Genomic DNA, 72,089 nt, shown 5'->3' with positions numbered 1-72,089 from the left:
CAAGCTTTATGACCGTCAAAGTCTCAAAAGCAGTTTCATCAAACTTGCTACTAACGTTGTTAACAACTACAACAAGAAAGCTGCCCCTCCAGTACCAACTACTCAGCCTCTGATTGAAGAACCGGCTGATGAAACTGCTCATGCTGAGGAAATCCCTCAAGGAAGCCGTGTGGATGAACCGGCAATTGAGGAAATCACCACGGAAAATCCAGCTGGTGAATTTGCTTCAAAGCCAGCTGATGAATCTGTTCCAGCTGCTGCTTCAAAGCCAGCTGATGACTCTGCTCCAGTTGGTTCCTCAAAGCCAGCTGATGAATCTGCTGAGAAAACACCTTCACCAAAAGCTTCAAAGGTGAATAAGATGACTCTGTCTGCATCAGACGTGAAAAAGACAAGGGCTGCCGTAAAGGAAGCCAAGAAGAGAAAAACCTCTTCAGCAGAAGAACACACTAAGGCCAAGCGCCTCAAAGCACTTGAAGAAAATGCTCCTCTGGATCCTGTGCCTCTTAACAGCGCTCCATCTTATGAAATGGTTACCTTCGCAAGCGAATACCAGGAGCAAGGGCCAGATGAGGAAATGAAGGATGCTGAATCTGAGGAACATACTGACGAGGAGATTCGCATTGACGACAGTCCTGAGCCTTCCATTCCTCATGAAGAAATTGCACAAGGATCAGCTGCACCAGCTGATGAATCTGGCTCCGTCACCAAGCAAGCTGAGGAAGAACAAAGTGAAAATCCTCAAGCTGATGAAAGTCATAGTCCTATGCAAAATCCTCAACCTGAGGATCAAGCTGAACCAACTCCTCCTGAGCAAGATCCTCAAGCTGAGGCTCAGGATGAACCTATTCCTCCTCCATAGTAAAACCTTCAACACGATGCTCCAGTTGACGACATTCCTCAGCCTGAAGCTCAACCAGACCCCATTCCTCAACCTGAAGCGCAACCAGACCAAATTCCTCAGCCTGAAGCGCAACAAGAGCATGCTCCTCAACCTGAAGCTCAAGCTGATGAAATTCCTCATCCTGAGGACCATGCTGAGGAAAATGCACCAGACCCAGACAATGCCTTTGTCGTCCTTAACCCAGAGTCTGCAATTGTTGTCTCCCCTCGGGTCCAACAGCAAAACCTTCAGCCCATGCAGCGTCAGCCGTTCTCCAAGCGGCCAACGTTTCAAAAGAAGTCCTTCTTTGAAGAACGCATGTTCTTCATCGAAGAAAATCCCTATGACAAGCCTCGCATCAGGCATCTGAAGTTTTGGACAACGACACAGCTCAATTACTATGCCTCTGTGTTGTGTGGAAGAAACAAGATTATCAAGCACACGCATATTCCTCATGTTGAGCTTGAAGAAATACCATGCCTGGCTCCAGTCCTCAACGTCCTTCATGAAGCTGGAGTCCTCCCAATGTGCTCAGATATCTGTGATTGGAACAGTGAGCTCATTCTTCAATTTTATGCAACTCTTCACATATCAGGAGATCCCACAGACATCAACACATGGGTGTTTGACTGGATGACGCAAACAACACACTACAAGGCTCCTGCCATTGAGCTACTGCGTGAACTACCAGTGTCAATTCCCTCAGAGCAGATCGTGAAGCTTTATGATGAACGTGAGCTACCCAACAAGATGATGGAAGTCCTCATGAAGCCTTTGCCTAAGGGGAAACCACCAAGAATGACTTTCCTCATCCATAAGCTCAAATATGAACCAAGGACTGTTTACAGAATTCTCTGCAGCGTTCTTGCACCGATCAAGGGCCATGATGATGAAGAAGATGTCGCAGGCATCATGAAGAATATCCTCTTCAACATCATCCATGGTATTCCCATCAACATTCATGATTTCTTCTTCAGGACTTTGGCCGACAATGCAATGTGTCCTTTTGACCACAAGATATATGCCCCATGGATCATGAGATTCATCAGAACAAGGTCAGGCATCAGTTATCACGCTGATTTCAACAACCATGTTGGTTATATGCCTCCTATCAGGGTCAACAAGAAGACTTTCGAGCGTGTTGAAGGAAAAGGCAAGTCTGTCATTGATGAAGGCCGTAGGCCCCTTTATGGCCAGTTCAGAGATCCCGAAGCTTATTCTTCATGGGATAACACTGAGACTCATCCTCCAAGTCATGTTGCTCCTCGTGTGCTGAATACTAGAGAGCTTCTTCTCAGTCTTCACCAGAAGGTGGATCGTAATCACAAGTGGGTCAAATGCCAGTTCGGCGCCATTGTGAAAACCCTCAATGAAACACAGAATGCTGTGAACCTTAACCATCATTATCTTCATGAGGTTTTTGATCGCACCTGGGCCACACTTTCTCATCTAAAGACTCTGACAGAACTTGAGGAATTGGAGTTTGTGCGAGACTTTGACTGGTCGTGGCCACCCAAGAAGAAATTCAGGCCAATTCCAGTTCCAGACCTTGAGGCAGTTCTTTTTCTTCATTCCGCACTGCTGAATCTGATGAAGAACAACAAGACACTGCCACCGGTCCAAGGAAGAAGACTGCTTCCAAGAATCCTCACGCGTCTTCATCAACTGCCAAGGAGTGAAAGTCTTCAAGGGCGTTAGTCCTCAGTTTGTCCCTTTTTGTCACTTGATGCCAAAGGGGGAGAAACTTGAGAGTTAGTCTTCACGCGGGATATTTTGGGGCTTATGAACTATATTTAAGTTACAAACTCTTGGCTCTTCCGAAGTGTTTATGTAATGAGTTGTAACTTAAACCCGATGGTACTCTGACGCTTGTGAACGTTTTTCTTCGCATGCTTATTCCTCAAAATTTTAATGCACGCATGCTGGAATTCGTCATATACCATTTGTCATCATGCATACTCAATTTCTTCATACTATATGTCGTATGTATGCATGATTTACAAGACTCAGGGGGAGATCTCCATGATATAAATCATCAATGTGCATTTGCTGAGAAAAGCAAAATCCTCAAGATATGCACATCTTCAGGGGGAGTCTCTTTGAATCTTGATTTCAAATTCCTCAAATGAGTATTTACACTTCATATTTTTATCCCTGTTGAAGACTTAACCTAATTGTCATCAACCACCAAAAAGGGGGAGATTGTAAGTGCATCTAGTGCCCCTTAGTGATTTTGGTGGTTTGAAGACTTATAGTTTAAGTATCTAATGTGTTCTTGAGTGTACACATTATCTATAAGTTTCTCAGCAGTTTGAAATATTTGATGAATATCGACCCCTAAAAATGTATATCTTCGGTTGAAGAAATTGGTCTGAAGCTGAAGATTTGAATCGCGAAGAATTTGCGTTGAAATTAATATTCCTCATGAAGATATTGAAATTGAGGAATTCGGTGTGTCCTGAAGAAAATCATTCTGAAGACTTTGAAGCATGAAGATTTACTCTTTCTGTTTTGTTTTCTTCACACTTGAGTAATAGGAACACCGTACTCTTAAAGGGGGTCGAGGTAACACATTGGACTGAATTTCCTCATGATGCTCAACCCAAGCCTAATCCTACCAAAAGCCTCAAGTGAGGAATATGAGTGACATGAGGACTCTCACAGTTGAGGGTCCCGACCGTTTCGATAGCCACGCCACATCATTGGTCTTATCCACACCAACGGTCATATTATTTAAGGGCATTAATGTCAAATCATGTCGGGATGCTCCCAGGCTATAAATAGCCGCCCCCACAACCATCAGCTGGTCGGTTGCTCCGTTAGAAACTGACACTTGTCATAAGAGCAACCCAAATTCCTCAGAGTCTTCGAGAGTAATTCATCAGTGAGGAAATACCCCAAACACCAAACCACAAACCAAAAACCAAGTGATTGAGCATCACCTAAGAAGTTGTTCCTGTGTGGGACTGAAGCCTTTTACCTTTGAGGACTGTGCATCCTCCAAACGGTTAGGCGTCATGGTCTAGAGCAATCCAGCAGTCAATTGTGGATCGCCGGGTGACCAAGTTTGTGAGGGTTTGGAAGTCTGCCCTGAAGACTTACCACGAGTGTTGAGTGAGGATTGTGTGTTCTTAGCCCAAGGAGAATACGGTAGGGACTGTGTGTCCCGGGACTGTGTGTCTTTTGGTTTCAATACAAAGCCGCTCCAAACCAGATGTACAACTATCACAGTAGTTGGAACTGGGTCATCAACTACTGTCTTCGCTGTGAAACGGGTTCTAACTCTTCAACTGTTTATATTCCTCAGATTATGTGTTGATGATTTTCACTGGCACTGCTTGAAGAATTTGCTGAAGACTTTCTCTGAAATTCCTCAACCCCAAATTCTTCATGCCTGTTTTCTGCGTGCGTGCTTACTGTGCAATCAGTTTTCACACTCTTCATCCTGAAAAACTGCTGTAGTGAAACCTTGCAGTCTTGATCCTTTACTGTTTCCGCTCTAAGTTAGTCATTAGTGAGGAATTTCCTCAAAAGGAATTTCCTCAGCGATGAAATTCTAAAAATTTCCTACTCACCCCCCTCTAGTCGATATAACGCACTTTCAATTTTTCATTTATTCCGTGAGATAATTCCTTTTTCTTTTGGATAGCTTTTGGGGATTATTAAGATAACTTTATATGTGAGGACCTGATGCTGAAAGGACCTTAAAAACTAACAATGACATTTCAATGTGTTTTTTTTCTCGCAGACACGCATAAGTTTTGTCTCACTGTGTATTAAAAGAATGGTGAGAAGGTGAGAAATAGTATAAACCGGGGACAAAGGATCTTGCTTTCAAACTTGGTCATGTTTCACATTAATGCTTGTGCATTTATTTCTTATCATATTTCTGAACCATATCAACAATTGTTGTGTTGATCCCGAAAAAAACAATGGTTGTGTCGAGAATATTGTCAGATATAAGCCTCTACTTTTCCTAGATGATTTAGTAAAGGTGAGATATTGAAATCATATCACATTATTGTAGAACTACAAATATTTGATAGTATAATGTGCGTTTGGCTAGACGTGCGTTGCATGTGCAAGCTTATTAGTCCAAGCCAAAGAGATGATGAAGAGTATTAACATGCATTTTCTTTATGCTCTAGAGTTGAGACATTATCTCAATGCTATCATGTACTAGTATTTAACATGTAAGTAATATTTATGCCTCCCTCAAGAAGGAACAAGAACATGCACTGTAATGTGTATGCGTCTCACAAGAAGAAAGAAAGAACATGTAGCATGTATGTACGATAGAAAGAAGGGGAGAATTTACGTTGCGCCAAGCTGGTATGACACGACTATAAGCCTTTTTGTAACGGCACAAATCTGATGCAACCCAAAGAGACGCAAGACAAGTGCTCCCACAACATGTTTCAAGAGTTAGGTTGTGTTTGGTTTAGCTCTTTTTACCAACTTCTATTTTGAAAAGCTAAAATCTAAAATAAAGGTAAATGTTGAAAGCAGCTTTTGAGAATCTATAGTTTCTTCATAATGTAAATTTCAATGCTGAGGTACCCTAATTTTTCGGCTTTTAACTTTTTTCACAACAACTTTTTCGCAGCAGCTTTTTTAGATTCTGCAGTTCAACCAAACACACCCTTAGTTTCAGCTGCTAGAAGCCGGTAACCTAAAATTTATCCATCTGTTGTGCAAAGTCCAGCTCATCATTTTTTTAGAAAAAGGAGGCATCACCCCGGCCTCTGCATCGAGTGATGCATGCAGCCTTTTAATTGAATAAGGTAAAATGAGTCCGAACCTAGTATATCAATCTGAGAAAAAACAAATGAAAGATACAAAAAGCCATACGCGCCACAACCGGCTATGATAATAGATCTAGATGACTAGCCACCTATCATATTATTGTGTCGCCATCCAAACTGGTTGAAGATACCCCGAGCTACCATCTCCCAGCGGGCACACCCACTAACCAAAGGCTCCATGGCTTCCGCATGAGTGAGTAGTAACCACATGCGGATCAAGGCAGTAGCCCTGAAGATAACGTGCAAAAAATTGATAGAGTTGCATCTGTTAAATACTAAATCATTCCTGCAGTTCCATATACCCCACAACAATGCACATGTTCCCACACGAGTAAGCTGTGCCAAATGAACATCAACGCCCTTTACCCATGTCCCAAATAACGTGTTAATACTGTTAGGGGGGATGATATTGAAGACAATGTGAATCGAACACCATAGAAGTTTAGCCAAAGGGCAAGCAAGAAAGAGGTGCTTAATAGCTTCTTTGTTATGGCAGAAGTTGCATCTTTGGTTGCCTTTCCAATTACGTCTTGGCAAATTGTCCTTCGTTAGAATAATTCCTTTGTGGACAAACCACATGAAGATCTTTATTCTCAACGGTACTTTGACCTTCCATATATGCCTGGATTTTGGGATCGGCACCAAATCTATGAGATGAAGATACATAGATTTTACAGTAAAAGCTCCATTCTTAGTCAACTTCCATTGAATAGTATCTGGTATATCCGAGAGATTGATAACCATTAACCTTCGGACTAGGTGTAGCCAACTGGCCCATCTGTCGCCAATCAAGGATCTATGAAACTGAATATTTAGAGGTGTCTCACACGATATTTTTGCAACGGACGCTTGTCGACGTTGGACAATATTGTATAACTACGGATATTGCAGGGCTAAGGGCGCTTCCCCTAGCCATGTATCTTCCCAGAATCTAGTTGATTCACCATTACCAATGATAAACCTAGTCCAGTGGAAAAAGGCATTTTTAGACCGCATCAATCCTTTCCAGAAAGGAGAGTCATTTGGTCTAACGGTTGCCTGAGCTAAGGTCTTGTTTTGCAAGTACTTATTACTTAGAATCTGTACCCACATACCTTCCGTTTCCACTGAGATTCTGAACAACCATTTACTTAGCAAACATTTGTTTTTAACCTCTAAATTCTCAATCCCTAAACCCCCTTGCTCCCTTGGTCTGCATATGATGTCCCATTTAGTAAGCCTATATTTTGTCTTGACTTCGTCACTCTGCCAGAAAAAACGGGACCGATAGAAATCCAACCTTTTCCGTACCCCAACCGATATCTCAAAAAAGGAAAGAAGGAACATGGGCATACTTGTTAATACCGAATTAATAAGTACTAAGTGTTCTCCATAGGATAAAAGCTTGCCTTTCCAGCAACTTAGGTTTTGTTCAAATCCATCTTCGATACACTTCCACTCCTTATTTATTAGCTTCCAGTGGTGAATAGGAATACCTAAATAGGTAAACGGTAAGTTCCCACTCTCGCAACCAAACAGCTGGTTGTAAGTGTGTTGTTCAACTTTGGTCTTTCCAAAGCAGAATAATTCACTATTGTTGAAGTTAATCTTCAAACCAGACATCTGTTCAAATAAGCATAAAATGAGTTTCATGTTTCTCGCTTTGTCTAGATCATGCTCTGTAAAGATAATCGTATCATCCGCATACTGTAGGATTGAGACACCCCCATCCACTAGATGCGGTACTAGTCCCCCTACTAGATCTTTGTCACTGGCCCTCCTGATCATTAAAGCCAACATATCCGCAACAATATTGAATAGAATCGGTGACATAGGATCCCCTTGTCTGAGACCCTTCAGAGTCTGAAAGAAATGACCCACATCATCGTTGACTTTGGTACCGACACTTCCTTTTTTATGAAACAGTCGACATGCTTCCGCCAAAGCTGGTCAAACCCCTTCATACGTAAGGTTTGTTGTTAGAAAAGACCATATGACTTTATCGTATGCATTTTCAAAATCCACCTTGAAGATTACTCCATCTAGTTTATTCGAGTGAATCTCATGCAAGGTTTCATGTAGGACCACCACCCCTTCTAGGATGTTACGTCGAGGCATAAAGGTTGTCTGAGTAGATTGTACCATCGAATGGGCAACCTTAGTCAGCCTATTAGTTCCCACCTTTGTGAAAATCTTGAAGCTAACATTAAGCAGGCAAATAGGATGAAATTGTTCAATACGCGTCGCTCCCTCCTTCTTTCATAACAACATAGTGGTACCAAAATTCAGATGAAAGAGTTTTAAACGCCTGCAAAACTGGTCATGAAACATTGGCATAAGGTCATCCTTAATTATATGCCAACATTTCTTGTAGAACTCAGCCGGAAACCCATCCGGTCCTGCAGCTTTGCTGTTCTTCATTTGCCCAATGGCCCGAAACACCTCTTTCTCCGTAAAAGGAGCGGATAAGAGCTCATTATCGGCATCTCTGATTTGAGGAATATCTGCTACCATTTTCTCATCCATAATGATAGAACTATGATCTGAAGCTCCAAAGAGCTGTTTATAGTAGGTTGAAATGTACAATTTTAGGTTCTCGTGACCTACGGTTGTACCCTCATCCTGCTCTAATTGCAAAATTCTCTTTTTCCTATGTTTGCCATTCTCAATCAAATCGAATTTTTTGTGTGTTACTATCCCCATGAACAATGGCCCGCACTTTGGCTCTAAGAGCCCATTTCATTTCCTCCTCTCTAAGGAGTATACGCACTCTCTGTTCAGCCTCGTCTTTGGATGCCCGTTCATTTCCATCCAACGAACAAGTCTCAGCTTTGCGATCAAGATCATCTATGAGTTTAAGAAGCATGTCCTACTCCTCCTTATAGATCCCAAATTCATTTTTTGCCCATCCCCGTAGGAATTGTCTAAGATGTCTGATCTTGTGTTGCCATCTTTCAGCGTTAGACGTCCCTCCGCACTCATTGCTCCATTCCCTAGCAATTATATCCATGAATCCTTCTCTCAAAAACCAACTCGATTCAAAAGTGAAACTATTCTTTTTGTCCATATGAATTGCGTCACCGGAATCGAGCAGAAGTGGGGTATGATCAGAGATTGCTCGTTGAAGTGCACAGACAGTGACTAGCGCGAACTTCTGTTCCCATGCGATGCTAGTAAGTACCCTGTCTTGCTTTTCGAAAGTCTGGTTTTGTAAGGAATTAGCCCGGGTGAACTTCCTTCCTGAAAGTTCAATCTCCCTGAGGTCCAAGCTTTCAATAATTGTGTTAAACATAAATGGCCATCTGCCATCAAAATTATCATTGTTCTTTTCATCACACTGGCGTATGATATTAAAATCAACCCCAACTAATAGAGGTAACTTTTCATCACAAATCTGGACCAGATCAGCCAAAAAACCGGGCTTCAAATCTGACTGGGCTGCACCATACACAGCAACAAGAGCCCATTGAAAACCGTCATTTTTTGATCTAATCCGAAACGTAACCGCAAATTCCCCCAACACCACTTCACGCACGTGAAGTGATTCGCACCGCACACCAAGTAAGATCCCACCGTATCTTCCTCTTGGAGGGAGACAGTGCCAATCAAAATATGATGTAAAGTGATCTCGCCGTGTCTCCATGAGCGCGATAAAATCTAGTTTGTACTCTAAAGTAGCCTCTGCTAGGAATCTAATTTTAGCCAAGTCTTTTAGACATCTGCTATTCCAAAAGATCCCTCTCATCTTTCATCATAAAAAAATTTAGCAGTCTTAAATCTGGCACTTCTACACACCACAGAAACCGGATAAACTTTCCGCTTCCATGGTCACTTAAGTTTTTCACCACCCACATCCTGGTCCATATAACCAGGGTGTCGTGAGTCTACCTCATTAGGTTGCACATCGTCACGGCACTCATCGGAGATATGATCATGATCCTCCTATTGACCCTTGAAGGGAGCAAGATTCTCACATAGAGAATTCAACTCCCCCAGTGCATTAATCTCAGAGTCATTCATTGGTTTGATAGCAGCCAAGTTTCTTACTATATCCAAAGCCCTATCTAGCTCTAAGTCAATTAGGTCATTAATAGATTTGGCAACTTCTTTACCCGTGTTTCCAAGAGACACCCCAACAGAAGTAGCATTGTCTATAATTTCATGCGGCGAAAAATGAAGAATGGAATGAGCCTTGTTGATTGACATACCTGTCGAAACTTCAGCATCCCCCATTTTTGCCGCTCGCATAGCCCGCCCCATCTGCAAGTCATCCATGTCTGGCTACGTCTGGATCCTCTGACTAGACAGTCTGCCTGCTGTCATCGGATTCGCAATACCACCATACGCTAAGACCTGTTCAGCAGAAAACTGTCCATGAACGTCCTGTGAGCTCGCCAACGTTGTGCGTCCCGCCGGTGTAACATGCAAAACCTCAACAGCCGATTGTTCACGTGGTTCGCGAGCACCCGTGTCCTCCAGTACATGTGAGCTTGCCAACGCCACACATCCCGTCGGTGAAGCATGCATATCCTGTACTGCCGCTTGTGCATGTGGTTCGTGAGCAGCCGTGGCCAATACCTTGGCTGACTGTCCAAGCGGCAGCACCGCTGCATCGCTCCTAGCAGATGCTAGGTAATCATAAAGTGTAAGAGCAGGCAAACCCTCCTTAGCAATGGAAGGGTTAATACGAAGACCCTCCTTAGCCTTGGTAGGATTCAAACTCACAACCTCCCTGGGTTCTTTCCCTAGCGACTGCATAGGCATGGGCTGCGCCGACTCATCCCTGGCCTTTGTTGCCCTCGAACCCCCAATCCTAGCTGGCGTCGATGCCGGTTCGAACGAGCCAAACTTAAGCTCGGACATAGGCGGCAAAACTGATTGCCCAGCTCCTCCTCTATTGTTATTTGACCGACTATCCTGCTCCTTCTCCATAGAGATATTAGAAGGTTCATGATGACCCACAAGTATAGGGGATCAATCGTAGTCCTTTCGATAAGTAAGAGTGTCGAACCCAACGAGGAGAAGAAGGTCTGATAAACGGTTTTCATCAAGGTAATAACTGCAAGCATTGAAAGTAGCGGTAACAAGTGATGGTGTTGTAAGGTGAAATGTAGCAAGCAAAAAGTAACAAGTAACAAGTAGTAGCAATGGTGCAACAAAGTGGCCCAATCCCTTTTGTAGCAAGGGACGAGCCGGAACAAAGTCTTATAAGAGGAAAAACGCTCCCGAGGACACACGGGAATTTCTGTCATGCTAGTTTCGTCATGTTCATGTGATTCGCGTTCGTTACTTTGATAGTTTGATATGTGGGTGGACCGGCGCTTGGGTACTGCCCTTACTTGGACAAGCATCCCACTTATGATTAACCCCTCTCACAAGCATCCGCAACTACGAAATAAGAATTAAGACAACGTCTAACCATAGCATTAAACTAGTGGATCCAAATCAGCCCCTTACGAAGCAACGCATAGACTGGGGTTTAAGCTTGTGTCACTCTAGCAACCCATCATCTACTTACTACTCCCCAATGCCTTCCTCTAGGCCCTAATAGGGTGAGGTGTTATGTAGTCGACGTTCACATAACACCACTAGAGGAAAAGACAACATACAACATATCAAAATACCGAACGAATACCAAATTCACATGACTATTATTAGCATGACTTATCCCATGTCCTCAGGAACAAAAGTAACTACTCACAAAGCATAATCATAATCATGATCAGAGGTGTAATGAATAGCATCAACGATCTGAACATAAACTCTTCCACCAAGTAATCCAACTAGCATCAACTACAAAGAGTAATCAACACTACTAGCAACCTTACAAGTGCCAATCGGAGTCGCGAGACGGAGATTGGTTACAAGAGATGAACTAGGGTTTGGAGAGGAGATGGTGCTGATGAATATGTTGATGGAGATGACTCCCCTCCGATGAGAGGAGTGTTGGTGATGACGATGGCGATGATTTCCCCCTCCGTGAGGGAAGTTTCCCCGACAGGATCGTCCTGCCGGAGCTCTAGATTGGATCTGCTCAAGTTCTGCCTCGTGGCGGCGGAGAATCCACGAAAAAGCTCCACCCTGATTTTTTCCGGACGAAACCCTTCATATAGCAAAAGAGGGGGGTGATGACCCACAAGTATAGGGGATCAATCGTAGTCCTTTCGATAAGTAAGCGTGTCGAACCCAACGAGGAGCAAAAGGCTCTGATAAACAGTTTTCAGCAAGGTAATAACTACAAGCACTGAAAGTAGCGGTAACAAGTGATGGTGTAGTGAGGTGAAACGTAGCAAGCGAAAAGTAACAAGTAACAAGTAGTAGCAATGGTGCAGCAAGTGGCCCAATCCCTTTTGCGGCAAGGGACAAGCTTGAACAAAGTCTTATAGGAGGAAAAACGCTCCCAAGGACACACGGGAATTTCTGTCATGCTAGTTTCATCATGTTCATATGATTCGCGTTCGTTACTTTGATAGTTTGATATGTGGGTGGACCGGCGCTTGGGTACTGCCCTTACATGGACAAGCATCCCACTTATGATTAACCTCTCTCGCAAGCATCCGCAACTACAAAAGAAGAATTAAGACAACGTCTAACCATAACATTAAACTAGTTGATCCAAATTAGCCCCTTAGGAAGGAGCGCATAGACTGGGGTTTAAGCTTGTGTCACTCCAGCAACCCATCATCTACTTACTATTCCCCAATGCCGTCCTCTAGGCCCAAGTATGGTGAAGTTTTATGTAGTCGACATTCACATAACACCACTAGAGGAAAATACAACGTACATCATATCAAAATACCGAACGAATATCAAATTCACATGACTATTATTAACATGACTTATCCCATGTCCTCAGGAACAAAAGTAACTACTCACAAAGCATAATCATAATCATGATCAGAGGTGTAATGAATAGCATCAAGGATCTGAACATAAACTCTACCACCAAGGAATCCAACTAGCATCAACTACAAAGAGTAATCAACACTACTAGTAATCTTACAAGTACCAATCGGAGTCGCGAGACGCAGATTAGATACAAGAGATGAACTAGGGATTGGAGAGGATATGGTGCTGATGAAGATGCCTCCCCTCCGACGAGAGGAGTGTTGGTGATGACGATGCGATGATTTCCCCCTCCGGGAGGGAAGTTTCCCCGGCAGGATCGTCCTGCCGGAGCTCTAGATTGGATCTGCTCAAGTTCCGCCTCGTGGCGGCGGCAAAACCACGAAAAAGCTCCCGATTGATTTTTTCTGGAACGAAACCCTTAGCAAAAGAGGGGGGCCAGTGGGCCGTCAGGGAGCCCACAAGCTTGCTAGCCGCCACCAGGTGTGTGGCGGCTACCAGGCTCGTGGCGCCCTGGTAGCTCCCCTCTGGTACTTCTATCGCCCTGTATTTTTTATATAATCCCAAAAAATTCCGCGTAACTTTTCACGGCATTTGGAGATGTGCAGAATAGTGGACTAAGATTTTCTCTTTTTCTAGTCTAGAATTCCAGCAGCCTGAATTCTCCCTCTTCAAATAAACCTTGCAAAATAAGAGAGAAAAGGCATAAATATGGTACCACAAAGTAATATAACAGCCCATAAAGCAATAAATATCAACATGAAAGCATGATGCAAAATGGACGTATCAACTCCCCCAAGCTTAGACCTCGCTTGTCCTCAAGCGAAAACCAAGTTCCATAAACATGTCCACATGTTGAGGGACGAAGGTGTCGATAAAACATAATACGGACATGAGGGCATCATGATCACACATAGAACGACAATACATCATAAAGATTCTTATGGGAAAGTAACAATTCCTTCACAAAGCACAGTATGAAGGAAAAACCTTACCGAGAAGTAACCAACAACAGTCCATAGTCATTGAAGCAATTGCAATTTATCATAACATCAGAAAGAGTCAAATAAGAGCTTGTAAGGCAAACCGACATACTCAATCATCTCTTTTGTTTTCCATAATTGTTAGAACTCACATGGTACTCATGGTGTCAAAGTTTCAGCTGGACACAAAGGAAGATATGGGCTTATAGTTTTGCCTCCCAACGATTTACCTCAAGGGTAAAGTCAATAATAATAAAGCATAAGTACTCAACTCCAAGTTGATATATGAATATAGATCTTTCCCAAGCATGTGACGGTAGCCAAGACAAAGGCAAAAATAGGGAATTGGTGAAGATCACCATGACTCTTAGAAGGGCAAAAAGTAAAGGTACAAGATAGGCCCTTCGCAGAGGGAAGCAGAGGTTGTCATGCGCTTTTGAAGTTTGAATGTGTGCCCTCTTAGTGCGGAGGAACGTCACTTTATATTGCCTCCTGTGATAAAGAACTTTATTATGTAGTCTGTCGCTTTTATGTCTTCCTCATCACAGGTTCGTACAAAGCTTATTTTCCACACACTAATAGATCATACATATTAGAGAGAAAATTTTATTGCTTGCACCGATGACAACTTACTTGAAGGATCTTATTCAATCTATAGGTAGGTATGGTGGACTCTCATGGCAAAACTGGGTTGAAGGTTTATGGATGCACAAGTAGTATCTCTACTTGGTGCGAGAGTTTTGGCTAATATGAGGTGGAAGCAATCGTCACATGCTAAGGGATCTCTAATCATATAACATTGTTTGGAACCAAGCAAACACAATTCATTATGTTGTCTTCCTTGTCCAACATCTACTCCTAAGCATGTAATAGTTTCGTGAGTGCTCACAATTGTAAAAAGTGTCTAAGATGATATATTTATATGTGAACCTCTCTTTCCTTATTACTTCTTATTATTTGCAACAATGACTGAGGTCTATGTTGATTTATTCTCAACAAGTTTCAATCATCATACGTGTCATATGTGAAGCTATCACTTTCCATAAGATCGTCTCATGATCTTTCATGCTATCGTTCTTTTCATACTTTTGATCACGACACAAAGCAAAGCCCTTGACTAAGATACTCTTTATTATATAGCTCGTAAGCTTGAATACATCGGGGGAGAGACAAAAGCAAAAGTCTCAAACTGAACACTAAAGACTTATTCCTCTAAGAGAAGAAATAAAAACAGAAAAGGAAAGAACTAAAACAAAGATAAAATCAAAAGATATAAAGGTGATACGACACCAGGGAAACTCCCCCAAGCTTGGCAGAAGCCAAGGGGATTGCCCATACCAATGCTTAGTTGTCTTCCTTTGGTGGTGAAGGTGGTGGAGTTGTTGAAGTAGTCTAATCCTCCGTCTTCCAAGGCATAGGTGCTCCATCATGGCAGGTGAATGAGTCGCCGGAATCCTCAAATCTGCAGCCAACCTTATTGATTTAAATCTGTACTCATACTCACAGTTTTGGTTCTGCAGGTCATAGATCTGGCCCTGAAGTTGATCAACCCTGTCATAGAGCATGGAGAGGTGTTTCCCAATGTCAATGACATCCATCTTGTGCTTGCTAGTGAACTCCGTGATCATCATGTGGTTGGCGTTGAGTCCATGCTCCACCATCGCTTGGCACTTGAAGACTTGTTGCTCCATTGCTTCGAGCCTCGTCTCCATGCTTCCGGTCTTCTTAGGCCCCTCAACATCGAGGATATGCAACATCCCCTTGCTCATCTTGATAGATTGAGGGTGTTTCAGCACTTCCGTGAGGTAGGGATTGATGACCTTCTCGAAGATCTTGTCCTTAGGAGCGTTTGGGGAAGTCATGATGATCTAGATCTGCCACAGAAACAAGCTCGAAACGAAAACAGAGGAATATTGCGTGATACGGAGATCAAAACCTTCGGGCGAATATATATTGATTTTTTCTGGACCAGAAGGAGTGCATCGCAAAAAACGGAGTCCGGGAGGCACACGAGGTGCCCACAAGCCCCCGAGCCGCCACCAGGGGGGAGGTGGCGGCTTCCAAGATTGTGGTCGCCTCATGCGCTCTCCGGACTGCTTTTTATTTTTCTAATTTTCCAAAAATTCCAAAACTGAGGAAATTTCCTATTGGAAAAGCATCGGAGTCCAATTTCTTACCGAAACAGATACCTCTTCGTTTTCACGGTCTGAAACAGGCTGATAAACATCCCTTATGTACTCCTCTGGAGTTTTGACATTGATGATATTGGTCTCAACATTTATGGGAGTACCAGAGATATAATGCTTGATTCTTTGCCCATTTACCACTCTAGGAAAATTTCCTTCTGTGTTATTGATTTTGATGGCACAGGAACGATATACTTCCTCGATAATGTAAGGACCTTCCCATTTAGAGAGAAGCTTGCGTGAGAAGAATCTTAAACGAGAATTGTATAGCAGGACATAATCACCTACATTGAACTCCCGTTTCTGTATTCGTTTGTCATGCCATCTCTTAACCTTTTGCTTGAACAACTTGGCGTTCTCATATGCCTGGGCCCTCCATTCATCTAATGAGCTCATATCAAACAACCGCTTCTCACCGGCAAGTTTGAAATCAAAGTTGAGCTCTTTGATTTCCCAATAAGCTTTGTGTTCCAGCTCAAGAGGTAAATGACACGCCTTACCATAAACCATTTTATACGGCGACATGCCCATAGGATTCTTATAGGCAGTCCTATAAGCCCATAGTACATCGTCAAGTTTACTAGACCAATTCTTTCGAGATCTATTGACGGTCTTTTGTAGGATCAATTTGATCTCCCTATTACTCAACTCCACTTGACCACTAGACCGAGGGTGATAAGGAGATGCAACTCTATGGTTGACATCATACTTAGCGAGCATCTTGCGGAAAACACCATGAATGAAGTGTGAACCGCCATCAGTCATCAAATATCTAAGGACTCCAAATCTTGGTAAAATGACTTCTTTAAGCATCTTAATAGAGGTGTGGTGATGAACATTTTTAGTGGGGATAGCTTCTACCCACTTGGTGACATAATCCACGGCAACTAAGATGTGAGTGTACCCATTGGAACTCGGGAAGGGTCCCATATAATCAAAGCCCCAGACATCAAATGGTTCAACGACAAGTGAATAGTTCATAGGCATTTCCTGGCGTTTACTAATGTTCCCTATTCTTTGGCATTCGTCGCAAGACAAGACAAACTTACGGGCATCCTTGAAGAGAGTGGGCCAATAGAAACCTGATTGCAAATTGCAATAACTTATGGGCAGTTCTATCTCCAGCGTGGTGTCCTCCGTAGGCTTCGGAACGACACTTCTGCAAGATTTGTTCCTGATCATGTTCAGGCACACAACGTCTAATAACACCATCTACTCCTTCCTTATAAAGGTGAGGATCATCCCAAAAGTAGTGTCTCAAATCAAAGAAGAACTTCTTCTTTTGCTGATAGGTGAAACTGAGTGGTATGTATTTGGCTACGATATAGTTCGCGTAATCAGCACACCACGGTGCACTATGTGAAGTGCGGATGACATTCAATTGCTCATCAGGAAAGCTGTCATCAATAGGTCGTGGGTCATCAAGGACATTCTCTAGCCTGGACAAGTTATCTGGCACACGGTTATCATCACCCTTTCGATCAACGACGTGCAAATCAAATTCCTGTAGCAGGAGAACCCATCTGATCAGCCTAGGCTTAGCATCCTTCTTCTCCATAAGGTACTTAATAGCAGCATGATCAGAGTGAATAGTGACTTTGGAATCAACTATATAAGATCTGAACTATTCACATGCAAACACAACTTCTAAAAACTCCTTTTCCGTAGTGACATAGTTTCTTTGGGCACTGTCTAGAGTTTTACTAGCGTAGTGAATAACATTCAACTTCTTGTCAACTCTTTGTCCTAGAACAACACCAACAGCATAATCACTAGCGTCGCACATGATTTCAAAGGGCAAGTTCCACTCAGGTGGTTGAACAATAGGTGCGGTTATCAAAGCCTTCTTAAGTATTTCGAAAGCTTCCTCACAATCCTCATCAAAAACAAAAGGAACATCCTTCTGCAAGAGGTTGGTAAGAGGCCTAGAAATCTTAGAGAATTCTTTAATGAACCTTCTATAGAAACCAGCATGACCTAGGAAACTTCGTATACCTCTGATATCTGTGGGGCAAGGCATTTTCTCAATTGCATCAACCTTAGCCTTATCAACTTCAATGCCTCTTTCAGAGATTATGTGTCCTAAGACGATGCATTCATTAACCATAAAATGGCACTTCTCCCAATTCAAGACGAGGTTGTTATCTTCGCATCTCTGTAAGACTCGATCAAGGTTGCTGAGGCAATCATCAAAAGAAGACCCGTAAACAGAGAAGTCATCCATGAAAATCTCGACAATCTTTTCACAGAAGTCAGAGAATATAGCCATCATACATATTTGAAAGGTGGTAGGTGCATTGCATAAGCCAAAAGGCATATGTCTATAAGCAAAGGTACCGAAGGGGCAGGTGAAAGTGGTTTTCTCCTGATCAGATTGTGCAACAGGTATTTGCGAAAATATTGTCGAAAGGTATTTGAAAGGTCAGAAGAAGGACGCTAAGCCTAGGCTAATCAGATGGGTTCTCCTGCTACAGGAATTTGATTTGCACGTTATTGACCGAAAGGGTGCTGATAAACCTGTAGCAGATAACTTGTCCACGCTAGAGAATGTCCTTGATGACCCACGACCTATTGATGACAGCTTTCCGATGAGAAATTGAATGTCATCCGCACTTCACATAGTGCACCGTGGTATGCTGATTACGCAAACTATATCATAGCCAAATACATACCACCCAGTTTCACCTACCAGCAAAAGAAGAAATTCTTCTTTGATATGAGACACTACTTTTGGGATGATCCTCACCTTTATAAGGAAGGAGTAGATGGTGTTATTAGACATTGTGTGCCTGAACATGAACAGGGACAGATCCTGCAGAAGTGTCATTCCGAAGCCTATGGAGGACACCATGCTGGAGATATAACTGCTCATAAGGTATTGCAATCAGGTTTCTATTGGCCCACTCTCTTCAAGGATGCCCGTAAGTTTGTCTTGTCTTGTGACGAATGCCAAAGAATATGGAACATTAGTAAACGTCAGGAAATGCCTATGAACTATTCACTTGTCACTGAACCATTTGATGTCTGGGGCTTTGATTATATGGGACCCTTCCCGAGTTCCAATGGGTATACTCACATCTTAGTTGCTATTGATTACGTCACTAAGTGGGTAGAAGCTATCCCCACTAGAAATGCTGATCACCACACCTCTATTAAGATGCTTAAAAAAGTCATTTTCCCAAGATTTGGAGTCCCTAGATATCTAATGACTAATGGCGGTTCACACTTCATTCATGGTGTTTTCTGCAAGATGCTCGCTAAGTATGATGTCAACCATAGAGTTGTTTTTCCTTATCATCCTTAGTCTAGTGGTCAAGTGGAGTTGAGTAATAGGAAGATCAAATTGATCTTACAAAATGCTGTCAATAGATCTCGAAAAAATTGGTCTAGCAAACTTGACGATGCACTATGGGCTTATAGGACTGCTTATAAGAATCCCATTGGCATGTCGCCATATAAAATGGTTTACGGTAAGGCCTATCATTTACCTCTTGAGCTAGAACACAAAGCTTATTAGGCAATCAAAGAGCTCAACTTCGATTTCAAACTTGCCGGTGAGAAGCGGTTGTTTGATATCAACTCATTAGATGAATGGAGGGCCCAGGCATATGAGAATGCCAAGTTGTTCAAGGAAAAGGTTAAGAGATGGCATGATAAAAGAATACAAAAACGTGAGTTCAATGTAGGTAATTATGTCCTGCTATACAATTCTCGCTTAAGATTCTTCGCAGGCAAGCTTCTCTCTAAATGGGAAGGTCCCAACGTTGTCGAGGAAGTATATCGTTCCGGTGCCAAAAAAATCAATAACACGCAAGGTAATTTTCCTAGAGTGGTAAATGGGAAAAGAATCAAGCACTATATCTCTGGTACTCCCATAAATGTTGAGAGCAATATCATCAATATCATAACTCGAGAGGAGTACATAAGGGATGTTTATCAGCCTATTTCAGACTCTGAAAACGAAGGGGTATGTGTTTCGGTAAGTAATTGGACTCCAAAACTTTTCCAGTAGGAAATTTTCTCCGTTCTGGAATTTATGGAAAAATAGAAAAATAAAAAGCAGTCCGGAGAGCGCACAAGGCGGCCACAAGCTTGGTAGCCGTGGCCTCCCCCCGGCCGCGACTACAGGGCTTGTGGGCACCTCGTGTGCCTCCCAGACTCCGTTTTCTTGCGGAGCACTCCTTCTGGTCCAGAAAAAAAATCATTATATATACGCCCGAGGGTTTTGATCTCCGTATCGCGCAGTTTTACTCTATTTTCGTTTTGAGCCTGTTGTCCGCCGCAGATTTAGAGCAAAGATGTCTCAGGAATCTGTTGGGGTGAATAATCTCCCTCAAGTTCATGAAGAAGTAGATGTTGATCTAAAAAGAGTAGAAGTCACGGAAGCCAGGGACAAAGCTAAGGAGAAAACCCAAGCTAGGGAGGAAGTTCAAACTATGTTCAACATTGAAGACATTGAAGGAGTGGATTTTCTCCAACCCTTCCTCCACATGTTGTCTCCATCCTTGATTGAACTCTTGAGGTTTTGTGAAACAACTCATGCTCGCAATATTTCCCTTTCTCGTGAAGTTGTTTTGCTAGAGAATCATGTCGCAGATCTCCGAGGTATAAATCAAAGATTGATAGCTCTCTTGGAATCAAAGGCAAAGACTCTGCCACCATCACCACCAAAGGAAGACAACTAAGCATTGGTATGGGAAACTCCCTTGGCTTATGCCAAGCTTGGGGGAGTTACCCTGGTATCGCATCACCTTTATATCTTTTGCTTTTACCTTTGTTTTAGTTCTTTCCTTTTTAGTTTTTATTTCTTCTCTTAGTGGGATAAGTCTTCAGTGTTTAGTTTGATTCTTTTGCCTTGTGTCTCCCCCGATGTATTCGAGCTTGCGAGCTATATAATAAAGAGTATGAGATGATCTTATGGAAAGTGATAGCTTCACATATAACAAGTATGATGATTGAAACTTGTTGAGAATAGACCAACATAGACCCCAGTCATTGTTGCAATTAATAAGAAGTAATAAGGAAAGAGAGGTTCACATATAAATATATCATCTTAGACACTTTCTATAATTGTGAGCACTCACCAAACTATTACATGCTTAGAAGTAGATGTTGGACAAGGAAGACAACATAATGAATTGTGTTTGCTTGGTTCCAAACAATGTTATATGTCTAGAGATCCCTTAGCATGTGACGATTGCTTCCACCTCATATTAGCCAAAACTTCCGTACTAAGTAGAAATACTACTTGTGAATCCATAAACCTTCAACCCAGTTTTGCCACGAGAGTCCACCATACCTACCTATGGATTGCGTAAGATCCTTCAAGTAAGTTGTCATCGGTGCAAGCAATAAAAAGTTGCTATCTAAAGTATGTATGATTTATTAGTATGTGGAAAATAAGCTTTGTACGAACCTGTGATGAGGAAGACATCAAAGCGACAGACTGCATAATAAAGTTCTTTATCACAGGGGGCAATATAAAGTGACGTTCCTTTACACTAAGAGGTCGTATATCCAAACCTTAAAAGCGCATGACAACCTCTACTTCCCTCTGCGAAGGGCCTATCTTGTACCTTTACTTTTGTCCTTGTGAAAGTCATGGTGATCAACACCAATTCCCTATTCCGTCTTCATCTTGGTGAACGTCATATGCTAGGGAAAGATCTATATTCATATATCAACTTGGAGATGAGTACTTATGCTTTATTATTGTTGAATTTACCCTTGAGGTAAATGGTTGGGAGGCAAAATTATAAGCCCCTATCTTTCGCTGTGTCCAACTGAAACTTTGATACCATGAGTACCACGTGAGTTGTAACAATTGTGGAAAACAAAAGATATGATTGAGTATGTGGATTTGCTTTACAAGCTCTTATTTCACTCTTTCTCATGTTATGATAAATTGCAATTGCTTCAATGACTATGGACTGTTGTTGGCTACTTCTCGGTAAGGTTTTTGATTCATACTTTGCTTTGTGAAGGGATTGTTACTTTCCCATAAGAACCTTTATGATGTATTGTTGTTATATGTGTGATCATGATGCCCTCATGTACATATTATGTTTTATCGACACCTTCATCCCTAAACATGTGGACATGTTTATGGATCTTGGTTTTCGCTTGAGGACAAGCAAGGTCTAAGCTTGGGGGAGTTGATACGTCCATTTTGCATCATGCTTTCATGTTGATATTTATCGCTTTATGGACTGTTATTATACTTTGTGGTACCATACTTATGTCTTTTCTCTCTTATTTTCAAGGTTTATTTGAAGAGGGAGAATACCAGCAGCTAGAATTCTGGACTGGAAAAGTAGCAACTCTGAGTCCTCTATTCTGCGCAACTCCAAATGCCCTGAAAATCAACGTGGAATTTTTTGGGAATATATATAAAAAATACTGGGCGAAAGAAGTCCCAGAGGGGAGCTGCCAGGGGCCCACAAGCCTGGTTCTCGCGGCCTGCCCCCCTGGCCGCGGCTACAGGGCTTGTGGGCACCCTGGTGGCCCACTCGCCCCCCTCTTCTGCTATATGAAGGGTTTCGTCCAGAAAAAAATCAGGGCGGAGCTTTTTCGAGGAGGCGCCGCCGCCACGAGGCGGAATTTGAGCAGAACTAATCTAGAGCTCCGGCAGGACGATCCTGCTGGGGAAACTTCCCTCCCGGAGGGGGAAATCGTCGCCATCGTCATCACCAACACTCCTCTCGCCGGAGGGGAGTCATCTCCATCAACATCTTCATCAGCACCATCTCCTATACAAACCCTAGTCTATCTCTTGTAACCAATCGCCGTCTCACGATGCCGATTGGTACCCGTAAGGTTGCTAGTAGTGTTGATTACTCTTTGTAGTTGATGCTAGTTGGTTTACTTGGTGGAATATTATATGTTCAGATCCATTATGATATTCGTTACTTCTCTGGTCATGAATATATCCATGCTTTGTGAGTAGTTACTTTTGTTCCTGAGGACATGGGATAAGTCTTGCTATTAATAGTCATGTGAATTTGGTATTCGTTCGGTATTTTGATATGATGTATGTTGTCTTTTCCTCTAGTGGTGTTATGTGAACGTCGACTACATAACACTTCACCATATTTGGGCCTAGAGGAAGGCATTGGGGAGTAGTAAGTAGATGATGGGTTGCTAGAGTGACAGAAGCTTAAACCCCAGACTATGTGTTGCTTCGTAAGGGGCTGATTTGGATCCACTAGTTTAATGCTATGGTTAGACGCTGTCTTAATTCTTCGTTCGTAGTTGCGGATGCTTGCGAGAGGGGTTAATCATAAGTGGGATGCTTGTCCAAGTAAGGGCAGTACCCAAGCGCCGGTCCACCCACATACCAAACTATCAAAGTAACGAACGTGAATCATATGAACATGATGAAACTAGCATGACAGAAATTCCCATGTGTCCTTGGGAGCGTTTTTCTTCTTGTAAGACTTTGTTCAGGCTTGTCCCTTGCTACAATAGGGATTGGGCCACTTTTCTGCACCGTTGCTATTACTTGTTACTTTTCACCTGCTACATTTCACCTCACCACACCATCACTTGTTACCGCTAATTTCAGTGCTTGCAGTTATTACCTTGCTGAAAACCACTTGTCAGATCCTTCTGCTCCTCGCTGGGTTCGACACTCTTACTTATCGAAAGGACTACGATTGATCCCCTATACTTGTGGGTCATCACGTGGCAGCACCCATGGCCATCCAAGGAATAAAGAACACATCAGACCAAGCTCTTTCAACTAAGGATCCAGGCAAAGAGAACCATAATGAAGGAGCAAGATTGGCCATACATGTATGATAAGGGTTGCAAGATCAACATGGTACACATACTCAATATAGTCTGGTTCGATACCAATCACCGTGGGTACACACCCATGGGGTCTATTCCATTTGCAAGGACCCTATATAGAGTCAACCCACTCAACCCAACCAGATACGCTCAGAATCGTCAGAAAGGGATATTCAAATCTGTGAGGAAGACTCAGCAGTTCGATTGCAGCAATAGTGTTAAAGCATTACACGACCTACTATTCATTTAAAGGTGCCGACAAACGGAACGACCAGAATGTTGGACGACAACCTCGGAGCATGTGTCCTCACATATGGGAATCAGTCAAAGGATAGCATGCCGTGAACAAGATCTTTCTGCCAAAACCTCTCTCAGTCAAGTCAACAGACATGAACGGATGGAAGTCAGAGTAACATATGAGGATCCAGTGAAACAAACCACCTCGAAACCATGAAGTGAGTCAGATAACCCAGCAGGAGCATCATGTTGGGGAATGTCGCATGGGAAACAAAAAATTTCCTACGCGCACGAAGACCTATCATGGTGATGTCCATCTACGAGAGGGGATTTCCGATCTATGTACCCTTGTAGATCGCACAGCAGGAAGCGTTAAGAAACGCGGTTGATGTAGTGGAACGTCCTCATGTCCCTCGATCCGCCCCGCAAACCGTCCCACGAACCATCCCGCGATCCGTCCCATGATCCGCTCCGATCTAGTGTCGAACGGCCGGCACCTCCGAGTTCAGCACACGTATAGCTCGACGATGATCTCGGCCTTCTTGATCAAGCAAGAGATACGGAGAGGTAGATGAGTTCTCCGGCAGCGTGACGGCGCTTCAGAGGTTCGTGATGATCAATCTCAGCAGGGCTCCGCCCGAGCTCCGCAGAAATACGATCTAGAGGAAAAACCGTGGAGGTATGTGGTCGGGCTCCCGTGGCAAAGTTGTCTCAAATCAGCCCTAATACCTCCGTATATATAGGAGGGAGGGGAGGGGCCTTGCCTCGAGGCTCAAGGAGCCCCAAGGGGGTCGGCTGAAGGGGGGAGGAGGAATCCTCCTCCAATCCTAGTCCAACTAGGATTGGAAGGTGGAGTCCTTCCCTTCCTTCCCACTTCCCCTTTTTTTTCTCTTTGATTTTCTTTTATCCTGCGCACGGGACTTCTTAGGCTTTCCCACCAGCCCACTAAGGGCTGGTGCAGCACCCCTAAGGCCTATGGGCTTCCCCGGGTGGGCTGCCCCCCCCCCCCCGGTGAACATCCGGAACCCATTCGTCACTCCCGGTACATTCCCGGTAATGCCAAAAACTTTCCGGTAATCAAATGAGGTCATCCTATATATCAATCTTCGTCTCCGGACCATTCCGGAAACCCTCGTGACGTCCGTGATCTCATCCGGGAATCCGAACAACATTCAGTAACCAACCATATAACTCAAATACGCATAAAACAACGCCAAACCTTAAGTGTGCAGACCCTGCGGGTTCGAGAACTATGTAGACATGACCCGAGGGACTCCTCGGTCAATATCCAATAGCGGGACCTGGATGCCCATATTGGATCCTACATATTCTACGAAGATCTTATCGTTTGAACCTCAGTGCCAGGGATTCATATAATCCCGTATGTCATTCCCTTTGTCCTTCGGTATGTAACTTGCCCGAGATTCGATCGTGAGTATCCGCATACCTATTTCAATCTCTTTTACCGACAAGTCTCTTTACTCGTTCCGTAATACAAGATCCTGTGACTTACACTAAGTCACATTGCTTGCAAGGCTTGTGTGTGATGTTGTATTACCGAGTGGGCCCCGAGATACCTCTCCGTCACACGGAGTGACAAATCCTAGTCTTGATCCATACTAACTCAACGGACACCTTCGGAGCTACCTGTAGAGCATCTTTATAGTCACCCAGTTACGTTGTGACGTTTGATACACACAAGGTATTCCTCCGGTGCCAGTGGGTTATATGATCTCATGGTCATAGGAATAAATACTTGACACGTAGAAAAACAGTAGCAACAAAATGACACGATCAACATGCTACGTTCATTAGTTTGGGTCTACTCCATCACATGATTCTCCTAATGATGTGATCCCATTGTCAAGTGACAACACTTGCCTATGGTCAGGAAACCTTGACCATCTTTGATCAACGAGCTAGTCAACTAGAGGCTTACTAGGAACAGTATTTTGTCTATGTATCCACACAAGTATTGTGTTTCCAATCAATACAATTATAGCATAGATAATAAACGATTATCATGAACAAAGAAATATAATAATAACTAATTTATTATTGCCTCTAGGGTATATTTCCAACAGTCTCACACTTGCACTAGAGTCAATAATCTAGTTCACATCACCATGTGATTTCAACGAATCCAACACCCATATAGTTCTCGGGTCTGATCATGTCTAGCTCGCGAGAAAGGTTTTAGTCAATGGTTCTGAAACTTTCAGATCCGTGTGTTCTTTACAAATCTTTATGTCACCTTATAGATGGTGCTACTACGTGCTATTCGGAAATACTCCAAATATCTACTCTACTATACGAATGAGTTTCACTACTCATAGTTATTCGGATTAGTGTGAAAGCTTGCATCGACGTAACCCTTTACGACGAACTCTTTAACCACCTCCATAATCGAGAAAAATTCCTTAGTCCATTAGTTACTAAGGATAACTTTGACCGTTGATCAGTGATTTAATCCTGAATCACTCTGTGTACCTCTTAACAGACTTATAGCAAGGCACACATCAGGTGCGGTACTCAGCATGGCATACTTTAGAGTCTACGGCTAAGGCATAGAAGACGACCTTCGTCTATTCTCTTTATTCTGCCGTGGTCGGGTTTTGAGTCTTACTCAAATTCACACCTTACAACACGGTCAAGAACTCCTTCCTTGCTGATCTATTTTGAACTCCTTCAAAAACTTGTGAAGGCATGCATCTTGTTGAAACTTCTATTAAGTGTTTCGATCTATCTCCACAGATCTTGATGCTCAACGTTCAAGTAGTGCAATCCAGATATTCCTTTGAAAAACTCCTTTCAAACAACCTTTTATGGTTTACAGAAATTCTACATTACTTGTGATCCACAATATATCAACCACATATACTTATCAGAAATTCTATAGTGCTCCCACTCACTTCTTTGGAAATACAAGTTTCACACAAACCTTGTATAAACCCAAAAGCTTTGATCAACTCATCAAAGCATATATTCCAACTCCGAGATGCTTGCACCAGTCCATAGAAGGATTGCTGGAGCTTGCATACTTGTTAGTATCCTTAGGATCGGTAAAACATTCTGTTTGTATAACATACAATCTTTCCTCAAGAAAACCGTCGAGGAAACAATGTTTTGACTTCCTATGTACAATATTTCACAAATAATGCAGCAACTACTAACATAATTCCAACAGACTTTTAGCATCGCTACGAGTGAGAAAGTCACATCATAGTCAACTCTTTGATCTTGTCGAAAACATCTTTGCGACAAGTCGAGCTTTTCTTAATAGTGACTTATCACCATCATCGTTTGTCTTCCTTTTAAAGATCCATCTTTACTTGATAGTCTTACTACCATCAAGTAGCTCTTCCAAAGTCTACACTTTGTTTTATACATGGATCATCTCTCGGATTTCATGGCCTCCAGCCATTTGTCGGAATCCGGGCCCACCATTGCTTCTCCATAACTCATAGGTTCATTGTTGTTCAACACCATGACCTCCAAGACACGGTTACCATACCACTTTGTAGTAGTACGCGACCTTTGTCGACCTACGAGGTTTGTAGTAACTTGATCCGAAGCTCTAATGATCACCATCATCAGCTTCCACTTCAATTGGTGTAGGCGCCATAGGAACATCTTCCTGCGCCCTGCTACACATTGATTCAAGTGACGGTTCACTAACCTCATCAAGTTCCACCACCCTCCCACTCAATTCTTTCGAGAGAAACCTTTCCTCGAGAAAGGACCCTTTTTATAGAAACGAACACTTTGCTTCCGGATCTGAGATAGGAGATGTATCCAACTGCTTTGGATCTCCTATGAAGATGCATTTATCCGCTTTGGGTTCGAGCTTATCAAACTGAAACTTTTTCATATAAGCATCGCAGCCCCAAACTTTCAAGAAACGACAAGTTAGATTTCTCTAAACCTCAGTCTATACTGTGTCATCTCAATGGAAATACACGGTGCCCTATTTAAAGTGAATGTGGTTGTCTCTAATGCATAACCCATAAATGATAGTGGTAATTCGATAAGAGACATCATAGTATGCACCATATCAAATAGGGCGTGGCTATGACGTTCAGACACATCATCACACTATGGTGTTCCAGGTGGCATGAACTGTGAAACAACTTCCACATTGTCTTAACTGCGTACCAAAACTCGTAACTCAAATATTCATCTCTATGATCATATCGTAGACAGTTTATCCTCTTGTCATGACGATCTTCACTCTGAAATAGCTTTGAACTTTTCAATATTTCAGACTTGTGATTCATCAAGTAAATACTCATGTATCTACTCAACTCGTTAGTGAAGTAAGAACATAACGATATCCACTACGTGCCTCAGCACTCATTGGACTGCACACATCAAAAATGTATTACTCCCAACAAGTTACTCTCTTGTTTCATGTGGCATGATATGCATGTCTCAAGTGATTCAAAATCAAGTGAGTCCAAACGATCCATCCACATGGAGTTTCTTCATGCGTTTCATACCAACAGGTATGGTTTGCATGTCTCAAACGTTTCAAAAATGAGTGAGTACAAAGATCCATCAGCATGGAGCTTCTTCATGCATTTTACACCAACATGACTCAAGTGGCAGTGCCACAACTAAGTGGTACTATCATTATTACTTTGTATCTTTTGGCACTAATATTATGAACATGTGTAACACTACGATCGAGTTTCAATAAACCATTGAGGGTAATTATTCAAGCAAATAGAACAACTATTATTCTCTTTAAATGAATAATCATATTGCAACAAACACGACCCAATCATGTTCATGTTCAACGCAAACACCAAATAACAATTATTTGGGTTTTACCACCAATCCCGATGATAGAGGGAGCATGCGACGTTTGATCATATCAACCTTGGAAACACTTCCAACACGTATCGTCACCTCGCCTTTAGCTAGTCTCCGTTTATTCCGTAGCTTTTATTTCGTGTTACTAATCACTTAGCAACCGAACCGGCATCCAATACCCTCGCGCTACTAGGAGTACTAGTAAATTACACATCAACACCATGTATATCAAATATACTTATTTCGACTTTGCCAGCCTTCTTATCTACCAAGCATCTAGGGTAGCTCCGCCTAAGTGACCGTTCCCCTCTTAACATAAGCACTTAGTCTCGGGTTCGGGTTTAATCTTGGGTCTCTTCATTTATTGCAGCAACTGTTTTGCTGTTTCACGAAGTATCCCTTCTAGCCCTTGCCTTTATTGAAACTTAGTGGTTTTACTAACCATCAACCATTGATGCTCCTTCTTGATTTCTACTTTCGCATTGTCAAACATCGTGAATCGCTCAAGGATCATTGTATCTTTCCTTGATATGTTATAGTTCATCACGAAGCTCTAACAGCTTGGTGGAGTGACTTTGGAGAACCATCACTATCTCATCTGGAAGATTAACTCCCACCTGATTCAAGCGATTGTCTTACTGAGACAATCTGAGCACACGCTCAACGATTGAGCTTTTCTCCTTTTACTTCGTGGACAAAGAATCTTGTCAGAGGTCTCATACCTCTTAACAAGGGCACGAGCATGAAATCACAATTTCATCTCTTTAGAACATCTCTTATGTTCCGTGACGTTTCAAAACGTCTTCGGCGCCTTGCTTCTAAGCCATTAAGTATTTTGCACTGAACTATCGCGTAGTCATCAGAAACGTGTATGTCGGATGTTCACAACATCCACAGACGACACTCGAGGTGCAGCACATCGAGTGGTGCATTAAGGACATAAGCCTTCTGCGTAGCAACGAGGACAATCCTCAGTTTTACAAACTCAGTCCGGAAAGTTTGCTACTATCAACTTTCAACTAAATTTTCTCTAGGAACATATAAAAAACGATAGAGCTATAGCGCAAGCTACATCGTAATTCGCAAAGACCATTAGACTATGTTCAGGATAATTAGTTCAATTAATCATATTACTTAAGAACTCCCACTCAAAAAGTACATCTCTCTAGTCATTTGAGTGGTACATGATCCAAATCCACTATCTCAAGTCCGATCATCACGTGAGTCGAGAATAGTTTCAGTGGTAAGCATCTCTATGCTAATCATATCAACTATACGATTCATGCACGACCTTTCGGTCTCTTGTGTTCCGAGGCCATGTCTGCACATGCTAGGCTCGTCAAGTTTAACCCGAGTGTTCTGCGTGTGCAACTGTTTTGCACCCGTTTTATGTGAATGTTGAGTCTATCACACCCGATCATCACGTGGTGTCTCGAAACGACGAACTGTAGCAACGGTGCACAGTCGGGGAGAACACAATTTCGTCTTGAAATTTTGGTGAGAGATCACCTCATAATGCTACTGTCATTCTAAGCAAAATAAGGTGCATAAAAGGATTAACATCACATGCAATTCATAAGTGACATGATATGGCCATCATCACGTGCTTCTTGATCTCCATCACCAAAGCACCGACAGGATCTTTTGTCACCGGCGCCACGCCATGATCTCCATCAACGTGTCTCCATCGGGGTTGTCATGCTACTCATGCTATTACTACTAAAGCTACATCCTAGCAATATAGTAAACGCATCTGCAAGCACAAACCTTAGTTTAAAGACAACCCTATGACTCCTGCCGGTTGCCGTACCATCGACGTGCAAGTCGATATTAACTATTACAACATGATCATCTCATACATCCAATATATCACATCAGACCGTTGGCCATATCACATCAAAAGCATACCCTGCAAAAACAAGTTAGACGTCCTCTAATTGTTGTTGCATGTGTTTACGTGGTGACCATGGGTATCTAGTAGGATCGCATCTTACTTACGCAAACACCACAACGGAGATATATGAATTGCTATTTAACCTCATCCAAGGACCTCCTCGGTCAAATCCGATTCAACTAAAGTTGGAGAAACCGACACTCGCCAGTCATCTTTGAGCAACGGGGTTGCTCATAGCGACGAAACCAGTCTCTCGTAAGCGTACGAGTAATGTCGGTCCGAGCCGCTTCGATCCAACAATACCGCGGAATGAAGAAAAGACTAAGGAGGGCAGCAAATCGCACATCACCACCCACAAAAAATTTTGTGTTCTACTCGAGATGACATCTATGCATGAACCTAGCTCATGATGCCACTATTGGGGAACGTCGCATGGGAAACAAAAAATTTCCTACGCGCACGAAGACCTATCATGGTGATGTCCATCTAAGAGAGGGGATTTCCGATCTACGTACCCTTCTAGATCGCACAGCAGGAAGCGTTAAGAAACATGGTTGATGTAGTGGAACGTCCTCACATCCCTCGATCCGCCCCGCGAACCGTCCCACGAACCGTCCCGCGATCCGTCCCATGATCCGCTCCGATCTAGTGCCGAACGGACGGCACCTCCGCGTTCAGCACACGTACAGCTCGACAATGATCTCCGCCTTCTTGATCCATCAAGAGAGACAGAGAGGTAGATGAGTTCTCCGGCAGCGTGACAGCGCTCCGGAGGTTGGTGATGATCTATCTCAGCAGGGCTCCGCGCGAGCTCCGCAGAAATACGATCTAGAGGAAAACCGTGGAGGTATGTGGTCGGGCTGTCGTGGTAAAGTTGTCTCAAAACAGCCCTAATACCTCCGTATATATAGGAGGGAGGGGAGGGGCCTTGCCTTCAGGCTCAAGGAGCCCCAAGGGGGTCGGTCGAAGGGGGGGAGGAGGAATCCTCGTCCAATCCTAGTCCAACTAGGATTGGAAGGTGGAGTCCTTCCCTTCCTTCCCACTTCCCTTTTTTTTCTCTTTGTTTTTGTTTTATCCTGCGCACGGGACTTCTTGGGCTTGCCCACCAGCCCACTAAGGGCTAGTGCAGCACCCCTATGCCTATGGGCTTCCCCGGGTGGGCTGCCCCCCGGTGAACATTCGGAACCCATTCGTCACTCCCGGTACATTCCCGGTAATGCCGAAAACTTTTCGGTAATCAAATGAGGCCATCCTATATATCAATCTTCGTCTCCGGACCATTCTGGAAACCCTCGTGACGTCTGTGATCTCATCTGGGACTCCGAACAACATTCGGTAACCAACCATATAACTCAAATACGCATAAACCAACGTCGAACCTTAAGTGTGCAGACCCTGCGGGTTCGAGAACTATGAAGACATGACCCGAGGGACTCCTCGGTCAATATCCAATAGCGGGACCTGGATGCCCATATTGGATCCTACATATTCTACGAAGATCTTATCGTTTGGACCTCAGTGCCAGGGATTCATATAATCCCGTATGTCATTCCCTTTGTACTTCGGTACGTTACTTGCCCAAGATTCGATCGTCATTATCCGCATACCTATTTCAATCTCGTTTACCGGCAAGTCTCTTTACTCGTTCCGTAATACAAGATTCCGTGACTTACACTAAGTCACATTGCTTGCAAGGCTTGTGTGTGATGTTGTATTACCGAGTGGGCCCTGAGATACCTCTCCGTCACACGGAGTGACAAATCCCAGTCTTGATCCATACTAACTCAACGGACACCTTCGGAGATACCTGTAGATCATCTTTATAGTCACCCAGTTATGTTGTGATGTTTGATACACACAAGGTATTCCTCCGGTGCCAGTGAGTTATATGATCTCACGGTCATAGGAATAAATACTTGACACGCAGAAAAACAGTAGCAACAAAATAACACGATCAACATGCTACGTTCATTAGTTTGGGTCTACTCCATCACATGATTCTCCTAATGATGTGATCCCGTTATCAAGTGACAACACTTGCCTATGGTCAGGAAACCTTGACCATCTTTGATCAACGTGCTAGTCAACTAGAGGCTTACTAGGGACAGTGTTTTGTCTATGTATCCACACAAGTATTGTGTTTCCAATCAATACAATTATAGCATGGATAATAAACGATTATCATGAACAAAGAAATATAATAATAACTAATTTATTATTGCCTCTAGGGCATATTTCCAACACATCATACCAATTCAAAAAGGAAACCTGGGTGGGAAACGGTTTCCTCAAGTGGGGATATTCATGCTTGAACCCTGAGCAACCAAATCTTGAGGACGAGATTTCTTTAAGGGTGCCGGCGGGGGGGGGGGGGGGGGGGTAGGTTTGTAACACCGTGGATTTTGCCCATTTCTTTTTTTCTTTTGATTTTGGTATGGATTTGCTTTTCTGTGGCTTGGTAGTTTTGGAACCTAAAGGGATCACCCTTGGTTTCTCTTCCCTAGTGGCTTGCCAACCTCCAAACCATCCCAAGACCTTGTCATTTCCATCTTGAGCTAATCCCAATAATCTTTTCCCTCGGAATATTCCTTTCTCTATTAAAGGAATAACCATGTTGCTCTGGGTTGTGAAGCAACCCACATTTCTATCATTCCAAAAATTCCCATATAATTCTTATAATTTTCTTGGGTCATATCTTCCTCAGATATGACAAAATCCTTCCTTGTCATGTTCAAAAATATTTCACCAATATTCCTTTTCTGATTCTGCCCTAACTGTCAAGTTGTGAAGCAAGTACCCTTTATATGTGCTTTATTGCTCTCAAACTTTTCGGGCACTCTTTCCTATACATATCATTGCGTCATGCCAAAATTCAACCTCATTTGGCTAGTAAATATTTCTTGGCAAATTTCCAAAGTTCCTGATCCACAGGAAGCGTTGTGAAGCAAGTGCTAGCTAAGAGTATTCCAATGAGTTGAAATTTTGCCAAGATCTCAATAGGCTCAAATCATGCCTCTCCAACAAATTTGAGCATCACCCCATCAACTATGTGAGCACAATATCAAATCTTTGTCTCTGGTCATTATTTTGGATTGTGAAGCAACAGTACTTTATGTTGTGTGATAGCCCGATGCCGACGTCCAGAAGATTCCCCTTTTCTTTCCGTTTTCGTCGTGTGTCTATATTCTTTTGTCGCATCATCATCGCATCATGCACATCATCAGCATTGCATCGGCATCCCGTTGCCGCACGTTTTCAAAACTTGCATCCGTTGTTAGTTGCCGGTTCGCGTCGTTGTCCGTTCTAAGCCCCACCGCACACGCACGCGCCCGCGGCACCATCATAACCCTGTTTTAAAAGTGTGCGAAAAGCTTTCTCTGATCGGGGTGAAACTTGGCATGCGGTCGTGATTAGATATAGCTAGGCCGCCTGTCGAATTTCGTCGCGATCGGAGTCCGTGTGGTACCCGAACGGTCGACCGTAGCGGCACCATATTCGGCCTACCGTCGGACGTCTGTCGGTGTTTAAAAATTCGTTGCCACGTCACCCGTTTTCCCTCTCATCTCCGGTAAACCATTCCTCGCAGCCACTCGTCCGTCCCGCGTTCAGAATCAGACGAATCCGACCCCGCGGTTGGATCCGGAACGAAATTCCGGTAAACCTAGCCCCCCCCCCCCCATTTTGTTAAAAAAATAGGCCCCCGTGCATATATTAGGCAGCCACCACCCTCTCCACCTCGAAATCCGTGCCCCCATCAAATCCTAGCATCTCCCTCTCTCTCCTCTCAGATCTGATCCCCTCTCCTCAGATCTCGACCGTCGGATCGAAGATCCAACGGCCGACGCCCCTCGTGCCTCCTCCCACAGCTCTCCCCGTGCACCCCGAGGCTCCCATGGCCGCCCCTCGTTCCACGCGCCCTAGGCCGCCGCCGGAGCACCCCGCTTGGACCTCGCCCTCCGCCGTTGGCGCGAGATCCCGCGCCTCCCGTCGAGCCGGCCTGCAGCCGCGCCTTGCTGGCCGGATTCCGTCGGCTCCGCCATCCTTCATCTGTCGCCCGAGCCGCGCCCCGGAGCTCGCCCTTGCCGCGCCGCCGCAAGCCGCCGCCGCCCTGCATTTGCCGCGCCGCCGCCTGTTCCCGTTCCTCGTCGCCTGCTGTTGCCGCGCCGCCGGCCGATGGTGCGCCGCCATCATGGCTCGCCTCGGGCGTGGGATCGAGGAGACGAGGCAGCGCTCGGTTCCCTCCCGCGTTGACCGCCCTCGCTCGCCTGGGCTCCCAACTGCTGTGGCCCAGGGAGCCAGCGATCGGCCCAGATTCGAAGGCCCACCTCCAATCAGCCCAGAGGCACCCCGTGGTAAGTCCCGCCCAGCGCAGTGCTTTGCTATTTTTCGCTCCAGCTCGGCCCGGTTAGAATAATTAGTATTTTCGGAATTTGTATGTATTCCAGAAAATATGACGATAGTGTAATGCCCGTAACTTTTTATCCGTAAGTCGGAACGAGGTGTATTTTATATGGTTTTGGGGTAGCTTCGCGAGTAGAACACGATTCCACCACTTGCATATTTATTTGACGCCGTTTAGAGTGCCTAATGCATCGTTTTGCGTGCTGTTTCACTAGGATCCGTTCCGTAGTTATTTCTCGTGCGTGTCCGGACTGCCCGTATCCCGTAGATTAAATGTCCATGTTTTAGGGACTATTTTTTCCGTGTATTTTAGAGCGGTCATTTGTATTTTTACGTGTAGGGAATTGCCGCTAGTTTATTTTCCTGTATATAGGTTATTTTCCCGCATTTATGTGTGGCTTTATTTTGTTGTGCAACCCCACATATTTTATATGTTTTAGTTTTAGCTTTTGAGTAAGTTAGTTCGCGCGATATTTTGCCATGTTGCCCTCTTGTCATTTTCGTAGGATTTATTCCGTGCTCCGTTTGATTAAGTTGTCAACTAGGGAGTTGTTCTTGGGTGTTTAGTCTAGCCCCTAGTATTTTTTAGTGCAATAGAAATGCATGTTTAGGTGTGGTTTGCTTGCCCTCAAGTTACTAGAAATAGTGCTGATTTTGAGGAGCTGAAATATTTCTATGTCTGGAATCTGTTATATTTTGTTGCTGTCTTGTCTTGCTTGTATCTTGTGATCTGTAGCTCTTTTGAGGTTGGTCCAATGGAGTTAGTTGTACCCCTTGTGTTTCTCTAGCATGCTGTAAATTTTCATGCCATTTGGAGTCCTGTAGCTATAGGTTTTGCTGCTGTCAATATGCCTTCAGACCAAAAACTGCACTTTCATGAGGTGTTATTTTCACTAAGTCTGAAATGGTGTGTGGGATGCCATTTTGTGTCTTCTTTCCCTAGTGATCCATGATGCCATGCTAGTTGTCGTTAGTTGTTTGTAGTAGTGCTTCTTGCACTCTTTCGTGTCATGCCTTGCTTGAGTTTATCGGAGTTGTGTAGCCCGTAGTTGTGGGGCGTAGAAAATGCTATGTGGCTGATTTTGGCAGGTTGTAGTGAGTTCTTGTTTTGTTCGTAGTTGTTGAACCATAGCTCCGATTTGATCGTGTCCTACTTGAAACTTGCTTAGAATCTCGCGTAGTTTCATTTTCTCTTGCTGGTTGTATGTTTTGAAGTGCTCGTGACCGTCGTTGCACACATATTGCATTCATGCCATCATATCTTGCGGTGCTTGTATCTTTTGATCCGTACCTCCGTTGGAGATGTTCTTTATGTGTAGGTTGCTTGAAATGACGCGTAGAATCACGTGAACCTATTTGTTTTGCTGTTTAACAACTAATTAAATGCATTAGTTCAGATCTGGACAGAATTGTAAATTAACATCTGAGGTCGTCTGGGAGGTGCTATATGTCATTTCCGACCTCATTTAAAATGCCTAGATAGGTAGATTAATTGTGCTTCACCTCTTGCCATGTTTAGCCACATTTAATATTGCCGTGTACCTATTCGGGATAGAACTAAATAAATAAACGTGGAGTTTCGTCAATATGCAACTCGTTGCATATTGAGCTTCACTTAATGTGTAGTGTTTGATTGTTGTGATTGTCATGCCTTGCATTAGACCGTTCATGCATCATGTGTGTCTTGCATAGTGTGGTGTATATCGTGTGTTGATGCTTGTTTCCGTTTCCCTCCGTCTCGATAGAGTTCCGCAAGCGTGTCGGATGTGAGGACCCGTTCGACTACATTGGTTCTTCTGCTTCACGGAGATGTTCTTCTTCCAAGCGGGATCTCAGGCAAGATGACCATTTCCCCAGATACCATTACTATCATTGCCATGCTAGTTTATCGCTTCTATCATTTATGTCTCGTTGCCTACCACCTGTTCAATATCAGCCTCTCAACAATGCCATGATTACCTTCAACCTGTTCGACCTAGCAAACCACTGATTGGCTATGTTACTGCTTGCTTAACCCTGTGTTAGCGTTGCTAGTTGCAGGTGCAGATGCTTCCATGTGAAAGCATGGGTCCCTTGTCATATCACCATATTTAAATGTTATTTAATTTAATGCACCTATATACTTGGTAAAAGGTGGAAGGCTCGGTCTTTCTAGCCTGGTGTTTTGTTCCACCTTTGCCCCCTTAGTTTCCGGCTACCGGTGTTACGTTCCATAAATGAGCGCTCCTAACACGATCGGGGTTGTTATGGGGACCCCCTTGATAATCCGTTTTAGATTAAAGTTGGTCTGGCAAGGCCCAACATTGGTACTACATTTGCTTAATCACCTAATAAAATTGCATAGGGACTTCCCGAGCCCCGAGGATAATTTAATCAACCCCCGGGCCAGTGCTCCACATGAGTGTTGGTCCACCCACCTAGCAGTCGGCGGTGCCACCTCGGGGCAACTTGACGTTTGGCTACCGTCCACTTTGCATAGATGGTATATCCTGAGAACGAGATACGCGGCTCCTATCGGGTTCGTCGACACACCGGGTGGCCTTGTTGGATTAGTTTTACCTTTGATGAGATATCTTGTGCATCGGGATTCCGGTGATGCTTTGGGTAATCTCAGAGTTGAGGTTTTCCACTAGGGAATCCGACGAGATCGCGAGCTTCCTGATTGAGGATTCCTATGCGGCTTGTGGTAATTTGTGATGGACTAGTTGGAGCACCCCTGCAGGGTTAAATCTTTCGGAAAGCCGTGCCCGCGGTTATGTGGCAACGTGGAAGCTTTGTTTAACATTGGTTCTAGATAACTTGAAGTTAACTTAATTAAAATATGCCAACTGTGTGCGTAACCGTGACTGTCTCTTTCGTGAGTTCCTTCTCCGATCGAGGACACGGTGGGGTTATGTCTGACGTAGGTAGGTGTTCAGGATCATTCATTTGATCATCAGTAGATCACGTCCGTTATGCGTAGATCTTCCCCCTCTTACTTCTTGTACTCGTAAGTTAGCCACTAAATATATGCTTAGCCGCTGCTGCAACCTCACCACTTAACCTTACCTCACCCATAAAGCTTTGCTAGTCTTGATACCTTTGGAAATGAGATTGCTGAGTCCCCTGTGGCTCACAGATTACTACAACACCAGTTGCAGGTACATGTAAAGGTTACTTCACGCGAACGCGTTGATTGTTCATTTGGAGTTGCTTCTTCTTCTTCTTCATCGATCTAGGATGGGTTCCAGGCCGACAGCCTGGGATAGCAAGGATGGACGTCGTTCTTATTTTTCTCATTTGTTTTCGTCCGTAGTCGGACCCTGCTCTTCTTCATGATGTTTATGTAATGTATTGTTGTGACTCTGATGTAGCTTGTGGCGAGTGTAAGCCAACTCTCTTTATATATCTCTTCTTTTCAGTACATGTACTTGTAATGATATCCATTCTTGCGACACGACGAGATGCGCTTCTATCCCTGACGAGGCCTTCGTGCCAAATTGAGGATAGGGCCGCATATTGGGCATGACATGTTGCTCCATAATTTCTTAAATTTTACCAGGACATTTTCCTATCTATATAACATATCTCCACCAAATTTTAGCTCATTCTATCTAACCATTTCCCCTCAGTAATTTTCCTAAGATTCTGTCCAGTGGGATGCTATGTGAAGGAAGTACCACTTTGGTTTATCCAGATGGTATGAACCTTATACAGTATCTTCATATGCCTAAATACCTCATCTCCTACAAATTTCATCTCCATCTCAGTTGTTGGGTGAGTGCCACATCAATATTAGTATTCTGGACCAGATTGGCCACTTGCAAAGCAACCCTATTAAATCTTGGTCCTTTTCTTCTCAAACTTCCCAGGATTGTAGTCCTTCCTACCCTAAACCTCTCACACATCATATTTGGCTCTTATCATCTACCTGTTTATCTCGGTAATATGGCCAAGTTTCCTACAACAAACTTCCAGTGGAGCCTCCCATCTCCTCTTAGTTTCTTTTGTCTATCTGTCACCTGAGAGGGACTAGTCCTTGGAAGGACTCGCTGCTAGACAACACGCTGCATGCAAGGGTGCACCGCATGCGCCAGTTCACGCGGTGACCACGCCTTTGGCATGCCATATGCGCGCCCTGGCAGTGGAGCCCTCGGCCTCGTCGGTTTCCTCCTCTTCCTTGACACCTAGCCATGTCTAGGGGCTTCCCCTCAACGTCGTCTTCCTCCTGGACCCCTCCCACCCTCTAGTTTCTTCCTCGTCGTGTCACGACGAGCTTCGCAATGTTCTACACATGCCCGTCGTCGTCGTCTTCCTTGGTCTTCTTCTTTCCCGAGTCTTCCAGAGCGCACCCGAGGCCTCCCCATTCCTCTGAGAAGATGCTCGAGGCCGCAACCTTGGAGCCAGCTCGCCTGCAAGCTCCAGTGCGTGGCTAGGATCGCCACGACGGTCGTCCTCATCTCCTCTCGTTGTTGCGGCTATATAAGCATCCCCTAGGTGCCTCGACCTCACAAAGCTCTCCACCTCACTCCACTAGTCCTCCCCAACCTCTCCATCTCTCTCGAGGAGCTCCCTGCCCCTCCATTGGCCGTTAGGGCCGCCGCTCAGTTCAGGCTAAATTCCGACGAGCCACGCACTATCTCTCCCTCCCACCATCACCTGGAGGCCCCCCTGAACTCCGGCGAAGCCCAACACGTCTTCAGTGCCTCGCCTCCACCCCCATAGCATCGTGCCCATCTCCACCCGATGCCACTGTCTGCCAGACTCGAGCTCGTCGCCCTTCCCGTCGCCGTTGGAGTCAGTGGGTGGGATGGATGGATGTGCTGCGCCTCGGGGAACACTCCGGTGGTCCGAGCTCCACCGAAGGTGGCCGGAGCCGATCGGATGAGCGCCGGCGTCGGCCGGCCTCCCCTCTGGCTCCAGTCATGGGAAGAAGCTAAGGAGGGTGAGAAGGAAAGAGAGAGAGGATCTGACGGATGGGCCCCAACCCCACTTGTTTGTGAGAGGAGCATCGCCAACGAGGATAAGTGGAAACGTATTTCCACGAATACGCTTTTGCTTCTAGGAAAGTGTATTCTCAGAGGAGGTGCCAGCTGCGGTGCTCATAGGGACCTATGTGCAATCATTTCTTTTTCAGATTAGTCCCTTGCAGTCAAACCCTTATATCATTTTGCCCACAACTCCGATCGAGGTGATTCCAATGCCCACGTCTTCGTCTCGTCGAGGCCGTGATGATGGTATCATTTTCATTATGTGTTCGCATTCTGAAAATGGACATTTTTCCCTTGCCTCTAAACAGCCCCTCCGAGAGAGAACTATTTTCCGCAATCAATTCCGCAGACTCTTCGTACCTCCTCCTACATGGTTCCATCACCCCACGCAAGCCATAACCCTCATTTGCATAATTGCATTGCAATATCATTGTTTAACCAATTACTTTAGTCGCAGGTATAATTGTTTGTAGTATGGATTAGGTTATGCAATGTTTGAATAAAATTCTTGAATAGGTGACTACCATGTTGAGTACGAGATTGTTAGTAACTAGTATTTTACCCACTAGTTGATGGCATGACATTGAAGATTACTTTTTATGATTATTTTGGGTTTCATCCGGCAGTTGGTTGATATGAATCAATAGCAGTGGCTTGAGCTTATTGGTTATTGGATTACTATGATATCGGAGTGTCAGCTATGACAGAAATATTATTCGGGGATAAGATAATCAGTTGGTTGATCGAGAGTCACCTGTCCGGGCTTATCCATGCAGCCAGATTTGTCGGTATGGGACGGCCTTTACTTGGTCTGATCGCGTATTCTTTTATCTGTACCACCAAAGAGGGAAGGTTATGCGTGCGTGCTACCCTGGCCCGATAGGCGGCGATAACCTTGTGAGCCCAGTTGAGTTATGTGGGTACCCGTCCCCGTTTGGGACAGTTTAGTTTGGTCACGTTGATGGCAGGTGTCATGAGGACACAGGGGCCACCCAGGGCAGGACTCTGAGGGAGGATGAATGTCGGTGGTACGATGGGAGAGTCACGGGTCAGGCAGGTTTCGTTGGAGCAACGCTGGTCCACCCGAATGGTATCACGAGGCCAGGTACTCCATGGTGTGGGTAAAGTGCGCAACCTCTGCAGAGTGAAAAATCTATTCGAATAGCCGCGTCCACGGTATTGGACAACCCGTCCAGACCTCACTAGGTGATCAATCATGACCATAGTGGTGATAATAATGATGGAAGAACTCGTCTGAGTATGGTAGCACTTGGGCAATATGCCGGTGACAAGTATTGGTGTCCGTCTTGAGGATATTCACTAAAGGTTCTTGGTGAGATTACGAGTTGGTCACCAGAGTATGATGAGAGTAGCCTCGTATAGTTATTTTCAACTATCCCTTTGGTGATGATGAATCTTTACCTAATCTTGATTGCTATGATGTTGTCTTGCCTGTTGTGAGCTTGCGAGTATATTCAAAGTACTCACCGGGCGTGTCGTGCCAGTTTGCATGTCATGCCATGATTGCGTGCTTGTCGAGGATCCCGAGTTACGAGCTAGGATACGCGTTCTAGCCAGAGTCCCTGTGGTGTGGAGTCCATCACCACCGTCGTTGTTCCGTTGCTAGCGTAGAATTACCCTAGGCAGGCATAGTATCGCCGTGGCGATGTAATCCAAGTACCCTTGTAACCTTTTCCATAGTAATAAAGAGCTGATTTGGTCTATGCCAATGGTGCCGTATTCCAGACGACTTGTCCCTGCGTTGGAATATGGGGTGTTCCGGTTTCCTCTGAGCCAGGGTGCCACAAGCATTGGTATCACAACAGGTCTGGTTGTAGGACGCCCTAGACCGCGCGAGCGTTAGTAACTAGTAGTATAGGATCTAGTTGGATTGTTGCACTTGTTTGTTGCATTTGTTTGTGCATAGCATGCATATGGACTAGATATTTCATCACTAATGATTGATCTGATGAGTGCAGGTGGCATGGGTCTCGATGCACCACCTGTACCCACCAGTTGCATATTTTCTCCTTGGTGAGGTGTCATCTTCGCCCCAGTGGAGTGATGCCAAGGTGCCTGGTTGTGTCGATCCCTTGTCGGATTAATCCACCGGTACCACACCAATGTATTCTCTTGAGCCACCCTATTGCCTCGGTGATAGATATGCTTCTATCCTGGATCTTTCCCATCCCTCTAGCCGCGTTGGCAACCCTTACTGATCTTGCTTATCAGAAAAGGGCAATGCCCGCAAGCCTTATTTTCATCGTTATCCCACCCTGCCCTCCATCCCGTGGACGAGTACATTTTTTCTTCGTACGCTTGATGATGATGCGGTCGTGACCCCCGTGTTCCAACCCACGATCATCAAGTTCATCCTCATCAGCTTTCTTCAACACATTGATTCACTTTCGTGCACACCACCATAGCATGTTAGATTGTAGCACCGGAGTTCTTGCCAGATTTGTGTGCTTAAGTAGGAATGCATATAATTGTTGTGAATAGTTGTAGAGTATGTGCTATTTCTGGTGATCTTGCTGCTTTGTGTGTGTGCATGTTAGTCTTTTTTCTTGCTTTTTGGGCCCTTGGTGTTACCTTATTTTCCCCTTATGGAAGTTGCTCACCGACACTGGACTCAAAGAATCAGTGATGAGACAGTCATTTGGAAGTTCAGTTCAACAATATAGAATTTTCAGCAAATTGCATTATAGCGGGAATATCGGACCATAAATGATATCCTGGCTCGATGGTTATCAACATCAAGTATACATGAGTGCAACCTTCGCAGCAACAATCATCGAATCGGCAAGAAGGAAAGGATGTGTACAATTAGAGTCAAAGGTATGATTCATATACGCCGTTGAGTCTGTTATGAATACAACTTGAAACCTTTTATACTACGGAAGGAAGTCAGAATGTGTTATGAACTTAGTGTTCAGCAAGAAGGATAGCCGAATACCCTGTTGCATACAACAAGTAACCGACAGTAGGAACATTAAGGGGATATATATGTGCACTTAGCTTGCATATGGCAAAAAGAAAGCTTCAGGTATAAGCAACCCGGTCTTTCTCTGCAAGCTACTTGAAAAACTTACGGCACAAGGTTCCTGTGACTTCCTCAATACGACACACGCATATTTGCCCATACAAGACACCCATGCTTCTCCAGTAAGTTATCACAGCAAGCTTCCTACATAAGGTAACGAGTCTTACCCATCAAGTCTTTAAGGGGTAAGCATTTGAGATACGGTACCCAAACTAATGACCCAGAAATTGAAAAGCACTATAAATGAACTCTGAATAGGTTGAAAGTTATCATGGTATCATCATTTCACCCACATAGCATGTGCTAAAAAGTTGAGAGGCTTGCGGCAAAAACTGGATGCACTTCGTGTACAAATCGGACAATCTCTTTCGAAGTATCAGTGTTTCTGACGAAAACTCATTTGTTACAAAAGGGATTTCATTTTTTTTGAACTTATTTTAACTCCACACTTTTTGTATGTTCAAAATGAACCATTCAAGGCCACGTCATCAATTTTCGACACTTTCTGACTTCATTTGGTATTTTTCATGCATTTACTGATTTTTTTTCTGACTTCATCAGGGCTTCATTTTTAACTCTTTTCAATTTCAGGGTCATTAGTTTGTACATGAAGTTAAAAGGTTATAAAAAATTAAGCGTGTTATATATATGTGGTCAAAATGCATGATACCATGAAAAGTAGCAAATTAAGTTAGAAAGGGCTAAACCATTCAAATTTGGAAACTATAATGGCACAAACAGAAACTAGACTTATATAAATTGGTCCAAGCAGTACATAATAATACTCGTCTAAGCAGTACATAATAATAGCTAGCACGGATATATATACAAGTGTTCGCCGTTGTGAACACTACTCGTCTGAATCAGAATGTTCTCAAGTGGGTGTGAGGTGACGCTGGCCATATTTAATGATTCGAATCTTGCGGCACAACTCGTATGAAATATATGCATCTTTTGTTGCATACTCAATGTTGATAGGGTCAAGTGTGGTCATCTCCCACTTTATGTGTTGATACCTTGGGAATTTGGTCTTCGTATCAGCGTACTTCTCGTCTATCAAGGCGACTGTCATATGAGCCATCGAAGTCCTGTCATGTTGAAGCTTGAATTTGTCTTGGATATCAATGTGGCAGTGAGCTGGTATCTCAATACCGAAGATGTGCCTCATCTTGAGCTTGTCGTTCCTTATATCAACACTAGCAAAATGTATGTCGCTGCGAAGGAAGTCCATGAGTTCTGGACAATGCTTGTCACTACTGCAACAACAACAAATTAAAATGGAACAAATGTTACATACAGCTGCAACAAGGAAAATTGTTTCACTACAACTAAAGAGAAAATGATCTTTAGGATTCAAATGGAAGATATTTTAGGATTCTGGAACAAGGAAAATTGTTTCACTACAACTTTAGTTTCAGCAACCTAAATTTTGTGTCATTCTTGCGGGAAAAGTACAAGATTGTCGACAAAGAAGATAGTATGTAGTACTATGCTTCTAGCATGAAATATGTATAATTTTAGTTTTTTATCTTCTTCTTTTGCCACCTCATGATGCTAAATAAAATGCTTCTACACCTGCTACTACAACTATGAGATTGCTAAAAGCAACGTTGATGTTTGTTGATCATGTTTTTATACTACAAATTAACTTTTCCTAGTAAATGCACTATTTACTAGGAGCAATTCAGGAAATATCCATCATTACCATTGTTTGTAACATGGCTGTCAATGCTAGTTCGGGACATTGCAACATCTACACCTCCCTAACTTTTCTATTGTAGAAACACATTAACATGCCTAATCTTGAACGATGCAATTCATACTGCATTTTTATATAGAAAACCATGAACATGGCACTCTCATCTTGCTACATGCTTCTACTTGAATGATGATATTTTTGGTCATTTCGTTTCTAAGCTTTCCTAGATGTTGCAACATTTTGTTCGTTCAACCTTTTTAGTACAGAAAGTTGTCCAACATCAACACATATCATTAACATGCAACATGCAGGTTATTTGAGGAATTTTTCTTAAATATTTGTAAACTATATAACTTAAGAGGAATTGATCTTTAGGATTCAAATGGAACATATTGCTATCCTATGCAATTTTCATATCCTGTGAATTGATCAAGAAACCCTAAATTAACTATGACATTTCCATCCAATGGAACATAGAAACTGCATAAAGTAACTATGACATATATATATATATATATATATATATATATATATATATATATTGTTATCCAATGGAACCTAGATCACTATATACAATTGCTATCCAATGGAACATAGAAACTGCATATTGCTATGCAATGGAACCTAGATCACTATTTGCAATTTTCATAACCTTGGATCAAAGAAAGCCTCAAAACTTACCTCGCCCATTGGAAGATCATGACATTTCTCTTGGAACATAGTTGGATGACGACAACACCTTGTTGATTAGCCGTGTACTCCAGATCAAGCCCCATGAAATTCTCAATATCCCCCGCCTTTTGAAGCCATTTCTTGAAATAGGTAAGAAAACGCGGCACCATGGCGCTTTTCATTTGTGTACACGACATTGAGTTCGGTTGTGCCATGTGCGAGTACCTCCCAGTAGCGAGTGGTTGGCATGGCGGAAGAAGAGAAGGGAAGAAGAGAGGGGTAGAAGAGAGGAGAGCGAGAGAGAAGAAGAAACAGAGAAATGGCGATACTCTGCTTCGGTTCGTGCTTTTCATCGCTTGAAACGATGCGGGAGAGGAACCGTTTGGACCTTTAGTCCCGGGTTGAGCCACCAACCGGGACTAAAGGGGTGAGACTAACGGTTGCCACCACTCCTTAGTCCCGGGTTGAGCCACCAACCGGGACTAAAGAGGGATACGAACGATTTCCGTCCTATTGGTCCCGGTTCGTTTCTAGAACTAGGACCAAAGGGGTGACACGAACCGGGACCAATGGCCCACGATGCCCGGTCGGCGCCCTAGCCTCACGAATCGGGACCGATGCCCCCATGGGTCCCGGTTCATGAGTGAACCGGGACTAATGCGATTTCATCAAGTGGACCAAAGTCCTGTTTTCTACTAGTGCTTACTGCTCCAGAGTCCACTCATCGGCACCTTTCAGACATCTATACCAGTTGGCAGCGAGCCATCTTAGTGGTATACCGGATGTTAGGTTATCCACCATGCCCTCGGCCTCAATACGGATAGAGGCGGGGCAATCACCGATGAGGGCGACAACCTTCTCTCACCGGTTGCTCCTGTCCACTCGCCTAATGTGATAGCTTGGCTTATTAGGGATGATAGACTACTCATATCAATAAGGAATTCCTTATTTTCCGGGAGCTCATTCGAACAGAACTCCTAGGTTAAGCGTGCTCGGGTTAGAGTAGTTTTAGGATGGGTGACCGACCCGTAAGTAAATCCCGGATGCGCATGAGTTAGGACAAAGTACGCAGAAAAGCCTAGTATTGATATGTGGGTCAGTCTAGATCCCGCTAGGTGTAACGACCGTCGGCGGGTGTGTCCGAGGCGTTACAAGTTGGTATCAGAGCCGACTCTCGCGGTTACACGGATGTTTGCGGACAGGTGTGCGGTCATGTTGTTCATGACGTTTGTGACCCGTCGTGACACACGACATGGCACATGTACTGGACTGGATGCACAAACATTTGTGCCAAGAGGGAACACTCATATGGCCCGACGAGGACGTCGGTTCCTCTGAGTGGTGATGTATGTGATAGCTTGGCTTATTAGGGATGATAGACTACTCATATCAATAAGGAATTCCTTCTTTTCCGAGAGCCCACTTGAACAGAACTTCTAGGTTAAGTGTGCTCGGCTTGGAGTAGTTCTAGGATGGATGACCGACAGGAAAGTTGATGCCGGGTGCGCATGAGTGAGGACAAAGTACGTAGAAAAGACTAGTATTGGTATGCGGGCCAGTCTAGATCCCGCCAGGAGTAACGACCGTCGGTGGGTGTACCCGGGGCGTTACACCTAATGAGAGCATGACCATGGAGCGATAGGGTCATGATCATGCCCAAGTCCTAGAGGGTCACTGAGAGCTGAGTCAATGAGAGCCCCAGCGGCGCACGCTTGAACTGAAGCACAAACGGCAACAATCCTGCTCTCCTGAAGTACGACTCGAACGGGATGTCGTATTGCATCGGGCATGCCTTCGTGTGACCCGTCATGCGTAATGGCTACCAAAATTTAAATGAAAATAGTTAGCAACTTACTTTTCAAAGCCATTTTTTGCAAGAACTTGATCAAGCATGATAAAACATGCACGATGACTGTTGTTGAACGCAGGGCCAAGCATGATGTACTTAGTGGCGATATTCGGATCAAGAGTCCTCCTAATATAATCGCCGATTCAAGTTTTTTCTTGACAACTACATATATCTATTAACGTTCATTATATATGCATATAATCCACTAATATAGTACTACCTAAAGTTAAGGGGCCACGTACCTTGGCGGTAGTAGGCCGTTTAGTTGTACTGACATGGATAAGTTTTCTACCGACAGGGCCCCGGGCGGTAGGCAATTATACCCTATCGCAACGGAGCTAGTCGGTAGAAAAAGGGATCAGATCCCAAAAAATTATTAAAGCAAGGTCTAATATTGCTCAACTTTTGTAAAAGGGTGAAAACAGTGAATTTGGCCCATACGGGGGGCCACCTCTCGCGTGAGTCTATAGTAATCGACTGAAACCTTATAGCTCTACCCACTAGATAACTAGGGCAACAAAATCAATGTTTTGACATTTACAACAACTTCAACATAGAATGAGCCCATTTGAAAGAATAGCACGATCCGATTCATTTTTTCAACGCTCGGCCCTTTGGCATTGCCCAAAAATAGCAAAGTCTGATCTCCACAGTGTCGTCCATAATGCACGTTCACACAACATCATGCCAAAGTCGTGGTTCTCCGTACCGGTAGGCAGCGGCTCCGGGTCTCCTTCTGGATCTGGATATTGGAGCTGCCGCCATCACTCTCCGGGGCGCTCATCCTCCACGACGACTGGTTTCTGCGAGGAGAAGATCATCGTGTCCTCAGGAGTCGCCCCCCCCCTCGGGGAGGCGGCAGTCACAAACGATGAGTACCTACGGCAAATGGAGCTCATGATCAAGCAGTCGCTCAAGGACCATGGTTTGACGCCGCCGTGAACCCGTGTCAAGGAGGAGTCAGTTTACCTCACCATCCCCGTCTTGCGGACGCGAAAATTTGGAATCCAAATCAGATGTCGCATGAAGAAGGAGCCGACGTTGCCGCCGCACATCTGATACGACCGCTTCGACGTCGCTGCATCACCACGTCTAGCGCGACAAGGACAACGACGAAGCCGTGCAGGCGCCTCCTCCACTGCCTCGGTTGTCGTGGCAATGCAGCTACTCGTCGTCACGGGGCATCATGGCGGCCGAGAAGAAGACAGCCAAGGAGGCAGCGCAGTGGGATCGGTGCATCGCGGTGCACCCTCAGGGTTCATGAAGTCCGATCGGGTGCTAGCCTGGGTCCTTGCGAACTGCGACCTCAGCTCGCCAAGATCGACGCCACCGCCAGCTAGGGGCAAGGGCAAGGCTCCCGAGTAAGGGTTGTTGCACGTAGTAGGAATATCGTTGAGTTTACGTAAGAATATATCAAACTTATGTCCATTCAAATTAATTCCATCGTATTTGCATGAATTGTGTCAGAATTTATTTGTATTTGAGTATGTTCGATGACCGACTCATGTATCATTGTCTTCGGACGGGTCCGGATGCGTCCGCGAACAAACACCATGTTCTTTTTTAGGGCTGATGTTGGAGATGCCTTAACTTGGCACTTCTCAAATAGTTTCAGGACTTATGATGTATTTTACTTCCTATTTAATATGTGAAGGTATCCAGAAAAAAGATGAGTAAAGGAGGCAATCGTAGCTCCGGAGGACTCGTGGTAGTAGTAGTTTAGCAAACGAACTCTTGAGAGACTCCTTGCAAAAAAAAAAAGGAACTCTTGCGAGAGTCCTATCTAGGTACGTGCTGCCAAATAAGTTTTAGAGTATAGCAAAAGGGCAAACGATACTATTTATATAGATCAGCCCAATGCTGGTTTCTACTTTCTAGGGCTTAAGCAGAAAATAGCCACCCAATACTTGCCTATAAATATACGGCAGGTCAAGATGAAAGCACCACCAATCCTTGCATATCTCATCGGCAGTTGGAGGTAGGAAGGGAAAACCCTCTTTGATGCAAAAACGAATCTACAATCACGAGTTTCATTGAGGTATGAGCCAAACTAGCATGTGTTGAGATTTGTTTGCTTCTAGATTTGTTTTGTTCTATGGTCAATTCAGATGTCTGGTCTCAAATTTCACTAGATTGTGCCAATCTCTCCCCCCCCCCTCTCTCTCCAAGAAAGACAATTGGATCTGCAAATTGCCCCCCCCCCCCCTCTCTCTCTCCAAGAAAGACAATTGGATCTGCAAATTGTGACTTCCTCACATGTCGGATTTGGACGAATCGTCTTCTCGTCTATGACAGGCGTCAAACATCGGATCCAATCTTTGTCAGATGGACCGGATGTCTAGGTGTCGCATCCACATGTGCCTCAACTTTACTTCCTCATCGTTTTCTTTGAACTCCCACCGACGATCATGATGGTCAGGGTTCTCCCTTCTCGGTGATAGACTTATGACTTACTCGCAGGCATATTGCGAGTGGAAGGTGGGATGGCATGTGGCGCAGTTACCCTGAGATTGCGACAATGCCACTCCGCGCATACGCTCTAACATCTAGGCTTCAATAGGTCTTAATGTGCAACAATTTTAACTAATATTGTGTTGGTTGCTTTGATACTTTCTTCGATCCATATTAATTGTCATTGATTTAGTATTTTCTCCTATCCATATTAATTGTCGCTGATTTAGTATAATTTTATATTAAACGAGCAACATAGAGAGGGGGTACTATATCATCTTTCATGCAAAAGAGTTGGAACTGGTAGAGAGGGTTGGACAATCCACCAATACATCAATAGTCGAAGGAGAAGAAGTTTAATATGATTTTCAATGTAATCTTTTGTTATCGACCAATACATCAATAGTCGAAGGAGAAGAAGTTTAATACACTTTTTAATGTAATCTTTTGTTACGATCGCTTCTAATCGTCTGTACATTATACTGTTTATTGTTTTTCTTGTTATTTATCAGATTTAAGATGCGTTATGGGTGTCTTTTTCTTCTAAAAAGTCCGACGATGGTCTCGCAATGAGGGTGTTGTTAGAAGTCACTAGGTCGTCGAAGCAGTAGCGTGCCAGAAGTCCTTTATCACAATTTTCTTCTTCCTCTTCTTCTTTTCGATAATGTCTTTTTCATAAGACTGGTTCTAATGGGTAGTATCATATACTAGTATCACGCATATGATGCTAATGTATGATACCGCATCCGTAATGCATAGTATCATATGCTAGTATCATAGGGTAGTTCATTTATTGTCATGCAAGACACATAGTAGCATATCATTTAACATGATACGGTATCATGATATGATACTTTACTCTTTTTTTTCATTTAATTCTATGTCACCTCATCGAAATTGCCTAGTTGGCATGCATGATACTACCTATGATACTCCCATTACGGACAACCTAAGGGATTTGCACACAATAGGTGCATATATTAATCGTCTTAGGCCATGTTTGGAACCATAATAGATTATGATAATCTGGATTATGAAGATAGATTATATAATCTGATTTATAAAAATAATCTAGGTGACCATGTTTGGAGGCCAGATTATATAAACTGTAATCCAGGTTTTACATTGCGTAATGACCTGTCTGTCCTCTGTTTTTTTCTTAAAAGAGAAGGGTGGCGGTGGTAGGAATGTAATTATCTCCAACTTTACAAGGGTAATGGGTCATTAGCAATCCATAATATGATTTTAGCTGGTATAGAGTAGATTATGAGTTTTTAATAATCTATCCATCTAGTTTTTATAATCTACACCATAAGCTGTCCTGTTTGGAAACAAAATAGATTATAAAAACTGGATTATATAATCTGGGTGGTTTCAAACAGGGCGTTATTTATAGTGACTAACTTGCAGTTCAAGCCACCCAGATTTATGCCTTAATTTAAGGGGCTTGTTCCTTGAGGTTAATTACATGATCTTTCCTTTCCTTGCTGATCGGCTGTTTCCTTCCTTGGCCACCGTCAGTTTTGTTTCCGCGGGTGCTGCTTTTCTTCTTGCTGTACCGTTCTCCTAATTCATTTGCTTCCTATTTCACATCCCAGTTTCTTATTATCCCCCCCTTCTTTTGATCCACCGGATTGCCTGCACCTTTATCCCCTTTGAACTAGTTCCCCTGTAAATTCTTCCTCTTCTCCATTGGCTTTTGTGTCCACTTGCATACCTTCTGTCCGTCACACTCCGGCTCCTAGTGCACGGCATCTAACATGTATGCGTATAGTATCACCTACTCTTGGGCCAAGACATGAGCCACTCTGACCAAATGACACGTCTTTGTCTCGATTTAGATTGTGTCACTGACGTATGGGGTCGGGGCCCTTGTGTCAATGACAGTTTCATTTTGTCATTCTTTACCTAAGGAAATATAGTGCAGTACATGGCAATATGAGTTTAGAATTCTTTTTTTTTCTCTTCTAGGCAATAGTATCATATTCAAATTACTTGATGAAATTTGTCCTTTTAGTTTCTTGAGTTGTGGTCTGAATTTTTCCTTGCAATTACCAAACTTTCTTGTGGCCCTTGGCTCCGAAAGCAATTGCTTGGCCCGCGTGCTATTTTTTTCTTCCAACAAGGAAACTTTTCCATAGCCCTTGGCTCCCGAAGTAGTTGCTTGGCCCACATGCTGACACATGTTGATTTTTTATTTGCAAGTAGTAATTTTTCTATCGTAGTCCTCATCTCTGAAAGCATTTACTTGGCTCGCATGTCATTTTATTTTCTTGCAACCAACGATCTTTTCCATAGCCTTTGGCTCCGGAAGCAGTTACTTGGACCGCATACTAATTTTTTTCCAGCAAGGGAACTTTTCTGTAGCCCTTGGCTTCGAAAGCAGTTTCTTGTTGTGCATATGCTAAATTTTTTTCTTCCAACAAGAAAACTTTTCCATAGCCCTTGGCTCCGGAAACAGTTGCCTGGCCCGCATGCCGTTTCTTTTTCTTGCAACGAGGAGACATTTCATAGCCCTTGGCTTGAAAGTAGTTGCTTGGCCCACACGCTGACTTTTTTTTAACCAGTGAATTTCTTCATAGACCGCATGTTGTTTCTTTTTCTTGCAACCAGTGACGAGTCTAGAAAAAAAATGGAGGGAGGGTTGGGCTGCTTGGACCATGCAAATATGTGTTGGGATGGGCTCACAAGTGGCTTGGATGGGCCTTGATACTAGTAGTAAAATCTATAATTGTAGGGCTGAAGGGGGAGCTTGAGTGTGTTAAAGCCCCCGAGTAGATTCGCCACTGCTTGAAACACATGCCAACTTTTTATATTGATTGTTGTTAGTAAAAAAATGTATAGCCCTCTCCCGAGGTAGTTGCTCGACCCACATGCCGACTTTTTTTATCGCAGCTAGTGAACTTTATTTGTAGCCCTTGACTCCAAAAAAGTTATTTGGCCCACATGCTGACTTTCTATTATAACCGGTGAACTTTTTCGTAGCCCTTGGACCCGGAAGCGGTTACTGGGCCTAGATGTTTCCTAATGAGGTCAAGGGTGATGTAGGTTAGAGGATCCCAACCCCTTAGATCTGGATCTCACTCTTAACATCACAACCACAACAATTATATATACTTGTTCACTAGCAACCCTAGCCCACCAAAATTCTCGACCCCCCCCCCTCAAATCTTTGACGGCGCGTCGACAGATCTATCACCGCATCTTTATTCTTGCCGCACGGTTGTTGAACAACTCCATCGCAACCCTAGTCGCCCTTCACTCTTTCTCGACGAAGGCGGTGTGTTTGATGGCAACATCAACCTAGACCCTGATAGGTGAATTTGGTCCCGATTCGACTCGGCGCAAGAGCCGTCGAGAAAGGCTAAGTTTGCAGGGGGGTCGGGCAAAGCAGAATACAAAGGTGAGAAACTGAATCTAATCAATTTGTATGTGTGTGTTGGGGGGGGGGGGGGGGGGAGGGGGATTCATCTTTGCCCGTGTGTGCATCCTATAGATATACATGACTAAATAAGAGAAAACCCATTATCATGTTAAAGAAATCCGGAAGAAAAATCCATGTATTTTTGAAAAACAATAATCCACGGTGGCAAAGCTCTTCTTGTTCTTGACACCCTGTAGTGGCGTGGCAGAGCAGTGTAATCCCTACTACTCCCTAGATATATTAATATCCCTCCGGTAGATTGCGCGAGCAGCGGCTGGTGCCGTGGCCGCCGGTTCCAGAGCAGCGTCCGCCGGATCCATGTTGGTTCATCTTCCCCACCCCCACTCCGTTTGTTTGTGCCCACCATTGGGAGTAACCACACCCTTCATTTCACACCGCAGAAGAGGAGGAGGTAACTCTTGCCGGCTTGAGGATTAAAACGACTTCTTTTATTGCTTCAACACCATATATAATCTCCGGTACACCTCCCACCTCCGCCGCCCTACCTACCTACCGGCTCTCATCACGGCCGCGCCGCCGACGAGTCTCAGGTAAGCTCCCCTTCTCGGCCCTCTTCCTCCTCCCTGCGATTCGGTCCGGATTCGAACAGATCCGTTCTTGTGGCCCGGCCCCTGTTTGGATTCGGATTTACAGCTTGCTCGGTGATGCTGTGGGTTGGAACTCGCTAGAGTGCTAGCTGGCTGGCGGATTGGGAAACTTTGTTGTTGATGGATGTGTTGGGATCGTGGAGGATGGGGGTGTCCACCCAATTTGGGGAAGAAACATCTTGGTGTGGAGGGGGGGGGGGGGAGCCTATGCTATTGGGGGGTTGTCAAAGGGATGGGGATTTTTTTGTAACTTCGGGTAATTGTGATGTTTGTCGATCCGGTCACCGGCCTGCGGGGAAGGCAAGGCAAGATGTTTCTATGTAGCAATTCGGGCTCCCCTCGAATAAGGAACCCTAGATCTACGCTGCAAGCTATGCCTGTGTGGCCCGTGCCTCGGATCTGTTCGTCGCACAATGGTCCGGTCCGGTCGTATCCCGACAGCTCGAATTCCTTCAAAACTCCTTTGATCGAATTTGGGTGGAATATGTGTATAGGATTGTAGTTGGCCTTGTTATGAGCGGGCCGTAAGGCGTTGGAATCAAACACCTGTAATTGTACCTATAATATACTCCCTTCGTCCCAAAATAAGTAGTATTAAATCAGCGACACTTATTCTGGGTCGGAGGGAGTATGAATGAACAACTGGGTAACAAAAAGAAACATGACACGAGACCATGAGAGGGGTTGTATGGTCACCGCGGCAAGGGTGGCCAAACCAGCCATGTTGGGTGGTTGGAGACACCGATGAAGCCTTGGCGAGTTTCCTCGTTGGTTGTGTTATGTTGATTTAATGCTCAGGGAGGAGCACCCGAGCAAGGCCTCTAGGAAATGTAGGCTTCGATCGGACTCGATCATCAAATATTGTCTTGCCATTGTTTACTTTTTGGAAAATCCAATGTCTATTTACAGACATATTTATTATACACTATGTTCATCGAGGCGCGTGCTAGTAGTATCCCCATAAGTGGTCAGGCGTTTACGGATCCGAGAGGGGTGCAAACAAAACTAGATAAGAGTTGAGGGGCTAATCTACCGTATTATGTTTGTTTTCTACTTCTACTTCAATCATAAGCCCAAGAAATATGCAAGGTGGAAATACACAATTCCTTGTACTCCTCATGAAGTTGCTTAGATTTCTCTTTTTTTCATCAAATTGATCTCTCTTGTTGTGGTTACTTCGCCGGTCTTCTAGCTACATGGTGTACTAAGTCAAACATGATGCGACTATTTTATTACATATTTCCACTTTATAGTAATACAATGTTTTCCTTCAAAAAATTGATCTAATTCTTCTGTATCCTTTTTGAAGAACTTGTGGGGCGCCAGAGGAGGGAAGGCTTCAAATTTGTTTTATGGCCAAGGATATTTGAGGTTATGCTTGTTAAGAACTAGGCTCTTGGATACTCTCTATATCCAATTCTAATACTGAGTTTTCCTTGGCCCAAACATTTTCGTGTCCAAGATTGTGGTAGAGACGGTCTCATATTCTTTTTACGGGAGAATATATGACTATAAAATCTATGAAGAACACCTTTTTATGTCAGACGGAGAAATCAAAGTCATCAGTAAATTTTTTGGATTTATCCTCAAGCTCGAGTCCGCCTGTTGTCGATGGTGTTTGTTTTGATCCTACTTCAGAAGATGATCACCATTTGTATAAACGGAGGAGGACGGACAAGAAATGTCATTTTGTTCCGACAAATGCAAATGGAAACAAGAACATGAGTACAAATAGAAATGTGATCAAGAGTACAACAGATGGAAATGAGAGGAAAAGTACAACCAAAAGTTCCGCAACTTTTGGAGATATTTCGCCCCGGGTCCAAAAATTTGGGGAAGCAATTATTGTTCCTTCAGATGGAGAAGTTTCAAAATCTGAAACAAACATTGTTGAATATGCAACAAAATATAAAGATCCCGCAGAAGCTTCTAAGAGAAGTTCTTGGAAAAACTCGCCGGTGTCACTTTCTACTGTGGTTGATAGGAAGTCAATTTCCATATCAAGCAGGCCATCTTATATAAATCACAAGGTAGAGGATTCGAGGGATTGTTCATTGTCTGATACAGAATCATTTATGGAGTTGACATCAAGGGAGGTTTGCATATCCTTGCTCGAAAGAGATATAGTCCTAATAGAAAAATCAGAGCTCAGCAGCACATCAGCTACATTAACCCATGATGATAATGAAAGCAAAACTTTATTTGCATGCAAGAGTTGTGGGTCTTTCGAAGATCCATGCCGCATGTTAATATGTGATTGTTGTGAAGAAGCATTCCACTTGCTTTGCTGCCATCGTCGCATCAAGAAAATACCAGATAATAATTGGTATTGCCTGGATTGTTCAAGGAAGAAACCTAAGAAGCAGCGTGAGATGTTGCCTAGTGCGGAAGGATCAGCCAAGCATATTCAAAGACCACTTCGAGTTCTTCGCTCAAAAGGAGATATGTTGATGAATGGTGAACCATATGATACTCAAGTAAGGATTGGTAGAAACTTCCAAGCAGAAGTTCCAGAATGGTCCGGTCCAATTTCTGGGTATGCTCACTCTTGTTGAAATTTTACTTTAAGCCTGTCATTACTACTTGGACAGGAGTAGCAGCTTCAACTTCGGGAGCAATTTTGGTTCATGAAAAATGGCGATATACGTGGGAAATGTTATCTTTCCCATGGGGTACTGAGCATTGTCTAATGAAAGGCTGTTGATCCAGTCAAGATTCTCCAACTTTTATGTTGTGTACCCAAAAACTTTTATGTTGCCCTGCTTCAATTGTATTTTTGTTGTTTCTTCTTGCAACTTTGCATTATCAAATAAAATTTCTAATAGTAACTCCAATTATCTATGCAGCAGTGATGATTATTTTGTTGAACCTGCTGAACTTGATGCCACTGAAATGACAAATCTGAGTGTAGGTCTCCGCACGCTCTGGACCTGTTTAATGATAATTGACAAAACTATTTCCTTATTGGTTATTTTCAGCCATGTATCCTGACATTCTGTGCTTTAGTTGCAGTTGTCACTAAGGCGTGAGGACAAGAAAATCAGCATTGGTAACTGGATTCAATGCCAAGAAGTCTTGGACTCGGGTGCTATTTGCGGCAAGTGGCGGAGGTAACACAGGTCACCCTAATTTCTTCTAATGTTTCTGTCAGTTATGGATTGGTCCATGAAGGCATGGTTTACCCTCACGTAAAGCCAGCAATGTAGCCTGTTGAACCGTGCTTGACTGCTGAATACCTCTGTTCCCAGTTATAAGATGTTCTGTTTTTTTCTGAATCGGATGTATATAGGAGCGTTTTAGTGTGTGTTTTCACTCATTTCAGTCTGTATCTAGTTCGTATTGAAATATCAAAAACATCTTATAATTAGGAATGGAGGTAATATCGTTAAGACATGCATTCATGTTTTCATTACCCCATGGGAATGTTTGCAGGGCACCACTTTTTCTTGTTCAGTCGAGCGATTGGGATTGTTCATGTTCAGTTCTTTGGGATCCAATTCATGCTGATTGTGCTGTTCCGCAGGTATGATTCTGTTATAGTTGCCTCTTTTTTTATGGCCTTGTCGGATGTACATGGTTGTCTTGCTTTACCTGTTGACTGCATTCGGCTAGTCAAGCTCTTCATAAATGATGGTTGGTTATGTTTTATATTATTTGTTGACCTCCCTTCTTGTTCAATCTTTTGGATATATTAAGCATGTGCAAGTATATTTCATTATTTTCATGCATGCTCTATTTGAAGTCGTGTTGGAACCGCTCTGTAATAACACTCGTAGTTTTCGCACCATTCAGTAAGTCAAACTGCAATAGAAAACTGACATCTGGATTATCCCGTCCATTGTAGGAATTGGATACTGCTGAAGTGCTTGAGCAACTGAACTACATAAATAAGGTCTGTTTATCTTATCTTCGAAAATGATTACAACCACAAAAGTCTTTGCATGTAGTTCTTGGGTGTTATTACCCCAAAGCTTTACTTTCCATGATAAGCAGTTCTTGGGTGTTTTTCTGATATCATGACCTGTTAGCGAAGAATTTGGTTTCCACGTGTCTCCACATTTACAAGGTTGATTTTGGCAAAACTAGTTTTTACCATCCCACAGAATGACAGATGATTTGAAACAAACATTGCAGTTACAAACTTATAGTTTTCCATACTCCAAAAGTATCGTCCAAAGAAAACCAGCAACAGGCCTCATGCCACGCATCCACTGTTTGAGAGCACTGGCCTGTCAATTTTACTTTAGTTTGTGCCACACACTCACTGTTTGAATCCGAGCTTGTGCCACACACTCACTGTTTGAATCCGAGCTGATTGATTCTGATCTCTGCAGCTGAAGTTACGTCTGGACAGTTATAAGCAGAAGAAACCCTGAAAGCTGTACAACCGTGAGTCGTGCATTTCCAGATACAACCTACCAACATTCAGCACTTGCTTTACCATACTACTGCTCTATGCATGAAATTTGATGAATGTATTTATCATCTTTCTTGGAGCAGGGTTTGTCGACAAAGAAACCTGCAGAGAGAGAAACCGCCGCACCAGTCCCTCCTTCACTGTACTGCTGATGTGATGGTTGAATCTCTGGCTCAGTTATCCCCAGTTGGCCTTGGAATGAGAAGAAGAGAGGTTCCATGGTGTCGCCTCCGAACTTCTAGTTCCTTCCTCCCAGCAATGTGTTTCCTTGCTTTGAGGCAAATGACCTTGCTGGTCGAGGATTAGAAGCGAGATTTTCTTTTTTCTTTTCTTTATAGTGAGATGTAGAACTGAAGGTTCTGTTACCATCAGGCGAGTCTACAGCCTTGTTGCCGTGCGTGAAATCGCAATGGAATTTGTGTTTGACCCTGAACAGTAGGGGAGCCCCCGTCGAGTGTATTGATGCAACTCTTTAATGGAAGAGTCATTATGCATCACCATTGTTTGTTTGTTTTTTTGCGTGAATTTCTTGCATGCTGGAAAGATGATTTTGAATCTCAACCAGGCGGTCCAGGCTGCCAGCTTCATCCCAGCAAACAAACATTCTTTTTCTTATTTTCAAGCCTGTAACGCTCATCGGTTGCCAGCGTGTATCAGGATCATTTACAGCTTTACCAATGGTTTGTTGCAGTTTATATTTTTTGTGGGTTAATTACTCTTGTTGAATTGAATTGTTCTGGGGGCAACAAGTGCACACTTGCATCTCATGTCTAACATAAGAAGCACCGGCGAATCATTTTAGTTCATGTAAAAAAAAAGGAACCATTTGGGTTGGTTGTTTGATGATTTTCAGAATGTATGATCCACTAGATTATGTGATTAAAGAAGCCCAATGATGGAACTGCTGATTTATTTATAGATCTTTCAGACCAATATTCTGTAGGTAGGAAAGGACAGAAGGGTGTTAGAGGCATAGATAAAAAGGATTTTGAATCTTTTAGACCAATATATTATCTGTTGGTAAGATTGACAGAGGCAAAAAATACAAAAAGGATTTGTGTGTCTGTCAGACAACCACTGGGCCACCCTGCACAGGCGTAAGCCAGGCAGGAACGATCCTCTACAGCCGTCGGATCCACCCATCAGATGGGTCCTGGCCGTTAATCACGCTCTGGCCCAGTGGTCAGAATGCATCAACCAGACTGAAGTGCTTGCCTCCTTATTGGTAAAGGATGCAGCGGTACGAGCCTATAGAACAGATCCTGTTCAAGTAAGGTCGTGCCACCATCCTCAGCGCCCTGCCTTATAAACCGGTCATGCTCGCTCTAAGCTTCCGAGGTGGGACTAAATTCGTGGGGATGCAAACGCTGTAACGCAGCGCCTCCTTCTCGTGTGGGCCTCGGCCAGTGAAGTTGGGCTGTAGAATGAACGGAGCCGAGCCCATCTAAGAAACAACCGTCGTCTCTCCCGTTGCTTTCCTTTTCGCCTCGCCTGGACTCCATCCCCTAAAAAAAAAAGTCTCGTCTGGACTCCACCGATCTTGCAGCATCAATGGCCGGAGCCGGAGAAAATGACGACGAAGTAGCTCCTCCTACTTCTCCTGCTCTCTCCTCCAGCCCAGCAAGTAAGCAGCAAAAGAAGAAGTAAGCAGCAGTAATGGTTGGTGTCCCTTGGCAGATCGATCGACTGCGAAATCCCTCCCCCCCCCCCCCCCCCCCCCCTTACTTAACCCGCCGTCCCTCCCTCCCTGCAGCCCATGGACGACGCGGCGGCGGAGCACCAGCGCGGCGTCGGCGACGAGCCTTCCTTCCCGACGGAAAACCTTCGTGTGGTAACTGTCATTCCGTTGGCTCCCTTTTCTTCTTCTTCTTTACTCTCCTTGCATCACAGCAAGGGGGAATAATATATTTGCTTCAGCATTTCGCTGTTACCCTAAGGATCCAGCCACTGCGTGAATAGTGAAAACTAGCCCTCTCGTGTGATTCTTGGGGTGTTCCACACGGATCTGAATCTTTGGGGCAAACAAAAATAATCATCTGGTGTTGTATGGGGCTTGTTGCCTGGGGGCAGGGGCAGCGAGCTTCGATTATGAGCCTCACTTTTAAGGTTTATTGGTCAAGTTGTTTGCTACGCAAACAGGGAGGGCATCGGCTTGCTTGAGTTGCTGGAGAAAGGAAAATCGTTGAATTACTTGCTGCCGAATGAGACTCCACACTACACACTTCTTCTTTGGATAAAAGGCGCAACGGCCACCTAATTTTGTTACTGAAATCGTTTCGGCTTCGGTAGTACCACATTCGGATTCCAGCATTTGAATCAGACTGCACAAGCCCTGAACTGATAACGCTAGAAGCATGGCCAAAAACAATTGACACTAGAAAACCAGCAAACTAAACGCTTCATCAGGACACCGCAGACACACAGCCTAACTAGGTGACACCCTCAGCCTGCTTCCGGTCTTTTGACCACGGGTCTACTACAGCCGTGCTGACTAGAGAAATCTTCAGACGCCACCGGGGACAGCTTGAAGGGCCACACGCTGAATGCTTTTCCGGTGTTCGTTCTTCTAGAGGCCAGCTTATAGATTCATGGTAGGATCCCTTGGAAGAATACCTCAAAAACAATATGCTTCATTCCTTGTTTCCCAAATGACCCAAATGAACAAGGCCAGGCAGGCAACTCCTACTGCTAAATTGCAAAAAACCCACTGAAACTACACTGTGAAAAGTTGCAATTTGCATCTGATCAGATTTCTCATGTGTGCACTTTCAGGCCATTGTGTGTTTTGATTTCAGTAACTAGTGGCCATCTTGTCTACCAGTTAGTTTTAGTTAAAATTCAACCCGACTAAAATTCAGGCCCCTTACTATCACAGCAGATTTAACCTATTGTGATGTCACTGCTTCCACTTAAAGAGGTTGTCAGGACATGCATTGTTTCGAGAAGTTGAAAAATGCTCTGGACGTTCCACTGTAATCTTTGTTTTTATGGCCCCAGTGATCCGGATTCGGACACTGATGAACGGTCCATTGCTGATTTTCTCAAAATAAAATGAGCTGGTGTTCAAGGCAGCTCTTGTGTGCAGTCCTTGTTTCTTGCTGCTGTTTCTATAGAGCTACACTCAGGTACTAGTTAGCTGCCCGTACGTTGCCACGGAATAAAGTATACAATAATAATATACAATTTTTTTTAATTCAGCAACTACCGAATAATTTAAAATAATATAGTTTTATATGTTTATTTGAATAGTTTGTAGTACATGGTAATCATCTTGCAATCCACAAAGCAAGTGTCCTGATTTTATCTATTTATTTGAATAGTTTGTACATGATACGTGGCTTATTTCTATTATTGCGATAAATATGACCTTGCGCTTAGCTTTCATTTAAGGTGATATCTTACGCTATGTATGTCTGCAGATCATTATCAAAGCGCACAGATAAAAAGAAAAAAGAAAAATTATCAGTACAGTGCTCCTCACATCTGGCATCTTTAACATTGATTACTACAGAATCACCGAACAAGCATACATATATAGTGAACGACGGGAAGGCATATTAGAGAATTTTCACCACATGAAGCCGTGCAAGGTCCACAACAAACAAACAATACTTAAGAATAGAATAACATTTGCTAAATATTTCCTTTGTTTCAATTTATAAGATGTTCTAACATCTTTCTGATTCGGATGTATATGGACGCATTTTAGTGTGCTTCATTCAGTTCAGTCTGTATGTAGTCCATATTAACATATCCGAAAGAAATATTGTAATTAATACCTACATCCATAAGAAATTTAGAATCCAACACAAACAAGATGCACATTCTATTAATTCAGTTAGGAGTCATAGGAATTTGCCAGCGTAGGAAATTTGAGTGGAGGCGTAAACAAAACAATCTACCCATTGAATGTAATGTCAGCATAAGAATTAAGTTGTGTAACGATGGGCAAGAGTAATAAATGACATGGCATATTCCAAACTCTTTTGTTACAATATTTCCGTTAAACAATCCTGAAGGCTATCTCGTCAGCCTCCATGGTGACTCACTCTGATCTAAGATTCTACATAATCAGACGATACAGGACAAAGTAAATAGTTGAATTGGACTAACGTCCGCCATATGTTGCTCCATTTCTTCATATCCAAGCTGCTCCATTTCTTCATATCCAAGCGCATCTCAGGCTGTGTAGAAACATATCCAAGGACTCAGGGGTGATAGTCAATAAGGCAATTATCCATGTTAACCGCTGTAGAAAACTTCATCTCACAGAGTCACATTTGCAGGGACAACCATAGTCTTGAACCTCCTCCATTTATCACAAGATAAATTCCTTCTCTGAAACATAAGTAATGGAGGCAATATCTCAGAATAATCCCAAACATAATCAAGATGCATGCGTGATGATTTATAAAATGGTTTCTATAAACCTCCAAGTTCCTCATTTTTTACGATGGCAGCAGATGCTCGACCAAGTACTCTTATTCCCGTTCTACGCCTCGCCTTGGTCGCTGCTGGTAGATTTTGATTGGAGATCGTGCTACATGCCAAAAATGCTAAAGTTGCCTTTTATGACTTAGAAAAGGAACACCAAAAGCCAGTTGCTTACATGAAACCCATGCTCATACTTGAAGAACCTTAGTTTTCATTCTTAACCCTCTGCTAAAAAACGACATCATGGTGTAAATATACTGGGAGAATCAGCTGTTTAATATTTACAAAGTACAAATTAAGACAAAATAAAATAAAAGAAGTTATACATGAAAGAAGATGCTCCAGTTTTACTGTTTCCCTCATCGTAGTTGGGACGTTCAGAAGGACAATGCGAATGTTCAATATTCAGATGGACAAAGAAGATAAGATTCAGCTTCTGGATGCGCGCCTGACGTCCCCGAGGATCAGCGCGGCGGAGGCGGAGCGCGACGACCAGGGGCCCCGCGGCGGCCGCCAGCGCCCGTCGCGCGGCCTCGGCGACGCGGCCCGCCGCCAGGTCGCGCAGCGCCAGGTCCCGGAGCGGCCTCCGCGGGCTCGGCGAGGCGGGGGGCGCGAGGGGGCCAGTCGGCGGCCTGGCGGCCGCGGCGCGCGCGAGGTGGCGGAGGGAATGGCGCGGGCGCAGCGGGTGGGTGAGCGGGGAGGGAGCGGGCGAGGAAGGAGGCGGCGGCGGCCATTTGGGAGCCGGGGAGAGGAGAGCAGCGTCAGCCGCGGGATGTGACGTGGGGAGGTAGGTCGTGGGGTGGAGAAAGCGCGGTTTTTTCTCTCTGCACTCGGTCGTGGGACGTGGGTTTCTTATCGTCGCGCCGAAGGTCTAACCAAGGGTGAGGTTGAACCATCACGACGACGGCAGATCCCCCTTTAATAGTAGAGATATGTGGCTTCACAGTACTCAGAAGACATAATCTGGAATATGTTCAGATATTTGGAGACTTTCCAGGTTTGCTAGCAAACAGTTCAGCACTTGAGGACTTAGAGATCATCGAGTGCTTTGGTGCAAGTAACTAAAGCATACCAAACCAGGTTGACAAGCTTCAACATTTACTAATTGACGGAATGAATGTCGAGATGGTTGGGCTTCATGCCGCTGATCTTGCTCATTTTCAATACGAAGGACAAGAGATCCCTATAGTACTTCATGGTTGCTCAGAATCAGAGAAGGCTACAATGATGTTTAAAGGCAGCAAAGGACTGGCCCGTGTTTTCCCTTTAGCTCCAAGCATTTTGCAAGTGAAAATACTAAATATGAAAGCTCACATACATGGATATGAACAGGTTACCTGGTGTTCATTAATCAGTTTATTCATCTTGTTTGCCTACATTATAGTCTTGAAACTGCGTTTTAATGGCATCTTTTTGTCCTGGCCATGTTTCAGTTACAGAACCTGACAAAGACCATATGACATGTTTATGCATATGCATTTGACATTTGAGGCATATGACTTGTCAATTAGCTGTCTTCCCTAGAGAGCCAAGATAATAGAGTTCTTCAACGTGCCCACTGTTTAGATATTGCGCCCCGCCTGAAGACGTTACATTTGGATGTGAGTGCTATTTTATCAGTTCAGATAAACAAATACATGAATCTCAAGTATCCTGCTGCTGCATGGTTGCTTTACTTTCCAGTTAAGACCTGTACTTGGACTGCTCTGACTGACCAATCGCAAACTTTGAAATGCAGATGGTATATCTGAACCTTGACGACGTTGGGAAGGCTCACATATGCGTCACCATGAGCAGTTTTCGGTGCTAGAATGCTCAGGTTGAGTTGGCGTGCTGTATCTTGTAAATGCTTGTGTTCTCGAGCACATGGGAATACAGCCAATCAAAAAATCATGGCATCAAGTAGGTGCCCCCCTTCATAGTGATCGAGTGAGCCGATCTTTGACTGTCCCCATATGTGCAGTGTCTGCTATGACCATGCCATCTTTTTTTGAACTTACAAGAGGTTATTATTCGCCCCCGTCAGGAGCCGCTGAAGCTACTACTTCTTTTCTACTGATTGTTCAAACAAAGTTTGAGGTCGAGCGAGCGAGCGCGCCGATGATGGCATCTGTAATACTGATGATGGTGGGTGTTGTAAACTGAAACCCAGTTGGCTGGGTTCTTGAGAGCCTGCCGCGCAAAGAGGTGATGATGTCAATGCGATGGTTAAACTTGATTTGGTTTATTGTTCTGGGGCAACTACCACACTTGACACACATCTTGTCTGTGATAACAGCAGCACTAGTGAAACATTGGTGCGGCTAGCTCTACAGACTGCCACTGCTATATTTATGAACTGAATAATACGGAATTTCGGCCATGTGATTACAAATGTGGTTTTTGTGGTTGAAGAAGCTAAAAAAGGGATCAGATATGGTTCTGAACAAACAGGATTTTTGTGGCTAAAGGGCTCAGAAATAAAACAGCATGTTGTTCGTGCTTTGGAACAAGATTCTGTGCGTGCATGAGGCAAAAAAAAAAAAAAAGGTTATGTGTGTCTGTCAGACAACCACTGGGCCACCCTGCACAGGCGTGAGCCAGGCAGGAACGATCCTCTACAGCCGTTGGATCCACCCATCAGATGAATCCTGGCCGTTAATCACGCTCTGGCCCAGTGGTCAGAATGCATCAACCAGACTGAAGTGCTTGCCTCCTTATTAGTAAAGGATGCAGCGGTACGATCCTATAGAACAGATCCTGTTCAAGTAAGGTCGTGCCACCATCCTCAGCGCCCCGCCTTATAAACCGGTGCGAATCGCTCTAAGCTCCCGAGGTGGGACTAAACTTGTGGGGATGCAAACGCTGCAGCGCGCAGCGCCTTCTCGGCGGCCGAAGACGTGAAGGACTCGTGGCTCCTGGCACCTGGCCTGGCCCGTGAAGGTCTGCTGGAGAATAAACAGAGCCCGGCCCATCTAAGAAATACATATCTCGCGTTGCTTTCCTTTTTTCTTTTGCTTTCCATCTAAGAAATACATATTTCGTTCTTTCCCAATATATTTTTCCTTTCCGTTCAAAAATCTGTTAAATGATGCCTTGTTTATCACTGCTCGTATTCTTTTGTTAGTCATTAGTTAATCCTCCATTCTTTTTTTCTGAGGGGTCTGCTCTGATTATTTGAAGCTTCTAAAATTTTCAAAGTTCAAGTCTAGGAAAAACAAATGCCAACGCTGTTACACTTGTTCCGTCCACTAGCACACAACAGTTTGTACTGCCAGCAGTATTCCAATCGGTCTCTATTTTTTGAATTGAATTATTTTCTATAATGTTTTTTCAATGGATTCTAAACGGTTTGTTCTTTTCTTTTGTGGGGAATCCTAATTAGTTTCTACAGAGTTTACTTGTACGTATTACCAAATGACTAGCGAGAGACAAAAAACAATCCACGATGACACTGCTCGATCCGTGTGAGTTAAACGAGGTAGCCTAATGTCGACGACGGGCCACCGGTGAAGACAAGGACAGATAATAATGATCTCCTATCAATGGATGGCTCTAACAAGACGACAACACGCATACAAGTACAAAGACGTTGCAAACACGACGCTCCTCCGTCTTTTGTTTTTTTACAAAACATCCCTCTTTTCAGTTGGGATTGGTGGGTCTGTCTATCGATTAAGAAGATAGTTGATCATTTGATTATTAAAAAATGGGTAAAAACCAATCAATCTGGCAGACCCACACACCATCAAAATGAGGAACTCTGTCGAGTCATTAACTCTCCTCGAGCAAGCAACCTTGATTTTACTGCTGATGACCAACCACAAGCAATCATTGTGATCTAACCGCAAGATCGGTATCGATATATGCCAAATAATCGACACGTAGAGGATTAAGTGACTTGGACTTTGGAGATATCACCATGAAGGTGATTCCCAACCACTAGTGATAGACCTTGAGGCGGCCACCAAATCTTCACAAACTTTCTGCCCCCCGAAAATTCCGGGCTTCCTTCGGGCCAGTCTTTTTTTTTTTGTAAACTTTCTGTTTAGCCCAAAACTTCCCGGGTGTCAAGCCCAGAATCCCCCCCCCCCCAATATACAGCCATCATATCAATAGTAAAACATGCATAACTTTTACATACAAACTTCGATTTTGATGATCTTGGGCTTGTTTTGTAGATATTGAAAATCTCGAGGTCCTCACATAGAGAACCACCAAATATCTAACAAAATGGATGATACAATAAATGCAAAGGCTTGAGCATAGAATTTGGGGAACCCTTTTTGGCTTATAATTTTACTTTGGGATATATGATAGGAGTGGAATTGTGTATAGAATATGTTGACTTGAGAAAGTCCATCACGAAACCCTTTGATCCCCTCTTGATAGTGCGGGATCCCTATAACTCAAGAATAATAAAATAGCTATACAAGATAGCCTCCAAAAATCCATGCATATATCTTTTTCGATGGTCATCGATCCATGCAACTACAACCAAAGGAACTAATACCTTTGACTTGAACATTCCACTTGAGCTTGATGTTGACATTTATTCTTGGCTCAAGATGGAAGCATAAACTTTATCACTCCATTTGGTGAAGACTTCAAATAGCTACCCCATAAGAATGTGGGGATCATTTCATTGCATTATATCTTCACAGTCCATCATGTGATCATTCACAAGCTTCAAGCATGTGATCCTTCAGGTGATTATCTTAAGCTTGCCCTAGTCAACCATGATCATCATAACTTGATTTCATCCTCTCATGAACACATGGAATCTTTCTCTTGATGCAAGCCCATGAGAATTGCCTTTACTCTATGATTAATCTTGATGTCTTGAAGGCTCTGTTGATCTCTTAACTGTGATTCATTGCTTCAAGACATGATCACCAATATCTCAATTCACCTTGGCAATATCAAGTTTCTCCATGAATATCATGTTGTCCATCACTTGCTCGTTTTCATGCTCCAACATAATCTCTTGAGAGGCACGATGAATTCTTCACTTGAATTACTTGTTTCAAGACATAACCATCCATGACTCAACATGTGAGCTCGTCATGATCCTATCTTCAAGCCATACGTAGAGTTCTTCTCTTTAATCATTCTCTCAAGATATTGATTCATCATGGTTCAGCAGATAAGTTTAAGCATGACAACCTCTGAGATACTCAATGAACTCCATATGTATCACATCTTGTTTGTCACATAGATTTCATCTTGATCATATTGATTCAATCACTAACCTCAATCTTGGTGGAAATCTTTATGCAGATGACATTTAGTTCGAATTCATTCAATCTTCTTATTGCATTACCCATGGAACAAACCTCCGTATACAACTTGATGTCATTGTTTCTTCGTAGGAACTTATATTCATTGCCAAGTATCAATGCATATGTTTGTGTTGATGGATTACATCCTTTAATTCATCCAATATTATTCATGTATTGCTAATGGGTCTTTCCTTCAAATGTATATCTCAATGCAAACATTAGTCTATAAGGATTATCGTTAATTACCAAAACCACACATGGGGAGTATATGCACTTTCACAAATCTGGTGCTTTATCACTGCGCACCGCTAACTCGTAGCCACCTCGAGTAGGGAGCAACGCACCACGCCGAGATAGATCTTCCAAATCCTCATCGACACAACGACCATCAGTCGGAGCATGCAACCACCAAACTCTTGATCTTGATGACCAATTCCTTGAATTCGACTTCAATTGCACATCGCAAGTGTTGGGGAACGTCGCATGGGAAACAAAAAATTTCCTACGCGCACGAAGACCTTGTTGGGGAACGTCGCATGGGAAACAAAAAATTTCCTACGCGCACGAAGACCTATCATGGTGATGTCCATCTACGAGAGGGGATGAGTGATCTACGTACCCTTGTAGATCGTACAGCAGAAGCGTTAGAGAACGCGGTTGATGTAGTGGAACGTCCTCATGTCCCTCGATCCGCCCCGCGAACAATCCCGCGATCAGTCCCACGATCTAGTACCGAACGGACGGCACCTCCGCGTTCAACACACGTACAGCTCGACGATGATCTCGGCCTTCTTGATCCAGCAAGAGAGACGGAGAGGTAGAAGAGTTCTCCGGCAGCGTTACGGCGCTCCGGAGGTTGGTGATGATCTTGTCTCAGCAGGGCTCCGCCCGAGCTCCGCAGAAACGCGATCTAGAGGGAAAACTATGGAGATATGTGGTCGGGCAGCCGTGAGAAAGTCGTCTCAAATCAGCCCTAATTGCTCCATATATATAGGAGGAGGGAGGGGGACCTTGCCTTGGGGTCCAAGGGACCCTCGAGGGGTCGGCCGAGCCAAGGGGGGGAGGACTCCCCCCCCCCCCAAACCGAGTTGGACTTGGTTTGGTGGGAGGAGTCCCCCTCCCTTCCCACTTCCTCCCTCTTTTTTTTTTCTTTTCCTTTGATTTCTTTTCTTGGCGCATAGGCCCCCTTGGGGCTGTCCCACCAGCCCACTAAGGGCTGGTGTGTCTCCCCAAAGCCTATGGGCTTCCCCGGGGTGGGTCCCCCCCCCCCCCCCGGTGAACTCCCGGAACCCATTCGTCATTCCCGGTACATTCCCGGTAACTCCGAAAACCTTCCGGTAATCAAATGAGGTCATCCTATATATCAATCTTCGTTTCCGGACCATTCCGGAAACCCTCGTGACGTCCGTGATCTCATCCGGGACTCCGAACAACATTCGGTAACCAACCATATAACTCAAATACGCATAAAACAACGTCGAACCTTAAGTGTGCAGACCCTGCGGGTTAGAGAACTATGTAGACATGACCCGAGAGACTCCTCGGTCAATATCCAATAGCGGGACCTGGATGCCCATATTGGATCCTACATATTCTACGAAGATCTTATCGTTTGAACCTGAGTGCCAAGGATTCGTATAATCCCGTATGTCATTCCCTTTGTCCTTCGGTATGTTACTTGCCTGAGATTCGATCGTCAGTATCCGCATACCTATTTCAATCTCGTTTACCGGCAAGTCTCTTTACTCGTTCCGTAATACAAGATCCCGCAACTTACACTAAGTTACATTGCTTGCAAGGCTTGTGTGTGATGTTGTATTACCGAGTGGGCCCCGAGATACCTCTCCGTCACACGGAGTGACAAATCCCAGTCTTGATCCATACTAACTCAACTAACACCTTCGGAGATACCTGTAGAGCATCTTTATAGTCACCCAGTTACGTTGCGACGTTTGATACACACAAAGTATTCCTCCGGTGTCAGTGAGTTATATGATCTCATGGTCATAGGAATAAATACTTGACACGCAGAAAACAGTAGCAACAAAATGACACGATCAACATGCTACGTCTATTAGTTTCGGTCTAGTCCATCACGTGATTCTCCCAATGACGTGATCCAGTTATCAAGCAACAACACCTTCTTCATAATCAGAAGACACTGACTATCATCGATCAACTGGCTAGCCAACTAGAGGCATGCTAGGGACGGTGTTTTGTCTATGTATCCACACATGTAAATGAGTCTTCATTCAATACAATTATAGCATGGATAATAAACTATTATCTTGATACAGGAATTATAATAATAACTATACATTTATTATTGCCTCTAGGGCATAATTCCAACAGTCTCCCACTTGCACTAGAGTCAATAATCTAGGCCTGACATCACCATGTGAATTACATTGTAATAAATCTAACACCCATACAGTTCTGGTGTCGATCATGTTTTGGCCGTGGAAGAGGTTTAGTCAGCGGGTCTGCTACATTCAGATCCGTGTGCACTTTGCATATATTTACGTCCTCCTCCTCGACGTAGTCGCGGATGAGGTTGAAGCGTCGTTTGATGTGTCTGGTCTTCTTGTGAAACCTTGGTTCCTTTGCTAAGGCAATGGCACCAGTGTTGTCACAGAACAAGGTTATTGGATCCAGCGCACTTGGCACCACTCCAAGATCCGTCATGAACTGCTTCATCCAGACACCCTCCTTAGCCGCCTCCGAGGCAGCCATGTACTCTGCTTCACATGTAGAATCTGCTACGACGCTTTGCTTGGAACTGCACCAGCTTACTGCACCCCCATTAAGAATAAATACGTATCCGGTTTGCGACTTAGAGTCGTCCGGATCTGTGTCAAAGCTTGCATCGACGTAACCTTTTACAGCGAGCTCTTCGTCACCTCCATACACGAGAAACATCTCCTTAGTCCTTTTCAGGTACTTCAGGATATTCTTGACCGCTGTCCAGTGATCCACTCCTGGATTACTCTGGAACCTACCTGCCATACTTATGGCCAGGCTAACATCCGGTCTAGTGCACAGCATCGCATACATGATAGAACCTATGGCTGAAGCATAGGGGACGGAGCGCATATGCTCTCTATCTACATCAGTTGCTGGGCACTGAGTCTTACTCAATCTCGTACCTTGTAACACTGGCAAGAACCCTTTCTTGGACTGTTCCATTTTGAACCTCTTCAAAACTTTATCAAGGTATGTGCTTTGTGAAAGTCCTATCAGGCGTTTTGATCTATCCCTATAGATCTTAATGCCTAGAATGTAAGCAGCTTCTCCTAGGTCCTTCATAGAGAAACTTTTATTCAAGTAACCTTTTATGCTCTCCAAAAGCTCTACGTTGTTTCCAATCAGTAATATGTCATCCACATATAATATTAGAAACGCCAGAGAGCTCCCACTCACTTTCTTGTAAATACAAGATTCTCCAACCACTTGTATAAACCCAAATGCTTTGATCACCTCATCAAAGCGTTTGTTCCAACTCCGAGATGCTTGCACCAGTCCATAAATGGATCGCTGGAGCTTGCACACCTTGTCAGCATTTTTAGGATCGACAAAACCTTCGGGTTGCATCATATACAACTCTTCCTTAAGGAAACCGTTAAGGAACACCGTTTTGACATCCATCTGCCAGATTTCATAATCGAAAAATGCAGCTATTGCTAACATGATTCTGACGGACTTAAGCATTGCCACGGGAGAGAAAGTCTCATCGTAGTCAATTCCTGGAACTTGTGAAAAACCCTTTGCCACAAGTCGAGCTTTATAAACGGTCACATTACCGTCAGCGTCCGTCTTTTTCTTAAAGATCCATTTGTTCTGAATAGCCTTGCGGCCCTCAGGTAGTATCTCCAAAGTCCACACTTTGTTCTCATACATGGATCCTATCTCGGATTTCATGGCTTCTAGCCATTTGTTGGAATCTGGGCCTACCATTGCTTCTTCGTAATTTGCAGGTTCATTGTTGTCTAACAACATGATTGATAAGACGGGATTACCGTACCACTCTGGAGCAGCGCGTGATCTCGTCGACCTGCGGGGTTCAACAGAAACTTGAACTGGAGTTTCATGATCATCATCATTAACTTCCTCCTCAACCGGCGTCGCAACGACAGAGATTTCCCCTTGCCCTGCGCCACCATCCAGAGGGATGAGAGGTTCGACAACCTCGTCAAGTTCTATCTTCCTCCCACTCAATTCTCTCGAGAGAAACTCCTTCTCGAGAAAAGTTCCGTTCTTAGCAACAAACACTTTGCCCTCGGATTTGAGATAGAAGGTGTACCCAACTGTCTCTTTTGGGTAACCTATGAAGACGCATTTTTCCGCTTTGGGTTCCAGCTTTTCAGGCTGAAGCTTTTTGACATAAGCATCACATCCCCAAACTTTAAGAAACGACAACTTTGGCCTTTTGCCATACCACAGT

At 43.9% G+C, this 72,089-nt stretch overlaps 1 protein-coding gene, 1 long non-coding RNA gene and 2 other non-coding genes across 9 annotated transcripts; 2 read left to right on the top strand and 2 right to left on the bottom strand.

Moving 5' to 3' along the window:
• The first annotated feature begins 53,155 nt into the window (after positions 1-53,155).
• LOC123407282 lies at positions 53,156-58,450 on the top strand. 5 transcript variants are annotated; one of them, XM_045100385.1, is made up of 9 exons: positions 53,156-53,248; positions 53,330-53,479; positions 54,846-56,072; positions 56,383-56,443; positions 56,543-56,646; positions 56,969-57,059; positions 57,381-57,428; positions 57,871-57,925; positions 58,037-58,450. In XM_045100385.1, the coding sequence occupies exons 3-8, from the start codon at positions 55,042-55,044 to the stop codon at positions 57,910-57,912; spliced, it is 1,377 nt and encodes a 458-aa protein (XP_044956320.1). In that variant the 5' UTR covers positions 53,156-53,248; positions 53,330-53,479; positions 54,846-55,041; the 3' UTR covers positions 57,913-57,925; positions 58,037-58,450. The 5 variants fall into 5 exon arrangements, with proteins under 5 accessions (XP_044956320.1, XP_044956322.1, XP_044956323.1 ...); XM_045100387.1 differs by having other exon boundaries at positions 53,184-53,479; positions 56,549-56,646; XM_045100388.1 differs by having other exon boundaries at positions 53,192-53,479; positions 56,386-56,443; positions 56,549-56,646.
• A 563-nt stretch (positions 58,451-59,013) lies between these two features.
• On the bottom strand, positions 59,014-59,233 carry LOC123414555. Its single transcript, XR_006614490.1, has one exon. It is a non-coding gene; the product is annotated as a small nucleolar RNA U3 (small nucleolar RNA).
• A 190-nt stretch (positions 59,234-59,423) lies between these two features.
• LOC123412636 lies at positions 59,424-64,614 on the top strand. 2 transcript variants are annotated; one of them, XR_006613552.1, is made up of 4 exons: positions 59,424-59,596; positions 59,707-59,784; positions 63,821-63,988; positions 64,126-64,614. It is a non-coding gene; the product is annotated as an uncharacterized LOC123412636 (long non-coding RNA). The 2 variants fall into 2 exon arrangements; XR_006613553.1 differs by having other exon boundaries at positions 59,424-59,612.
• Positions 64,615-64,924: 310 nt separating this feature from the next.
• LOC123414554 lies at positions 64,925-65,144 on the bottom strand. Its single transcript, XR_006614489.1, has one exon. It is a non-coding gene; the product is annotated as a small nucleolar RNA U3 (small nucleolar RNA).
• Between the last annotated feature and the right edge of the window lie 6,945 nt (positions 65,145-72,089).

This window comes from Hordeum vulgare, chromosome 7H, assembly GCF_904849725.1.
Source record: "Hordeum vulgare subsp. vulgare chromosome 7H, MorexV3_pseudomolecules_assembly, whole genome shotgun sequence".
NCBI classification, from domain to species: Eukaryota; Viridiplantae; Streptophyta; class Magnoliopsida; order Poales; family Poaceae; genus Hordeum; species Hordeum vulgare.
This window is presented reverse-complemented; position numbering and strand designations above follow the sequence as displayed.

Bases quoted from the DNA above. Each gene is read 5' to 3' on its own strand.
- LOC123407282 (XM_045100385.1), top strand. From the start codon at position 55,042: ATGACTATAAAATCTATGAAGAACACCTTTTTATGTCAGACGGAGAAA. The intron at 56,073-56,382 runs GTATGCTCACTC...TTATCTATGCAG, and splicing joins TGGTCCGGTCCAATTTCTGG to CAGTGATGATTATTTTGTTG. The intron at 57,060-57,380 runs GTATGATTCTGT...CGTCCATTGTAG, and splicing joins CTGATTGTGCTGTTCCGCAG to GAATTGGATACTGCTGAAGT.